This window comes from Salvelinus namaycush, chromosome 8, assembly GCF_016432855.1.
Source record: "Salvelinus namaycush isolate Seneca chromosome 8, SaNama_1.0, whole genome shotgun sequence".
In the NCBI taxonomy this organism is placed as follows: Eukaryota; Metazoa; Chordata; class Actinopteri; order Salmoniformes; family Salmonidae; genus Salvelinus; species Salvelinus namaycush.
The window spans coordinates 57,886,777-57,958,865 of NC_052314.1; the positions used below are offsets into that span (position 1 = coordinate 57,886,777).

Here is a 72,089-nt window from a genome sequence, read left to right on the forward strand (position 1 = left end):
ACAACAAAAAAGATAAGCATAGGCTGTACAGTAAAATGCTGTAAATGACATCAGAGCTAAGGCTCAGCGCTTCACAGCTCTGGATGGGTTTTGACTGACAGCCGTTCTGAACTTGAGCACCACACGCGACAAGAAGTTGCCCCCATCCCTCCCGCTAATTGGGCAACTTTTGCAGATGTTTGGTTTTCTGAGGGGAGTGCTGTAAATTAAGAGGACTCGATGTATTCTGAAAGATGAGACGTTGAGGATTATAATAAATACCGCTTTGATGTCATACTAACAAGTCAAAAACCTGTGAGTCCAAATGTGCAATTCACATTTCCATATCATCAAATTCATGTCATAAACACAGTCAACATTTATGATCACTATGTTTGATGCACATTTACTAGATGACATGGCATCATACCCTGGGTTGTTCTGAACAGAATGAGTCTTGTCTATTGTGAAGAAAATTTGCCACAAAACACACACCTGAATACACCCACCTGAATACACCCACCTGAATACACCCACCTGAATACACGCATGACTCCTTTCTATTTCTATACAATTACAACCTGTTTCTCTGAATTGCCCTCTGAAACCTTAACACTAAGATTGTATTTTATAACTTAGCTAGTCATGTTAGCAATAGAATAAGCTTTCAAATGATGCCCACCTAATCCAGCGTAAACAACAGTAATTGTGTGATGTCAGGGATGCAGGGCTATGTTCCAAACAAAACAACTTCAAGTCTGCTGCTCTAGTTCCTCAACGGCACAACTAGGAGAGCTCAAAAAAGCATATTATAGTTGAAGACTTTGTGTCATAAAAGTGCATTGAAAGGACTTAGGAATAGTGCACACTTTGGAGAGGTGTGTGGCAGTTTGGAGACACCAGTTAGTCCTCTCACTTAACCATTGTAATTTTTTGGTCTTATGTTGCACCTACCCCACATTTTCCAGGAATATTATTGTCATGTTAATGAATGCATCAATAGTATTTTCAGACGTCGTTATCAACAAATGCGGTGAAAAGTGCAGTAAATGTAAAAATAGTGTAATTTTTGGGTTCAGTATTGTGTCATGGGGAATGTTGTGTCCTCAACTTTGGTCTGAGAATGTTCTTATGAGCTCCTAACTGTTCCCCTTTTAATTGCTACCATGCTTATGTATATGCTTTTCATATTTCTTCTGTAAGAAACACCTCCCTGACCGAGGCTCCAGTCAGGGATCCAGTCTGCAGCCCGGACCCTTCTCTTCACATTCTTAGTGCAGGGATGAAGCAGGGCCTGGGGGTGATAGAGATAGACCCTCCTGTTCCTATGATACAAACACCACAGTATCCATGATGAACAGAGCAGATCACCCTGGGCTGCAGCCTTCACAGAGCGCGGTAGGAGACCCTCCTGGCGGTAGTCTATCAGCAAGTTTGTCTTCTCCTTCAGGATCTCATCTAATGCCTGGTGACTTGGTTCATAGAAAGCCTGGACCTGGGTATAGCCTTCCTCAGCTGCCTCATGGTTACCCCACGAATACACAGGGTCAGGATGGGAGTTACCTGGCCTATAACACAGCACACAATCCCAACAACAGCTAGAGTTCAAGGAGGGAGCTCAAAGACTCAGGTGGCTCCTGCTTCTGCCTCCTCTGGGGTCATTGGGTCACAACGTGGGAGGCCGAGTATTAGCAAGGACGCTGACAAGCTGTACACCTGCCCGTGTGGGAAGTGCTTTGCTAAGTCGAAATATGTGAAGCAGCATCAGACCGGTCACACCAAGAAGAGGTCCTTCAAGTGAAAACTGTTACAAGAGTTTCTCCTTCCTCCTGAGTAACCTTATCAGGCGTAGGAGTCCACAAAGGGGAGAAATCGTAGCAGTGTGGCTTAAGTTTTACGCAGGGGATATCTGGGAACCATTCTTTAGTTTTATAGTTATCATGTGAAGTGATCTGGGGTAAGAGGGTTTTTGTGATGACTAAAGCCCTCAGTTGAGCATCTGGGTGTGCTCACATTCATGATAGACTTGTTGTTTGGAGTGCTGGCATAGCTGAAACACTGTCATTGACAAGTAACACTATATTCCCCTCTGGTTTTGCCTATGTTCTATTCGTAACAAATATAATGTCCCTCTTCTTTAACACCTTAATAACCCATTATTTTTAGGCCATTTATTGTACTTTTTCTAAGCAAGTCAGCTCTGAGCTTGAAAGATACTGATCATGAATAGGTTTGATGTGTAATCAAAGATGCTGGACAAACTCACTTAGGTAGTTTGCCATTGAAGAAAATGGTTGCTACTGTCTACTTAACTGGCTACTGGCTCCCATCGATACCAATGCGATAGCATCTGGGTCTGGCCTACTTCATTGACTTACATTGAAAAAGAAACAATGAGGGAGTGGGATGGTTGTCTAGAAGGGGCACAGCTTTTGTCAAAATGTACTTTCGTAGCAGGTTTAGGAGAACTTATGCAGAAAGTTAGGATAATTAGCGTAATAGGTTAGAAGAATTAGGTTACGTTTAGGAAAAGGGTTAGCTGTATCCCACCTAGACATGACTGAGTCGGATGTCTGTTTTCTCTTCCATCTCTGGTGTAATGTAACAAAGATTATCTATTATATTGGCAAGATAGGCAAGTGACCACTTTAACAATAGAAATACATGTCCTCAAAGATGGAAGGCAGCCAGGAGGAGGCGAGATCAGGTGGGACTATTCCAGCCAATGAGAGGAAAGATAGGCTTGTGAACAACATGCCATAGAGCTAGATAGAGGACTCCTCTTTGTATCTGTGACAGTCTGACCAGCGCTATCTCCATTTTAAAGAAGTAAATGTCTTTATTAGCTGATTGCTCCCAACCCAGTTGATTACTTTAAAATGGTGAAAGCCCTCAATGGCAATGTTCATGGTAAAACCGGTTATATCCATGAGTGTTCTATCTCTATGACAACAGGCACAACTCTGATATAAAGTAATTTTTTTCAAAGTTGTCTAAATGCCACGTGCGTCTATTTATATCAGTGCATTCATAACAACCTAACCGTCCTAAACATTACTTCTATTCGATCAGATAGATCAAATAAGTCTCACGTAGCACATTAGAAATTACATTGTTGTTGACCAAGTTCGACTGATTGACCACCATACAAAAATTCCTCACTTCATGGGCTTATTTTCGTGGACAGATTTTGGGTGGAGTAAAACCTCTCGCTTCGCCTCGTCCTCTCTGAATGAAATAAGCAGTACCATGGTTCTTATGCTGCGTTCAAAACAACTGGGAACCCCGATTTTAGCGCGTTCAAAACAACTGGGACATCGGAAAATACGAGCCCGACTGGTAAAATTATTCGAACGGTCATCCAACTCCGAATTCCAACTCGGGAACTCAGCCCACTTTCTCAAGCTCCGACTTTCCTACCTGAAAATCCCTGACGTCATGATTTGACCACGTATTTTTCCGAGATCCCAATTGGGTTGAACCCGAGATAAGAACAGCGCACATACACGTCTTATTTAGTCACGCCCTCTAAGCTATGACGCCACCCAATAACATCCTTTCTCTTCAGTATTAACGGTAGTAAATAATGACCAAGAACAATTTCCATGTTAGCGGTTTTATTGTTGTTATTTAGACCTTTATTAAACACCATGGAACTGAATATATGATTCATTTAACTGCACAGCATCACATGCTTACCCCATGTAGTCTTTAATTCGCGTTGGAGACAGGACTGATACACGTTATACGCTAGCTAGCTGCTAACAATGGCTAACTTTATGGTTTTTCACACTCAAATAGCCTCCATCATGGAGATGCTAGCGAATTCAGCCGTTGCAGATATATGTAAACTCATAGACGACGACTATGCAGTTTTTCGTTTGGAAATAACTCAAAGCCAGAAAGAAAACAGGGCATTGCAGAGGAAACTACATATACTGGAAATTAATGTGGCACGGGAGCGTGCAGAGAAGACAACGCAGGAGCGCGTGCTCGCCAGTCGTCCCAGTAGTGTCCTCGACCGATACAGAGGAATGGCAAGAGGTACATTTTGCAGGGAGCTGTCTCTCCGTTCCCCTGAAATTACTATAATCACACTCAACTTAAAGAATGCGATGCATGGAACATAATCAACGAATAAATAGTATACCAAGAAGTTTTGATAAGTGATAGCTTACATCCTTGTCAATTGTAGACAGAAGGTTTCCATCCAATTAGCGACAGATTTTCATGCAAATATTCAAAAATACGCATAAAGAAAATATGCGCATTTTCCCAAAACTATCTTGTTTGCATTCAGTTGTTATGCGAGTAAAGTCATAGGTCTACCATATATAAAAAAAAAATAACAATAACAATGACGCTGTGATGGAAAAATGACGTGTCGGTACAATACAATTTCATAAATGCCAACAGATAATTTGTTCGTTTGACATGGTGGGATCTTTTTGTGTCGGTAAAGTTAATTATGCGCAGATATTTATATAATAACCATCATATGCAAGTAAACTTGGAGTCACGCAAGGATATGGTGTGGTTCTCCCACTAGAACTCAGGAAACCATGCAGTTTATTAGGCTACAAATGAAATAAATTCACTGGGTGGTGAAAGTGCACGGTGATAAGCTTGATGCTGCTTTACAATAAATATCGAGGGTCGATGCTTGACTGCGGTTTGACAAATACAAATATTATCGCACTATATCTGTGTTGGCTAGAGCACACGTACCAAGACCAGAGTAGGCAAATGTACTATTTAAAGCAAAAGTGACAAAACTATGTGATGTAAACATATTGAACGTTAGATTTCTATTCAGTACATGAAAACTTAACTTGTGAAAAAGTACATTGTGTGCACTTATTACGCACAGATTATTATCCACGACAAGTTCATTTGGTGGAAACATTCCACTGGTGGGAAAATACACATTTTCTTTTTGCGGACTCCAGAGTATTCGCATGAAAATCTTAAACCAATTGGATGGAGATTTAGCTTCTGTTATGTATCCACCAAACTGACTTCTTGCTGATAAAAATCAGTGCATGATGATATGGTACACACAAAATGTACTTGCATTAAATAGCAAATGTGCCTACTCTTGGCGGGTGCAGCCCAGGGTTTCCCAAACTCGGTCCTGGGGCCCTGTGGGTGTATGTTTAGTTTTTTTGCCCTAGTGCTAAACGGCTGATTCGAATTATCAAAGCTTGATGATGAGTTGGGTATTTAAATCAGCTGTGTAGTGCTAGGGACCTTGGTGAGGACGGTGAGGACGATGAGCACGCAGATGAGCTTCCCTGAGATGGTTTCTGACAGTTTGTGCAGAAACGATCCCGCAGGTGAAGAAGCCGGATGTGGAGGCCCTGGGCTGGTGTGGTTACACATGGTCTTCAGTTGTGAGGCTGGTTGGACATACTGCCAAATTCTCTAAAATGACGTTGGAGACGGGTTATGGTAGAGAAATGAACATTAAATTCTCTGGCAACAGCTCTGGTGGACATTCCTTTTCTTGAGCGGATGGTCAGGGGGCCGGAAAATAATTACAAATAATTTGTAGACTGCAAATGAACCGCAAGAAGCACAAACAGATATAATGTTTGACTTAAACATAATCATTTTAAACCTGGCTTACGTATGTATACGATCGCCTGTCTCTCTATTCTTCATGGGAATACTTGGGAACAGATTTCTTCAATTAAAATAAATTGGAACTGATTTCCTTGTGTTTTTAGTCTTATGTCCAACAATGGGGGGGGGGGGGGGTGCTCAGAAAACTTTAAGGGCCACTAGCTACCAGTTGAGGAACCTTGCGGTATGACTTTACTTGTATGAAAACTGTGGATGGAAACGTGGTTAATGTCGATAGTGTACAATATAGAGTTGAGCATTGACAGTACCTAACTTAACCACCCCTTTCCCCCAATCACTCTCTTAGGTGAAGGACATCTCACAGGAGGCCACAGGACCTTTGCAAAGCCAGCAGGACACAACACGTGGAGAGATGATCTACCCATAGCAATAGATGAGGGGAGTGGAACCTCAACCCAGCATGATATCGTGATAGAGGTTAGTGTCATAGTGTGACTTAAAAAATTACAGTACATCAAATGTGGCGAATTTATTTCAGGAAGTCTCCCCTCAACTATCCATTAGCTTACATGTACATCCTAAGTTATCTGCCATAGGGGAGCTTGTAAGACTTCCATACGACATTGTTATCCAATTCTATTTATGTACCGGAATAACCTAATTTCTTCTTGTGTCAGTCTGCAGAGGCTGCGGGTCCTGGGGTTCTGCAGGAGAGGCCTGAAGGAGAGGAGGATCCAAGACACAGAAGAGACATCCAGACTGGAGAGTCTGGAGCGCCCCCTGAAGCTATGGAAGACCTCATCTCCGCCACACCCCTTCCCAGGACCCAACACAGCATCACAGAGGTCAGTGGAATGCCGAACGCTGTCCTCAAGTCAAAGACTGAATTTAATTGTAACACAGGCTCTTACACACAGCATCTTAGAGACTGGGTCTGGGGAGACTGGGCTGTCCTCCTGCTCCCAGCTCAGAGTATTTACCGGTATTTCACCAGAGCCAGAGAAAGGTTTATTCTCTTGGTGATGGTGACGCGTTAGACACTGGCGTTGATGATCTGTCTTGTTCTTACACTGCAGAGATGGAAATGTAAAAACTGTGGGATTATAAGATCAAGGTGTCAGAAACAATAGGACTACTACAGTCAGAGCCCGAGATACAGCAGACCACAAAAACTGAAATTTACACCAATTACTGTCGCCCCCCCCCCACCCCCAAAAATCTGATCTTTTACCTAATGGTGGTGCTCTAAACATTCGCAAATTCCCATTGGAACGCAGTCATTTTGAAAGTGAATGGCTTGCACAAAATGCCATACCTTAATTTCTCGTTTTACAGGAATGACATACAGTGCATTCGGAAAATATTCAGACTCCTTGACTTTTTCTACATTTTGTTACGTTACAGCCTTATTATAAAATGTATTAAATTGTTTTTTTCCCCTTCATCAATCTACACACAATACCCCATAATGACATCACAATACCCCATAATGACAAAACAAAAACAGGTTGTTAGAAATGTTTGCAAAAAATAAACAAATAAATGAAATTGATATCACATTTACATAAGTATTCAGACTCTTTACTCAGTGCTTTGCTGAAGCACCTTTGGCAGCGTATGGGTATGGGGTATGACACTACAAGCTTGGCACACATGTATTTGGGGCGTTTCTCCCATTCTTCTCTGCAGATCCTCTCAAGCTCTGTCAGGTTGGATGGGGAGCGTTGCTGCACAGCTATGTTCAGGTCTCTGCAGAGATGTTCGATCGGGTTCAAGTCCAGGCTCTGGCTGGGCCACTCAAGGATATTCAGGGACTTGTCCTGAAGCCACTCCTACGTTGTCTTGGCTGCGTGTTTAGGGTCGTTGTTCTGTTGGAAGGTGAACCTTCGCCCCAGTCTGAGGTCCTGAGCTCTCTGGAGCAGGTTTTCCTCAAGGATCTCTCTGTACTTTGCTCCGTTCATCTTTGCCTCGATCCTGACTAGTCTCCCAGTCTCTGCCGCTGAAAAACATCCCCACAGCATGCTGCCACCACCATGCTTCACCATAGGGATGGTGCCAGGTTTCGTCCAGACATGACAATTGTCATTCAGGCCAAATAATTTAATCTTGGTTTTATCAGACCAGAGAATCTTGTTTCTCATGGTCTGAGAATCCTTTAGGTGCCTTTTGGAAAACTCCAAGCGGGCTGTCATGTGCCTTTTTACTGAGGAGTGGCTTCCGATCCGATCTGTGCTTTGACACAATCCTGTCTCGGAGCTCTACAGACAATTCCTTTGACCTCATGGCTTGGTTTTTGCTCTGACATGCACTGTCAACTGTGGGACCTTATATAGACAGGTGTGCCTTTCTAAATCATGTCCAATGAATTGAATTTACCACAGGTGGACTCCAATCAAGTTGTAGAAACATCTCAAGGATGATCAATGGAAACAGGATGCACCTGAGCTCAATTTCGAGTCTCATAGCAAAGGGTCTGAATACTTATGTAAATAAGGTATTTCTGTTTAAAAAAATATATAAATTTGCAAAAATCACATGATGTCACTGTGCCAAAATGGCTGAACATATTTGCAAGCCTGACATCTTAAAATGACCTTAGCAATCAGGCTTTTATGTTATGGTGTAAACAAATAAAATAAGCCACAGACCGATGAAGAAACTTCAAACCTCTTTTCCTATTGTAAACGATGAGCAAGCTAAACGGAGCATGTGGAGGATGCATACAAGGTAATGTAGATGGTGAAGGACATCCATTGCTTTACAATGACCATCAGGGTGTACCATTTCCATTCATACTAAATGTTTACACTTTTGGTAACTTGAGCTATACTGCATACTCTATGAATATGTCCATAGCGCATGATTTATGGACTTTATGGGGGGAGATTCTTATGCTATTGCCAGCAGTAAGATTTTAGTTAGATTTCCAAAAAGACAATGCCTGTAGCTTTCAAAAGATATGTCACTTTCTATTTTCTGATCAAAATAAAAATACATTTTTGACCCCCACACTCACCGGGCCCTGTACAGGCCCCAAAACAATCGCTCAGAGTTTAACAGGTTTAAAATGAATCACTAATAAGATGAAATAAATAAAAATATTCAGAAATGACTTTGTTAAAGAAACAATATAACTATGGCTTTAAAATGATGGTGAAAGCGTGAAGAAATGTTGGGGTTAAGTGGGTTAAAATCTTCCTAGAAGTCTTTATTCATATTAAAAATCAGATTTGTAGAATTTTTCATGTGGTCTATATTAAATATCATTTAATATAACGGCCCCATGTGGTCTATATCTAAAAGGCACTTCATTTAATATAATGGCCTTTTAAAATGTAATATTTGTGCACAATTTCTACTTAAAAGGGATGCCAAAGGCACTCATTTCGTGGAATGACCCTTATCACCAATAAACATTTAGTAAATATACCTACAAATACCCACACACTAACAAACACCTACTGTACATGGCAAAATAGTTTAGTTAGGTTTGTCTGATGATGACTGTTGACTTATCATAGCTGACATGTTTTTGCCCACAACATCATATTTATGTCCACCACGATGGGTTTAACAACAATGAAGTCATAATGTAACTATAGTATAGGATTCAAACTGAGTGGGGATGGGTTAACACTCCATGTTTAAGGGCCTCCCGGGTGGGGCAGGGGTCTAAGTAGCTGTGTGTGTCACTAGAGATTCTGGGTTCAAGTCCAGGCTCTGTCGCAGCCGCCCGCGACCGGGAGACCCATGGGGCGGCGCACAATTGGCCCAGCGTCGTCCGTGTTAGGGGAGGGTTTGGCCAGCAGGGATGTCCTTGTCCCATCGTGCACTAGCGACTCCTGTGGCGGGCCGGGCGCAGTGCACGCTGACCAGGTCGCTAGGTGTACGGTGTTTCCTCTGACACATTGGTGCGGCTGGCTTCCGAGTTGGATGGGCATTGTGTCAAGAAGCAGTGCGGCTAGGTTGGGTTGTGTTTCTGAGGACGCATGGCTCTCGACCTTCGCCTCTCCCGAGTCCGTACGGGAGTTGCAGCGATGAGACAAGACTGTAACTACCAATTGGATACCACAAAATTGGGGAGAAAAAAGGGGTAAAATAAAATATGTTGAAAGTGTGTTTTATTATCTATGTGTATGTACGTACCTGAGGGAGTGTATGTCTGTGTAATCTGTTCCAGGAGGAGGAGGGTCCAGAGTTGCTGTTGGTGAAGGAGGAGGGGTGTGAGGAGGGTCTGGGGAACCCTGAGGGGACCATGGTCATGGAGGACAACCAGACTACACCTCCTCCTGAACCCACAGAGGAACCAGTTGAGCAGAACAGGACCACACACAGTCTCACTGAGGTAAGCCAACTGTAAACTACTGTCTGTATGGTATTAGGTCAGGGCCCGTATCCACAAAGCCTCTCAGAGTAGGATTGCTGATCTAGGATCAGTTTTGCCTTTTAGATCATAATGAATAAGACTATGTAGACCAGTGGCGGTCAGACCAGTGGCGGTCAGTCAATCTGTGAAATGAATACACCCCTGACGGCGTGTAAACACAGTTCACTTTCAAACTCTCCTCCTCTCACCTTTTCCTTTCGTTTGTGGACTTCAATGCACAACACATCACCTGTATGTGACCAGACAAAAAAAACTTTCAAAACCAAACCATGTCATAACCGCTACACACAGCCTACATTGTTGTCCCCATATTAGCTAAAGTAACATCCTAGTCAACATAGCTAATATAACTAATGCGTTAGTAAACATGCTACAATCATGCAGTAACATTAGTGTATAGTCAGTAAGCAGTTTAGCAGTTACACCAGCAATGAATTAATAAAACCAAAATCTTACCTTGACTTGGAAGAGTTTCAGTGTTGTGTTAGATAGTCATAGCCAGCTGGCTAACATAGTATCCCGCTGTTTGAGCCGGGTGTTTGTTGGCTAAACTAGCCAGCTGCATTTGCTAAGTAAGTCAAACTAAAAGTGAAAAAAATGGCTCTCTTTCTCTCTTGCTTCTCCTTAATTTTTGAAGAAATTAATTTGTTGAAAACCATTAAACTATTGTCTTTCTCTCTCTTTGAGTCAACTACTCACCACATTTTATGCACTGCAGTGCTAGCTAGCAGTATCTTATGCTTTCAGTTCTAGATTCTCTGATCCTTTGATTGGGTGGATAACATGTCAGTTCATGCTGCAAGAGCTCTGATAGGTTGGAGGACGTCCTCCGGAAGTTGTCATAATTACTGTGTAAGTCTATGGAAGGGGGTGGGAACCAAGGGCCTCCTAATTTTTGTATTGAAGTCAATGTACCAAGAGGAGGACCGACGCTAGCTGTCCTCCGGCTACATCATGGTGCTACCCTACAGAGTGCTGTTGAGGCTACTGTAGACCTTCATTGAAAAACAGTGTGTTTGAATGAATTATTTGGTAACGTGAATATATTTAGTATTGTTTTATCTAAAAAGGATAACTTTTTTAATGTTTTACCATTTTTATTTTTATGAAATTCACTGAGCAGGATGGTCCTCCCCTTCCTCCTCAAATTAGCCTCCACTGATGTAGACAGGTGGGCACCTGATCCTCGATCAGCACTTCTACTCTGAGACTCTTTGTGGATACTGCCCCTGGTCTTGATAAATTCTGTCTTAAGTGTGGGACCATGCCTTTCAATTATCAAACCATTAGAGTGTTAAGTAATCAAATCAACTAACACGTTTGCAGTGTCAACTCAACTAACATATTTTCATAGTAGTCATAGCAATCCCTCATTGCCCAATCAGAAGATGCTTCATAGCAGGGTGCTCATATCAGATTTCTTAATCCAACATCCTCTCACTCTGTATCTCTTACAGTCAGTAGACATGGAGGATGGGAAGCCTGATCTGCTGCTGGTCAAAGAGGAGACGATAGAGGACGGACCAGAGAGCATTGATCTGCTGAGTGGACTAAAGATGGGGGAGCAAGGTAAGGGAGAAATACACATAGCTTAGATACAGTAATAGATCTTCAATGGGAATAGTGATACACCTGGATACACATAATTTATTTCTTAATTTTATTCATTCATAAAATGAAATCAATACAACTTATGTTTACATTAAAACAAAGAATGTATGAACTTGACCAGGTAATTGACCAAAAAAATGTAGAACTCCATATGTAGAATTCTCTCTGCCATGTTTGTAAAGTATTTTGTAACCTCTTCCTGCAGGTGGTTGGCTGGAGGCTAACAGAGGAGACTGGGCGGCCATCTTAGATTCCCAGACCCAGACGGGTGCAGCCAAGGGCCCAGGGGACGACATCACTGAGCAGGCCAGGACCAGAGGCGACATAGTGGAGGTCAGTGGATAGGATAGCATCCTCAACTCTGGGCTGGGGAACAACACTGTTAACCACAACCAGAAGCATACAGTCGAACACAAAAGAACAACTGAACTTAGTCTACATGACAACAGACTGGCTAAGAGCAGGGCAAGGTGTAGATTTCGACCGCTGGGATGGGGAGGTGCCAGTATGCCGCGAGAGAGAACAGACACAGACTCGGCTAGCGATGCTCCGTCCTGCTCCTATAGTTGTGATTCAGAGAGACGGATGGTGCCTCAGGTTAACCCCCTAACAGGTGCTGCCTTCAGCCTGCCTTCTATAGGATCTATCAACTGGAACATGGACCCTGCAACAACACTTCCTGACTTTCGCCCTCCACACACTCCTAATAAACCAGACCTCAGACAATGCTAGTGCATTGTCTGTGCTTCATCTACTCTGCCAGTGTTTTAGATGTAGTAGGGAACTGGTTAAGGTCAACTGAGGAAAGAATGAGTATGATAAGGCAGAGTAGATGATATGGTGATGGTTGGTGTGATGATGTAAAAATGCTTCACTGACGAAAATTGAGAACCATGTCCTGTTTGATGCAGGTGTTTTAATTAGGAAATTATAGTGCTTTAATTCATGTCTACTTTCCATGAAGATGTGTGTAATGCAATGGTACCAGATTTACACAAAAAGTAAACCATAATGTTACCATAATGACTTATTCTACTTGTCACGTGTCATTTTGTGCAATAAAACTACTGTACTTCACATTATGTGAGTGTATGAACATTTTGTTAAAATTAAATACAACATTAACTCTGTGCTGACTGACTTGGTTATTTTGTATCATTGCAGAGACTGTTTCCCTTATGTCAGTCGAACCAAAACATTATACTTAATTCTTGAATCAACACATAGGGACAACTTTTATAATAAACTCCAATGGCTCAATATTGTTAGGTACTTAAATCACAGTGTTAGAGATGGGCTTGACTGTGGTTAACATTTTATAATATTGTGTACAGCAAAAACGTTTGTGTATAAAACATTATGCTTTTCTCTTCAATTTTTGCTTACAGCCTGCAGTCCATGAGGACAGACTGATATCCAGTGTTGCTGGTGGGAGAGACTGGACCGCTGAAGCAGCTGGTCACAAACCCTGGCCCCGGATCAGAACCATGGATCAGGAGCCGTCGCTCCAACCAGGACCCAACCACGAGGGACGGAGACTCCACCACCACACAGAACACAATCAGTGGACAGGTGGACTGAACAACCTCAGTCCTGGTGGTCATCAGAGAGACAGAGGCTCCAGTCAGGGATCCAGTCTGCAGCCCAGACCCTTCTCTTCACAGTCTCAGTGCAGGGATGGAGCAGGGCCTGGGGCTGATAGAGATAGACCCTCCTGTTCTTATGATACAAACACCACAGTATCCATGATGAATAGAGCAGGTCACCCTGGGCTGCAGCCTTCATGGAGAGTGGTGGGAGACCCCCCTGGTGGTAGTCTTTCAGGAAGTCTGTCTTCTCCTTCAGAATCTCATCTACTGCCTGGTGAATGGGTTCATAGAAGACCTGGACCTGGGTCTAGCCTTCCTCAGTTACCTCATGGTTACCCCACCAATACAGACAGGGTCAGGATGGGCGTTCACCACAAGAGGTACTTAGCCTATAACACAGCACACAATCCCAACAACACCCAAACAATGGCTAGAGGTCAAGGTAGGAGCTCAAAGACTAACCACCTGAAGGTGGTGGCTCCTGCTTCTACCTCCTCTGACGTCATTGGGTCACAACATGGGAAGTCGAGCATTAGGACGGACTCCGACAAGCCGTATGCCTGCCCCACGTGTGGGAAGCGCTTCACTGAGGCGACTTATGTGAAGAGGCACCAGACCGTTCACACCAAGGAGAGGCCCTTCAAGTGCAAACTATGTTACAAGAGCTTCTCCTTCCTGAGTAACCTTATCAGACATAGGAGTATTCACAACGGGGAGAAATCATAGCAGTGTGGCTTGAGATGTACACAGGGGATATCTGTGAACTATTCTTTAGCTGACATATTATAGTTATCATGTGAAGTGATCTGGGGTAAGAGGGTTTTTTGGTGATTACTAAATCCCTCAGTTGAGCATCTGGGTGTGCTCACATTCTCAGATGATAGACTTGTTGTTTGGTGTGCTGGCATAGCCAAAATACTGTCATTGAAGTGTAACTATATTCCCCCTATGAATTTATCTTTGTCTATGTTCTATTCATAACAAATATAAATGTCCCTCTTCTTTATAACACCCGCTCCCCCAAAACATTTGACATAATCAGGTGGTACCTATTCCTTTATGTACTATAAATAGGTGATCAAATCTGTTAATAAATAAAAATTAATGTTGTCCTTTTGATATGTTGACTTTCTATTTTCTTGTTTATCATTTAGAATTAAAGTGGTCTTAGTTTCATTGGCTTCCTTCGAAGTTAGAACCTATAGGTTTCCGTCCTTTCCACAGATTGGGATCTAGCTAGCCCTTATTTTTAGGTAATTTAGGGTAATTTTTCTAAAGTCTTCTCTGAGCTTGAAAGATAGTGATCATGAATAGAATGTTTGATGTGTAATTTAATAGGCAGAACCATATTTCAAAGAACAGCATGGGAGGTGTGATGACGCAAAAACTCAAGAATGGTGCTAAATTCAGACCTTCATCTCCGGAGTACACAATCTTGTCTTTAGGTCTTCTTGCTCTCTTGAGGATCTCAAAATGGAATCGGTGGGCAGTGGTGATGTAGACCAGGATGAAGTGGACCTACCTCCGGTGACAGGTGTGGTAGAGACTTCCAATATTTGCCCTGTGAATCCTACCGGTGGGAGTGAGATTTTTGGAAAGAGTGGATTCCTGCTTTTTGTCCGACCTATACATTGTGTCAAGCTGGGTAAAGGACAAACAGGAAAGATTACATCCGTGAAAGTTTCAAGAAGTGGAATTGTTTTGATTTTTTTGTGCATCCCCCACCCAGAGGAAGCGGGTGCTTCGCTGCTCGGGGCTCAACCTGTGTCATGCTTTGCTCTCCGGAACAGGGCACCGCTCATAAAGGTGATCAGTGGGGTAGTGTTGAGTGTAGAGGTGGATCAAATGAAAAATAATATTCCTGGTGTTTGTGACGCCTGCCGTTTGGTGAGACGTACTGTAGACCCGGTGGCAATGGTGAGACTGAGAATACCCTGTCCGTCTTGTTGAGCTTTGACACAGAGTTTCTACCTGATAAGGTCAGGCTAGGTTATATTTGCTATTCTGTGAGGGCCTATGTTCCGAGCCCGCTACGGTGCTTTAGGTGCTAAAGATTCAGACATGTTGCAGCAAGGTGTAGAAGGGAGATCCCTCAATGTGAGAAATGTGTAGGAGGGAATAGTCCAAAGGAGTGTACAGTTGGGATAGAGAAAGCATTGTGTCAACTGTGCCCATGCAGCTGGGGATCCGAAGTGCCCTCAGAGACAAATTGAGATTGCCAGAGTTCGAGTAGGGAGGAACGTTTCCTATGCTGAGGCAGGGAAGAGAGTAGAGGGTGAGTGATTCGACTGGGAGCCCCCTAGTGAGTAGGCCTGAAGAGAGAGATCCAGATCAAATTAAATTTTGTCAGGTTGGATTTATTGCTTTTATAGCCATGGTGATCAACTGCACTGATGGAGCAGAAATCACAGAAGATAGATGTAGTTGCAGCAGCAGAAATATTTGGATGTGAGAGATTTTAGCACAGAAAATGTACAGGGAGTTTTGAGAGAAGGGGTTCCATCCTCCAAGGCTGACGGCCTGGTGTAGGATCTCTTAGGGCCAAAGTAGTGGGATGGGCTGGTGGGTTTTGGGGGATAGTGTATAGCTGCAGGGTTAGATGGTGGTGCAATTTAGAGGTCCTGAACAGTCATTCTGAAACATACTTTTTTTCTCATGATTAACTACAAGGAAGTTAGAAAAGACAGGTTGGGTGTGCGGGCAGCTTTTATTCATGAGATTGCCTTGACTGGCAGCTCTTTGAAATGCCTATATCAAGCAACTAGGATGCAGTGAGAAGTGTTGCAGTAAAATCATCTCAAGCTAAGCTAATTTTAAAAAATATTGTAAAATAAAAATCTACCGTTTGGCACGTCTCTTGTGATGCAGTTCACAGCAGCACTGACGGGTGTGTTGACCTGACAACTGCGTTGGCGTTTTAAACGACCCTTTTGTTCCATGCTGGCTGAAGACCTAGCTATCCAGTAACTCGCTAACACCAGGCACAGCCAAAAAGGTAAACATAGAAGTATCTTTGCCGTAGATGAATGGTGTAAACTTTTAATTATATTTGCTGACACCCTGTCAATTTTTGGCACCAGTAGAGTAGCTATCTAGCTATATAAACCACGTCCCTCTGCAAACTAGCCTTTTCCGACGTTGATACTTATTTAAATTAGTTAAGAGAATATCATGAGAATTAAGGTGATGTCAACTTACCCCCTTAATAATGAATCCAACTGTTTGACATGGAGAGGGGTTCAATAACTTTATGATAAAACTTTATTAATGTAGAAGCAACGGTGACTTTTATGATTTTCCAGTTCCTTTTACCAAAAAGGTTCTATCCGCACTCCGACCTGCAAAAGGCAGCAATAAGCAACACAGCGTCTAGTCTGCTGGAAAGCTACACGAAGAAGACACCCTAGCTTTGACGCCAACTAATAACGTCCTTTCTCTTCAGTGTATACGGAAGTAAACAATGACCAAGAACAATTTACACAATAGCGTTTTTTCATTATTGTTGTTTAGACATTTACAAACACCATGGAACTAAAAATATGGCTCATTTAACTGCACAGCATCACATATCCCATGTATTATTTAATTCGTGTTAGAGACAGGACTTGGTTGGTAGATATTATATAGGTTACGCTAGCTGCTAACAATGGCTAACTGTATGGTTTTTCACACTCAAATAGCCTCCATCATGGAGGTGCTAGCGAATGCAGCAGTGGCAGAGATCTGTAAACTCGTAGACGACGACTATGCAGTGTTTCGTTTGGAAATAACTCAAAGCCAGAAAGAAAACAGGGCATTGCGGAGGAAACTACTGGAAATGAAGGTGTCACGGGAGCGCGCAGAGAGGACAATGCGAGAGCGCGTCCTCGCCAGTCGTCCCAGAAGTGTCAAGCTCCTCGACCGATACAGAGGAATGGCAAGAGGTACATTTTGCAGAAGGCTGTGGAGCAGGTCGCAGTTCATATATAGCTGAGTGCCTGTCGCCCCGTTCCCCTCTGCACGTGTGTTCAGATGTGTTACCCATAATTGGATCTTGGTCAGTGTTTGGATAGAATGCAATAATTTCCTTGATTAATTGGCTATCTTGCACAAAGAGACAATATCATATTGTAACCAGATTATTGATTTACTGCTTTTCCTATTATTTACTCAATGAAAACAATGTGATGCATGGAACATAATACATCAATCAATAAATAGTATATCAAGAAGTTATAATTAGTGTTACCTTACATCCTTGGCAATTGTAGACAGCGTCAATAGTGTACAATATACCGCTAACCTAACCACCTCTTTTCCTCCAATCACTCTCTCAGGTGAAGGACATCTTACTGGAGGCTACAAGAGCTTTGTGAAGCCAGCGGGACACAATACATGGAGAGATGACCAACCAATCACTGTTGATGAGGGGAGTGGAACCTCAAACCAGCATGTTATCGTGATAGAGGTTAGTCTAATAGAGTTACACCAAAAATGACAGTTGCTTTGTAACTCAAATGTGGCCCGTTTATTTTAGAAAGGCTCCCCTCAGCTATTCACTTGCTTACATGTACATCCTCATTTATCTGCCATAGAGGAGCTTGTGAGACTTGCCTACTGTTAATATGTGTGTGTGAATAACTCACGCTGGCGAGTGAGATAAGATGCAAGAATAATCCTTTACTCAGGTATTACATGTTACAGGTCACGACATTCTATCTTGCATTACTCATCTCATATGTGTGTACTGTGTTCTATACTATCCATCTGAGCCTATGCCGCTCTGACATTGCTCATTCATATTTATATATTCTTATTCCATTCCTTACTTAGATTTGTGTGTATTTGGTATTTGTTGTGGAATTGTTAGATATTACTTGTTAGATATTGCTGCAATGTTGGAACTAGAAGCACAAGCATTTCGCTACAATCCGCAATAACATATGCTAACCATGTGTATGTGACCAATAAAATGTGATTTATCTATCCTAGATAGGTGCCCCACTAGCACCATCTCTGGGTTGGTATTATGCCCATCATCTTAACATCTTCCTTTTCATATAGAATTAGCTCGAGCACTTCATACCATTTTAATACCACAGTGAAAATACCTATTTACATTATCAACACCTTTTTCCTTCTCTTGTCCTAGTGTGGCGCACTGGTAGCATATTGGGCACTTCTGGGAGCCTCCGGGCCTCTTCTTCATCTTCCACATCCTCCTGAAATTGTGGAGGAACGGTTGGCAGAGATAACTGCCCTGGTGGGGTATTCCCCATCTCCTCATTATGTGTCCTGCCCACACCATCCAGGGGATATTCACAGTCTTCCCATGTGGCCCTCCTGTGCCCTATGCTCTCCTGAACTGGGCGTATGTCCCTCCAGCTCCTTCGATTCTTTCGGCCCTTTACTTCCACTTCATATGACCTTGTGCTGATGTGCCCTATGCATGTGCCAAGTCTCCATATGGCATCTCTGGCTTGAGGTGACAGGAGCACTCTGACAGTTTGCCCTTGTTTTATTACAGGCAGATTTTTGCATGCTGGTCATAGTAATGTTTTGACTTGTACTGACGTGCACGCTTGTGTGCCTGAACATCCCTAATGACCTTAGGTGTGAGGAGCTTGGGAGCTGTTGGCAACAGGGAGCGAGTGCGTCTAAACATTAAGCGATGTACAGGACTGCTGCCGAAGCCCTCTGTGGGAGTATTTCTCAACGCCAAAATGGCTTGCCACACATCTCTGCCTTTCTGCATAGCCTTTGTGATGAGTCTTTGCTATTTTCACTGCTGACTCAGCCTTACCATTACTCTGACTGCGTTAGGATGAGGAGGACACATGATGGGTCTCCCAGGCTTTTGCACACAAAGCAAAGTCGTGACTCGTGAACTGGGGCTTATTATCCGTAACTACACCTTATCTGCTATGCCATATCTGATAAACTGCTGCTTACAACAATCGATGATGCAAGCGGCTGTTGTGTCAATCTCTTTCTCCACCTCCCAAAAATGGTAATAGTAGTCCACTATAATCAGGAAAGGAACACTCTTACTGTGAACAGATCCATTCCCACTTTAGACCAAGGACATGCTGGTATATCATGTGGCTGCAGGGTTTCCTTTTGCAGCTTAGGTAGGTTAGCATTCCATATGCTGCACACAGCCACAAAATGTTTTAATTTAGAATACTAAGTCTCTGGCTTTCCTGAGACTGGCTTCGATCCCTGAGTGCCCTGCTTGGATACAAGAGAGAATCATCGGGCGAAGAGTTTCTGGCACTAACACCCTGTCGCCTTTTGTCGACGACTGCTTCCTGCATTGTGAGTTTGTCTCTGTATGTCCAGCAGTCCCTTACCAGGATGGGCGTACTCTTTCTTGTGTCCGGCCAGCCTCTTAGGATAAAAGACTGAAGCGTTCGAGAAGTCTTTTCCTCTGCTGAATGAGCTTTGGATAGCATCCCATGTCTACGGGGAGATGTTGTGATCAGTAGTGTAACAGTATAACTTTAAACCGTCCCCTCGCCCCGACACGGGCGCGAACCAGGGACCCTCTGCACACATCAACAACTGACACCCACGAAGCATCGTTACCCATCGCTCCACAAAGGCCACGGCCCTTGCAGAGCAAGGGGCAACACTACTAATAGGTTTCAGAGCAAGTGACGTAACTGATTGAAACGCTACAAGCGCGTACCCGCTAACTAGCTAGCCATTTCACATCCGTTACACTCACCCCCCTTTCAACCTCCTCCTTTTCCGCAGCAACCAGTGATCCGGGTCAACAGCATCAATGTAACAGTATAACTTTAAACCGTCCCCTCGCCCCGACACGGGCGCGAACCAGGGACCTTCTGCACACATCAACAACGGTCGCCCACGAAGCATCGTTACCCATCGCGCCACAAAGGCCATGTCCATGTCCATGGCGCTAGGCACCGGGAATTTGACCGAGAGACATTGCAGGCTCTTTTTCCTCGCTCATCTGTTCCACTTGTTTGCGTTTATCCGACAGGGATTACATCGTCCACATACCTTATATTTTCCGTAGGGCTTGGCTTTGTGTTCATTTCTCTGACACTGTGTTAACATCTATGTTAGATAAGATCCAAGCATAATCCTTTTGGTATTTGTTATTTTATTAGGATCCCATTAGCTGTTGCAAAAGCAGCAGCTACTCTTCCTGGGGTCCACAAAAAAACATGAAACATAATACAGAATGACATAACATAATTTGACAAGAACAGCTCAAGGACAGACCTACATATATTTTTCAAAAGGCACACGTAGCCTGCATATCAATGCATACACACAAACTATCTAGGTCAAATAGGGGAGAGGCGTTGTGCCCGCGAGGTGTTGCTTTATCTGTTTTTTGAAACCAGGTTTGCTGTTTGTTTGAGCAATATGAGATGGAAGGAAGTTCCATGCAATAAGGACTCTATATAATACTGTACATTTTCTTGAATTTGTTCTGGTTTTGGGGACTATGAAAAGACCCCTGGTGGCATGTCTGGTGGGATAAGTGTGTGTGTCAGAGCGGTGTGTAAGTTGACTATGCAAACAATTTGGGATTTTCAACACATTAATGTTTCTTATAAAAAGAAGAAGTGATGCAGTCAGTCTCTCCTTAACTCTTAGCCAAGAGAGACTGGCATGCATAGTATTTATATCAGCCCTCTGAATACAATTAAGAGCACAACGTGCCACTCTCTTCTGGGCCAGCTGCAGCTTAACTAGGTCTTTCCTTGCAGCACTGGACCACACGACTGGACAATAATAAAGATTAGACAAAACTAGAGCCTGCAGAACCTGCTTTTTGGAGTTCGGTGTCAAAAATGCAGAGCATCTCTTTATTACGGCTAGACCTCTCCCCATCTTTGCAACCATTGAATCTATATGTTTTGATCATGACAGTTTATAATCTAAGGTAACGCCAAGTAATTTAGTCTCCTCAACTTTTTCAACAGCCACACCATTCATTACCAGATTCAGCTGAGGTTTAGCACTTAAGGAATGATTTGTACCAAATACAGTGCTCTTAGTTTTGAGATGTTTAGGACCAGTTTATTACTGGCCACCCATTCCAAAACAGACTGCAACTCTTTGTTAAGGGTTTCAGTGACTTCATTAGCTGTGGTTGCTGATGCGTATATGGTTGAATCATCAGCATACATGGACACACATGCTTTGTTTAATGCCAGTGGCAGGTCATTGGTAAAAATAGAAAAGAGTAGAGGGCCCAGAGAGCTGCCCTGCAGTACACCACACTTTACATGTTTGACATTAGAGACGTTTCCATTAAAGAAAACCCTTTGAGTTCTATTAGATAGATAGCTCTGAATCCACAATATGACAGAGGTTGAAAAGCCATAGCACTTAAATTTTGGTCAATAATATCAAAGGCTGCACTGAAATCTAACAGTACAGCTCCCACAATCTTCTTTTATCATTTTCTTTCAACCAATCATCAGTCATTTGTGTCAGTGCAGTACATGTTGAGTGCCCTTCTCTATAAGCATGCTGAAAGTCTGTTGTTAATTTGTTTACAGAGAAATAGCATTGTATTTGGTCAAACCAAATTTTTTCCAACGGTTTGCTAAGAGTTGGCAGCAAGCTTATAGGTCTGCTGTTGGAACCAGTAAAGGCCACTTTACCACTCTTGGGTAGCAGAATTACTTTGGCTTCCCTCCAGGCCTGAGGACAAAGACTTTCCTCTAGGCTCAGATTAAAAATATGACTGATATGAGTGGCTATAGAGTCAGCTACCATCCTCAGTAGCTTTCCATCTAAGTTGTCAATGCCAGGAGGTTTGTCATTATTGATCTTTAACAATAATTTCCCCACCTCTCTCCCACACTAACTTTACAAAATTCAAACTTGGACTGCTTTCCTTTCATTATTTGTTTTTTTATGCATGAATATAATTGCTCACTGTTTGTCATGGGCATTTCCTGCTTAAGTTTGCCCACTTTGCCAATGAAATAATCATAAAAATAATTGGCAACATCAAATGGTTTTGTCATGAATAAGCCATCTGATTCGATGAAAGATGGAGTTGAATGTCTTTCTGCCCATAATTTCATTTAAAGTAATCCAAAGTTTTTTTTCCGTAATTCTTTATGTCATTGATCTTGGCTTCATAATACAAGTTTCTTCTTTTTTTTGTCATGTTTAGTCAAATAATTTCTCAATTTGCCCGTAAGTCAGATGTGCAGCCAGACTTATTAACCACTCCTTTTGCCCCATCTCTTTCAACCATACAGTTTTTAAATTCCTCATCAATCCATGGAGCCTTAACAGTTCTAACAGTCAGTTTCTTAACAGGTGCATGTTTATCAATAATTGGAAGAAGCAATTTCATAAATTCATGAAGTGCAGTATCTGGATGCTCCTTATTAATCACATCAGACCAACAAATATTTTTAACATCATCCACATAAGTCACAGCAAAATCTATTGTATGATCTCTTATACACTATTTTAGGCTCAGCTGTTGGAACTTTGGCTTTCCTGGATATAGCCACTATATTGTGATCACTAAATCCAATCGGTTCGGATACAGCTTTAGAACAAAGTTTTACAGCATTAATAAAAATGTGATCGATACATGTGGATGATTTTTTATTTAACCTTTATTTAACTAGGCAAATCAGTTAAGAACAAATTCTTATTTTCAATGACGGCCTAGGAACAGTGGGTTAACTGCCTTGTTCAGGGGCAGAACGACAGATTTTTACCTTGTCAGCTCGGGGATTCGATCTTGCAACCTTTCGATTACTAGTCCAACACTCTAATCACTAGGCTACCTGCCGCACATCTTGTTCCTGTAGTGTTTGTAAACACTGTCGTGTCTTTGGCTATGCCGGATTAAGTGATATGACATGCTATTCTATAAAATAATTTCTCTGTAATTAATATTACCTGATGAAGCTAATCATGTAAATGTAATTAACTAGAAATTCGGGGCACCACGAAATAATGTTTATAGAGCTGTTATCTTCCGAATAAACTCTTAAAGACCTAGTAATATTTTACCTCAATAGCAGTCAATATTTAATCGTCACCTTATTTAGTCTCATCTGAAAGTTGTAAATTCTTGGTTATCTTCACGAACCCTGGCTAACAAGTTGAATCAGCAATACAAAATGTGGTTTAATTATTTATTTACTAAATACCTAAATAATCCCACAGAATGGATCATACATTGATTACAAATTATGTCATAAAGGAAAACGTCCCTAGCGGACGGAACAGATATGACGGCTGGTTACACAAAGAAAGGGGGTTGGGTTTTGAATGAAAGAGCAGGAAGACTGAGGAACAAAACGATTTTGTCTCTCTATCGGGCCATAGGCACCTATGCTATCGTAAATACAGTATCTTATGCATTCTAAATAACCGCCCATTCGAAAAAGGAAAATGCCATAAATATTTACTCTGAGCTGCGCTTCGGTAGATTGGTCGTAGATAAAGGCCGGGTTGTCCTTTGAAGAATGTCTGGTGGTAGAACGCATACTTAGTAGTACCGTCGCCGTGTGGTAGACAGATACTCTGTCCGTCCTCTCCTAGCCCACGTCTACAGTTGCTGCGCTAACGCAACGGCTAGGTGGTATCACTTCTTTAGTGAATAAGAGTTCAAAGTTCATACCAAGTTGCCATACTTTAAGCTCATGCTATATTCTGGCTGGTAGAGTCAAAACTCATCCTTTTGGAGTGTGGATCATCATCTTCACGTTGAAATTCGATGCTAATTTTGTTAGGTTCTGGTTGTCCAACCAGAGCTCACGCTGAGGTTGGCTTAGTTCTGTAGGTGGCCTTGTCCTTTTTAACGCGGGGACCGCAAGTCCTCACGTCCTTGGAACAGGAAGTTGAATTTTCGTCAACGGGTTTATATAGTGGTGAAACAAGGGCGCGTTTCATAGTTTACAACACGTCTGTTCACTTGGGCAGGGCCTCTGAGTGAGCAGAGTGGTGTTCTTATGACAAACCGTTCTCTCATTAACTTCTTTGGGGTAGGGGGCAGTATTTTCACTTCCGGATGAAAACGGCCTGCTACAAAGCCATAAAAGCTAGAATAGGCATATTATTAGTAGATTTGGATAGAAAACACTCTGAAGTTTCTAAAACTGTTTGAATGATGTCTGTGAGTATAACAGAACTCATCAGGCAGGCAAAAACCTGAGAAAAAATCCAACCAGGAAGTGGGAAATCTGAGGTTGGTCAATTTTCAACTCATCTCCTATTGAAGATACAGTGGGATATTGGTAATGTTGCACTTCCTAAGGCTTCCACTAGATGTCAACAGTTGTTAGAACCTTGTCTGATGCCTCTACTGTTTAGTGGGGCCGAAGGAGAGAGGAATGAGTCAGGTCTGTCATGAGGTGACCATGCGCGTTCACGTGAGAGCGAGCTCTGTTCCATCGCAATTCTGAAGACAATGGAATAATCCGGTTGGAACATTATTGAAGAATGATGTTAAAAAATATCCTAAAGATTGATTCAATACTTCGTTTGTCATATTTTTACGGACTGTAATATAACTAACATTTCGTCCGTACTTTCCGCTGGACCTGCCCGCGCGTCGTGAGTTTGGAAAGTGTACTGAACGCTAGAACAACAAGGAGGAATTTGGACATAAATAACGGACATTATCGAACAAAACAAACATTTACTGTGGAACTGGGATTCCTGGGAGTGCATTCTGATGAAGATCATCAAAGGTAAGTGAATGTTTATAATGTTACTTCTGACTTCTGTTGACTGCATAATATGGCGGATATATTTGTGTCTTGATTGGGCTCTGAGCGCCGACTCAGATTATTGCAAGGTTTGCTTTTTTCGTAAAGCTTTTTTGAAATCTGACACAGCGGGTGCATTAAGGAGAAGTGCATCTAAAATTCCATGCATAACAGTTGTATCTTTTAGCAATGTTTATTATGAGTATTCCTGTAAATTGATGTGGCTCTCTGCAAAATCAAAGGATGTTTTGGAACTTCTGAACGTAAGGCGCCAATGTAAACTCAGATTTTTGGATATAAATATGAACTTTACCGAACAAAACATACATGTATTGTGTAACATGAAGTCCTATGAGTGTCATCTGATGAAGATCATCAAAGGTTAGTGATTAATTTTATCTATATTTCTGCTTTTTGTGAATCCTCTCTTTGGCTGGAAAAATGGCTGTGCTATTCTGTGAATAGGCACTCACCTAACATAATCGTTTGGTTTGCTTTCGTCGTAAAGCCTTTTTTAAATCGGACACTGTGGCTGGATTTACAACAAGTGTATCTTTAAAATGGTGTAAAATACATGTATGTTTGAGGAATTTTAATTATGGGATTTCTGTTGTTTTGAATTTGGCGCCCTGCAGTTTCACTGGCTGTTGAAGAGGTGGGACGCTACCGTCTCACGTACCCTAGAGAGGTTTTAAGAAGCTAAAATGTACATTTAATCTTTTCACAAATAGTTTCATATTTAAACATTTAAATTGCACAACAATTCCATGTGAATCTCATAACTAGAATGTGTAGATTTTCCAAGATACAGTTTGTCGTCCTATCATCAGTAATCATGTCTCAGACGCCAACTGATCTGACATCATATTCATTAAGTACCAACGCATATTTTCAACTGGTTGGATTACCGAAATATGGTTCCGTTTCCCACCCTTTGATGTTTCCAGAATCTCTATGTTAATAAAGGGCTTTTCAAGAGTCAACTCTATAGAGTAGAGAGAGAGAAACGGGGGGGAAAGTATTTATGGGGGTCATAAACCTCCCCCAACAGGCCAACATCATGACAACACCTTGGTAGGTTGATTAATAACCTGAACCAGATTACAGGCACTGGTTACAGTAAGAAGCTTCCTCTTGAGCGAACAGCTTGATGAAAACCAGTCAATATTCAGGTCCAAGAAAGTAGACCTCTGTGTTTACATCACATACACTATCAAGCATATCACACATATTATTTAGATACTGACTGTTAGCACTTGGTGGCCTATAGCAACACCCCAAAAGAAAAGGCTTTAGATGTGCCAAGTGCAACCACAACACTTCAATAACACTTGACATAAGATCTTCTCTAAGCATTACAGGGATATGGCTCTGAATATATACAGCAACACCTCCCCCAAAAGCATTTCTGTATCCTCTATAAATGTTATCATCAAATTAATTATCTAAGTCTCAGAAATGGCTAATATGAATGCTATCTGATGTTAGCAAGTTATTGATTTCATGAACCTTATTTCTAAGGCTACATATATTAATATGGGCTATTTGCAGCCCTTTCCTGGGTAGCTTATCAGAGATAAGAGAGCAGACAAAGCAAGAGAAAAAAATATACATTCAGCAGTCCATTAATCAATTGGTGTGTGTGTGTGCTGCGGGGTTGAGGCTACGGACCCATAGGCTTGGCTCTCTCATCCCTTCCAGGCTTCTGGGAGGGAGGGTAGACAATGAGCCTGTCGTAGCAGATGTACGCAATGTCCCGATGCGCTCTGGCAGCTTTCATGACTGGGATCAGTTCTTTCCTCTTCTGGCGTACAGCTTCAGGATTGTCTTCGTTGAGGAAGATATACGTGCCTCTCAAGTTCTTGGGTCCTTCCAGAACAGCTACATTGTCCTTGAAACTTGGGAACTTGACCACTATCGGCCTGGGCCTATCACCTGGGCCGGTGGTGGGTTTTCCAGTCCTGTGGACACACTCCACCTCAATCTTCCTGTGGTCCATCTTCAATTTCTTAGAGATCATTTCCCTCACTTTGTCCTAATACTCCATCCAGGTCTCATGTGGCGATTCTGCAATTCCGTCCACAACTATGTTGTTTCGCCTTGATTGTCCCTCGAAATAGTCTGATTTATCGGTCGTTGTTATCATGGATTCACACACACAACTGATGTCCTCTCTCAATGAGTTACAGATTGCTGTCATCTTGCCGTTCTCTTGTTTCAACTCGTCGAGCTGATCCTGGGAGAACTGCAAACTGTTCTTCAGGTCCTGGACCTCTCTGGTCAGTCGTCCATTCTTTTATTAGTAGAATCCACAAGTATTTAGACAAAACACTTGAAGCTATTTTCTTGTTGTTGTAACAACTGCTTGTTGGTCTCTTTTTGTAGAGACACCACTGGCACTGTCCTTAACGGTACTCCCGCCGGCTTTGGTCTTTGTCATGGTACTCGGGACAATCCGTGGTCCCAGCCACAATGGCTAAAAGCGTCGCGGGCTGCGTTCAAGAACACCTCGCTAGCTTGATGTTCAGCTAGCTAGCAGCTTGGCTAGCTACGACGCCAAATAGCTCCTCAGACCCATCCTTGGTCGGCAGGATCACTGGAAAGATACAATCAGTCCCAGCAACTGATGCCAACTGCGTCGCGAGATCCAACATAAGAAGCTAGGTAGCTACCAAGAACTTTCCAATGTACTTTTAAACAACAAACTTTCCAAACAATCAAAACCTAGCTCTTCCTCTTCCTTCCTACAACAGGAAGTGACACGTTACAGGTGTTACATGTTACAGCTCACCACATCCTAATCAGACCCTCATAATGCACCCGTTTTATCTATCCTAAATAGGCGCCCCACTAGTGCCATCTCTGGTTTGGTATTATGCCCATTATCTCATCACCTACGACATTGTTATCCAATTCAACTCATGTACCGGTAATAACCTCCTCTCTTCTTGTGTCAGTCTGCAGATGGAGAGGCTGCAGGTCCTGGAGGATCGTCTCTGGTCAAGCAGGAGAGGACTGAAGGAGAAGAGGACCCACGGCACAGTAGAGACATCCAGACTGTAGCCACGGGGGACCAATCCAACACCGCCATGCCCCAGCCCAGGACCAGACGCAGCATCACAGAGTTCAGTGAAACGCCGAACGCCGTCCTAAAGTCAGAGACTGACAAAGAGACTTTAACTGTAACAAAAAGGCTTTTACACACAGGATCTGACAGGTCAGACCCAGAGAAGCTGGGGCCACTGGGCTGTCCTCCTGCTCCTGGCTCAGAGTATTTACTAGTATTTCATCAGAGCCAGAGTAAGGATCATTCATGTGGAGATGGTGATTGTGACACGTTAGACAATGGCAGTGATGATCCGTCTTGTTCTTACGCTACAGAGATGGACCCTGACAACATGCTCTTGGGTTTAGAGACACAGACTGATCTATCTAGAGGACACTGGAACCAGTACAGTAGTGATAGTGTATACTCTGAAGGGTGCCTAGATAAGAAAGGAGAGGGTCTGGTCGTAGATGAATTGACTGTGAAAGTGGAGGGCGACGCCCCTCCCACATGGAATGGAGATGGTCACCTTGGAGACGGACACTCACAGGGCAGAGATTTCTTAGATTACAGGGAAAGCTTGGAGACAAATTCACTTGTCGCGACCCACTCCACTTTACACGCATTCAGGGATCGCGACCTATTGTCCACGTCGATGGGGCCTTCCGATTCACACTGCCGTGTTCTTTTTGATCAGAAATTGAACTCAAACGACAGGGCTAGAGACCAGGCTCAGGGAGAAGAAGCCACATCAGGAAATAGTAAAGAGAAACGGTTCCTCTGCATGTTTTGTAACAAAGGCTTCAGCTGCCTCCAGAAGGTGGAGATCCACCAGAGGGTCCACACAGGGGAAAAACCTTTCAGCTGTACCCAGTGTCATATGCGCTTTGCCCAGACTGGTGACCTGAAGAGGCACCAGAGGGTCCACACAGGGGAGAAACCATTCGGTTGCCACCTGTGCCGGGCTAGTTTCTCCCACTCCTCCAGCCTGAAAAGGCACCAGAGGGTCCACACAGGGGAGAAACCCTACAGCTGCCCCCAGTGTGAGAAAAGGTTCTCCCACCAGCACCATTTGAAGATGCACCTGAAGGTCCACACGGGAGAGAGGTCGTTTGCCTGTACACACTGTGGGAAAAGTTTCTCCGAGAGGAGCTACCTCAGGATACACCAGCAGAAAAAACATTCCACTCTATAATGTAGAAAGTAACCATTCCGCTCGATAGCTTCTGAAGTTTAGATCAAACTCTGCATTAAAGACAAAAATGAATTTATTGTTGTCAGCAGAAAAGACCCAGAGATGCATTTGGTATAACGAGAGCTACAGATTTCAGTGTTGAATATTCCTGAGTAGAATATTACATCCAGACATGGTGTGATATTTAAGGCATATACAATGCCTTTGGAAAGTATTCAGACCCCTTGACTTTTTCCACATTTTGTTTCATTACAGCCTTATTCTATAATGGATTAAATAAATATAAAATCCTCAGCAATCTACACACAATACCCCATAATGCGAAAACAGGAATACCTTATTTACATAAGTATTCAGACCCTTTGCTATGAGAAATTGAGCTCAGGTGCATCTTGTTTCAATTGATCATCCTTGAGGAAAGTTCTACAACTTGATTGGAGTCCACCTAAGGTAAAGTAAATTGATTGGACATGATTTGGCAAGGCACACATCTGTCTGTATAAGGTCACACAGTTGACAGTGTATGTCAGAGCAAAAACCAAGCCATGAGGTTGAAGGATTTGTCCGTAGAGCTCCAAAACAGGATTATGTCGAGGCACAGATCTGGGGAAGGGTACCAAAGCATTTCTGCAGCATTGAAGGTCTCCAAGAACACAGTGGCCTCCATCATTCTTAAATGAAGAAGTTTGGAACCACCAAGACTCTTCCTGGTTCAGGCTTCCCGGTCAAACTGAGTAATCAGGCATGCTTTGGGGGTGTTTTTCAGTGGCAGGGACTGGGAGACTAGTCAGGATCAAGGCAAAGTAGAACGGAGCAAAGTACAGAGAGATCCTTGATGAAAACCTACTCCAGAGCGCTCAGGACCTCAGACTGGGGCGAAGGTTCACCTTCCAACAGGTCAACGACCCTAAGCACACAGCCAAGACGATGCAGGAGGGACAAGTCTCAATGTCCTTGAGTGGCCCAGCCAGAGCCCAGACTTCGATCATCTCTGGAGAGACCTGAAAATAGCTGTGTAGCAACACTCCCCATCCAAACTGACAGAGCTTGAGAGGATCTGCAGAGAAGAATGGGAGAAACTCCCCAAATACAGGTGTGCCGTACTTGTAGTGGCATACCCAAGAAGACTCTAGGATGTAATTGCTGCCAAAGGTGCTTCAACAAAGTACTGAGTAATGGGTCTGAATACGTATGTAAATGTGATATTTCAGTTTTTATTTTTAATAAATTAGCAAAAATGTCTAAAAACCTGTTTTTGTTTTGTCATTATGGGGGTATTGTGTGTAGATTGATGAGGGGGAAAACTATTGAATCAATTTTAGAGTAAAGCTGTAACCTAAACAAAATGTGAAAAAAGTCAAGGGGTCTAAATCCTTTTCCGAAGGTACTGTAAGCCTAAAAAGTCTGTTGCATATTGTGTTTGTACTGTAAGCTATATGATGTTCACAAATGTCTTTTTCATTACTTCCATTCAACTATTGTTTTGACACTTTTAATAAGAAAATTAATGCAATTCATCAAGTAAATGCAGATTTTTTGTTCAGGCATGTTTGTGTGGTTTTCATATGGTGTATTTAAAACTTGTTTAATGTTTAGTCATTTTGACTTACACCCAACAGCACTTTATAACCATTATAGACTTACTAAATATACCTACACATACACTAACAAACAAATACTCTTCAAAATAGTTCAGTCAGGTTTGTCTGATGATGACTTTTCACTTATCATACATAGCTGACTTTTTTATCCACAACATCATGTTTAAAGTGCCTTCAGAAAGTATTCAGACCCCTTTTACTTTTTACATATTTTGTTGTGTTACAGGCTGAATTTAAAATTGATTAAATGGAGATTTCTTGTCACTGGCCTACACACAATACCCCATGATGTCAAAGTGGAATGATGTTTTTAGAAAATTTTACAAAATGAAAAGTCTTGAGTCAATTAGTATTCAACCCCTTTGTTATGGCAAGCCAAAATAAGTTCAGGAGTAAACATTTGCTTAACAAGTCACAAGTTGCATGGACTCACTCTATGCAATAATAGCGTTTAACATGATTTTTGAATTAGTACCTCTCTATACCCAACACATACAGTTATCTGTTATGTCCCTCAGTCGGGCAGTGAAATTCAAACACAGATTAAACCACAAAGACCAGGGAGGTTCTCCAATGCCTCTGAAAGAAGGGAACCTATTGGTAGATGGGTAAAACCTAAAAAGCAGACATTGAATATCCCTTTCAGCATGGGGAAGTTATTAATTACACTTTAGATGGTGTATCAATACACCCAGACACTACAAAGATACAGGAAGGAAAATTATTCATACATATTTCAATTGGCAACATATACATACCATTTGTATTTTATATGTATACCTTTGCCTATTCTCTCTGGTTTCCAACATATGGTTTTGCACCAAATGATTGTCAAAGAAATCAAATCAAATGTATTTATAAAGGCCTTCTTACATTAGCTGATATCTCAGTGCTGTACAGAAACCCAGCCTAAAACCCCAAACAGCAAGCAATGCAGATGTAGAAGCACGGTGGCTAAAACTCCCTAGAAAGGCCAGAACGTAGGAAGAAACCTAGAGAGGAACCAGGCTATGGGGGTGGCCAGTCCTCTTTTGGCTGTGCCGGGTGGAGATTATAACAGAACTTGGCCAAGATGTTCAAATGTTCATAGATGACCAGCAGGGTCAAATAATAATAATCACAGTGGTTGTCGAGGGTGCAACAGGTCAGCACCTCAGGAGTAAATGTCAGTTGGCTTTTCATAGCCTATCATTCAGAGTGTCTCTACCCCTCCTGCTGTCCCTAGAGAGTTGGAAACGGCAGGTCTGGGACAGGTAGCACATCCAGGGAACAGGTCAGGGTTCCATAGCCGCAGGCAGAACAGTTGAAACTGGAGCAGCAGCACGGCCAGGTGGACTGGGGACAGCAAGGAGTCATCAGGCCAGATAGTCATGAGGCATGGTCCTAGGGCTCAGGTCCTCCGAGAGAGAGAAAGAAAGAAAGAATTAGAGAGCATACTTAAATTCACACAGGACACCGGATAAGACAGGAGAAATACTCCAGATATAACAGACTGACCCTAGCCCCCCAACACAAACTACTGCAGTATAAATACCGGAGGCTGAGACAGGAGGGGTCGGGAGACACTGTGGTCCCATCCGATGATACCCCCGGACAGGGCCAAACAGGCAGGATATAACCCCTCCCACTTTGCCAAAGCACAGCCCCCACACCAATAGAGGGATATCTTCAACCACCAACTTACCATCCTGAGACAAGGCCGAGTATAGCCCACAAAGATCTCCGCCACGGCACAACCCAGACATAAGATCACGTCAGTGACTCAACCCACTCAAGTGACGCACCCCTCCCAGGGATGGCATGGAAGAGCACCAGTAAGCCAGTGACTCAGCCCCTGTAATAGGGTTAGAGGCAGAGAATCCCAGTGGAGAGAGGGGAACCGGCCAGGCAGAGACAGCAAGGGTGGTTCGTTGCTCCAGTCCCTTTTCGTTCACCTTTACACTCCTGGGCCAGACCACTCAATCATAGGACCTACTGAAGAGATGAGTCTTCAATAAAGACTTAAAGGTTGAGACCGAGTCTGCGTCTCTCACATGGGTAGGCATACCATTCCATAAAAATTGAGCTCTATAGGAGCTGTTTGCTTAGAAATTCTAGGGACAATTAGGAGGCCTGCGTCTTGTGACCATAGCGTACGTGTAGGTATGTACGGCAGGACCAAATCGGAAAGATGGGTAGGAGCAAGCCCATGTAATGCTTTGTAGGTTAGCAGTAAGACCCTGAAATCAGCCCTTGCCTTAACAGGAAGCCAGTGTAGAGAGGCTAGCACTGGAGTAAAATTATCAAATTTTGGGGTTCTAGTCAAGATTCTAGCAGCCGTGTTTAGCACTAACTGAAGTTTATTTAGTGCTTTATCCGGGTAGCCGGAAAGTAGAGCATTGCAGTGTCTAACCTAGAAGTGACAAGAGCATGGATTAATTTTTCTGAATCATTTTTGGACAGAAAGTTTCTGATTTTTGCAATGTTACGTAGATGGAAAAAAGCTGTCCTTGAAACATCTTGATATGTTCGTCAAAAGAGAGATCAGGGTCCAGAGTAACGCCGAGGTCCTTCACAGTTTTATTTGAGACGACTGTACAACCATCAAGATTAATTGTCAGATTCAACAGAAGATATTTTTGTTTCTTGGGACCTAGAACAAGCATCTCTGTTTTGTCCGAGTTTAAAAGTCTCAAATTTGCAGCCATCCACTTCCTTATGTCTGAAACACAGGCTTCCAGCAAGGGCAATTTTGGGGCTTCACCATGTTTCATTGAAATGTACAGCTGTGTGTCATCCGCATAGCAGTGAAAGTTAACATTATGTTTCTGAATGACATCACCAAGAGGTAAAATATATAGTGAAAACAATAGTGGTCCTAAAACGGAACCTTGAGGAACACCGAAATTTACAGTTGATTTGTCAGAGGACAAACCATCCACAGAGACAAACTGATATCTTTCCGACAGATAAGATCTAAACCAGGCCAGAACTTGTCCGTGTAGACCAATTTGGGTTTCCAATCTCTCCAAAAGAATTTGGTGATCGATGGTATCAAAAGCAGCACTAAGGTCTAGGAGCACGAGGACAGATGCAGAGCCTCAATGCTAATCAATGCTTCAGAACCAAAATGTTGCATGGCTTGATTGTTGTCCAATTACCAGTCATCAGCATTAGCGCTCAAAGGCGGGCAGCATATCCAGATTAGTCTCAAGAGAGCACTTGTTTAATTTTCTCCAGTTTTGCATGGCAAAAACAGAGTAGGCCAGACCTATGTTTATATTATCCATATAAAAGTTATGCATATATACAGTTTAGCAATCTATTAACATACTACGGATGCATCTTTGTCAGAACAATAGGGTAAAGCCACATGGCGTTCAGATAGTCCTAGTTTGGGTAGCTACTGGTTATATGTTTGAAGATAGCTGTAACTTCGCACTGCCTTAAATATTGTGTGATGAAAGTGTAACATATTCTCGTGAATTTATTAAGATATTTGTGAGGAAGAAAGGGGCTACCCAGTGGTCAACATGCACTCCTGCAGGAAGCCCGCCAATGTGATAGCTCGCGGTGCAGACAGACCATGCTTTCCATCATCGTCTCCTGCAACCTCCGCTGCATACAGGTAGGGTAAGCAGGGGTGTTGCCAGAATTTTGGGGCCCCATGGAGAGAAAAAAACTACCGGCCCCTAACCTAGAAATCATAATGTTTCAGATTAAAATAACGTACTGAACAATATGTGTTATTAAATGTACTAATTATAAGCTTCTGCTGCTCTATACTACAATTATGCAGATTCTTGTTTCCACCTTCATCCTTTGCCTATATTAACAGTATTGCAAACATTTCTGGTTCTTAATGTTAACAAAAGCTGTCTGTGTCATGAGATTTTTATGATGCATTATCATAAATAACTACACAATTGGTGACTTTTTTTATATATATGGTATTGTAGTCTGTTTTAAGGAAGAAATTACCCAATGATCCATGTTTCAGATTAAATAATTTCTTACCAATTCTTATAAACAATGCTAACCCTCTTCTGCTCTATGCATAATTCCTAAATATATGCCTAAATAACATACCCAAAATAAAAATACATCCTGAACTATCTGGACTGCAGGCATAAATGTGGTGCCTACAGAGAACAAGCATCTGTGAAACGGCAACTGTAGTGTCAAGACATTATGTGGGCATTCCTGAGTAAGTTCAACAGGAGATAAACCATAGCAGAACATACTCTGAAACATTATTTTGCACAATCCCCGGGCAGACTTGGTAGAACAGGTTTTAAGGCATTTGTCCTTGTGTTTGTTCCCTGTAAACAAAACTCAGAGGTTACACTGCACCAAGAGCCCAGCATCAAGCCTTCTTGTGAGCAAACTCATTCATAATGTCTTTAAAGATTTTTTTTCTAGCGAACTGGTTTTCAATTGAAAGGCTGGCAAGGCTGTTCAACCTGTCTTGGCACATTGTAGATCTTAGATAGTTCTTTATAAGTTTCAGCTTGATGAAGGCACGTTCACCTCCAGCAACTGTTACAGGCATTGTACAGAAGATTCGAAGTGCAATGCACACCTCTCCAAAAATGCTCTGTAGCTGCATCTTGTCGATGGCATTTAGGAGCTCTACAGGAGAAACATCATCTGAGAAAGGGGCACCATATATCGTCTTTAGATGTCGCACTTCATTTTCAAATCCGTCTGTGAGATCTTTGGAGTACTTTTTCTCAATTTGTGGCAAGATACACAAATTTGGTTTTCAGTCATTTTTCTAAATGTGAATATTGGTGAAAACTCCTCGCATATAGCTGCAATCGTGTGGAACCGCATGTCCAACTGACTGATTATACTATCCAGAGCCACATCAAACACTGTGTTGCAAAATCCAGTGTCTGACTTCTGTTCATCTGCGATGTCATCTTCTGGTCATCTGCTATGTCATCTTCAGTCTCATCAGGGAAACATTTTCTTTTTTTCTGGCGGCTCCTCTGTTCACTGTGAAACTGAGTAGTTACACCCATTTCATTTGCCACCATGGAGGCTTCTGCCAGAAGAGCGTCCCATTGATTACGCAGAGCCTGTATTTCTTCCTGTAGTGCCTTAATGTGAGCTGCTTCAGTGTCCAGAGAAGTATTTCCTGACTGAAGAATTAGGCTTCTATTCTCAATACACTGCAACCCTTTAGAAAGTGAGCAGGAAGATTGCCTTGAAAGACATGAAGTAGCTTTTCAGACTTTTTGCCTCAGATTTGGCTTTGTCTGCAGCTAGCAAGAAGCATGTCTAGGGCCTTGATGATAGACGGTAAATGAGTTGCCACTATCATGGCACAAGGCGAGACCAGGAGGCAGACACAGGAGGCAGATGGTTGGAGTCTTACAATATTTATTAATCCAAAAGGAGTAGGCAAGAGAATGGTCGTGGACAGGCAAAAGGTCAAAACCAGATCAGAGTCCAAGAAGGTACAGAATGGCAGACAGGCTCGTCATGCTATGTTGTCATATGTCTCTCTTTATGTAGTGTTGTGGAGTCTCTCTTGTCGTGATGTGTGTTGTGTCATATATTTATTTTAATCCCATTCCCATCACCACAGGAGGCCTTTTGCCTTTTGATAGGCATCATTGTAAATAAGAATTTGTTCATAATTAACTGACTTGCCTAGTTAAATAAAGGTTAAATAAAAATAATAATACACAGAGGTATTGATAAAATAATGTATATGTTGAAAGATAATGATAAAATAATTCCACTCTGAAACCTTATAACTGTATGAAATTGATTAGAATCATAAAATTATAATCTGATGTGTGTAGTTTTAGTCGGAATTAGGTTAAACAATGTATCTGTATAGTGGAAAAACAGACTGTCTGAGCAAGGCGTAGCTTAGGATTTGAACTTGGATGTGGGTGCCTAGGAAAATACCGAAGAACAATTAAAACTGTGTTTGGACCGACCTGGCTAGGCCTCTAAGGAACTTATGATAGCATAGGGAGTACTTCTCAAGGTTTCTCTAATCTCGGGGGAATGGAACTGCCGGCTTGGTAGTGATAAACAGTGGATACAACTCACCTACTGTTTGTATGTATGTGCGTAGGATTTCTACTGTTTGTGTGGAAGTATGGTGCGCAGCTATAAAATGGATGTCTTTGTATAATGGACTTTAGAACGTTCTCTGAATAAACTGTACTATCTTTTTGCATAAGCTGAGTCTTTGACTAATTATTATTAAACCCATGGTTTTACAGATCTCGGGGATTGGTCAGAGCTATTGATTGTCAGTTATTATCATTGGGATTGAAAATTCTCGTGACAGGTATTTATTAAGGAGTATTGGAGGATTTTGCTATACTGACAAATCTATGGATAGCATAATTGCGTCTTTCATACAGGTTGGCCCACCAATTATTTTTTGGAATAGGAAGAAATGGGCAACAACAAAGCCCTCTTGTAGTTGGTGAAGTCGAATTAAAATGAAGACAATTATTGAAATGAATTACTTTCAGCACCAATGGTTGTCCACTTCTTTTTCATGATGCCGTAGCCGTTCCAAAGCTGTCTGCCCCGTGCCTTTTTAGTTGACTTTCTCCTGCACTCTCTCCTGGTTAATGATTTAAAAGTGTCTTTCTCATGACATTGTAATACATTTGGTATCCATGCTACTGTATAGGCTACAGAAAAACCACATAGGCTACTACTCTTTCAACCGTAGGCTACATAATTTATGTTAAATTAATTTGATGGAGCGCCACAGCGTGAAGTTTGTTCTATAGAAAGTATTTGACTCTAGTGACAAAATTAAGGGAATTAGAAGGGGGGGGGGGGGCTACACTTAGCTATGTGTGTGGAAAAAATGTATTCACAGGTAAGACATTTAAATCGTTTTTGGATAGTCCGATTGTAACTCCACACACTACTTGTAGCTTTATAGTGTGTTGTTGGTCTTGGCTAGTTTAATGTTAAGGTTGGTAACTAGCTAGCACTACCGTGGCTAACGTTAGCGCCTTCAAGAAGAGGGGCTTGAGTGAAGAACAATATTACGTTTTTCTAAATAGTGAGAATGCTTGGGAGCTGGCAATGTAATCTTTAGACATGTTGTAATTTTCTTAAATTTAGTTTTGTAATGTACTAAAACAAGCAGACAACAAAATTCCGTGGGAAAAATGTCAAGTTTTTGCTGTGAGACAATTAGGTAACCACAGGTTGTTTTCACCACAGGCGGGCGGTGCCCACAACGTTCTATTTCAAACCGACTGGCACTTTACCAGAGAAGAAGAAGTAAACGGAAGTGAACAGTGACCATGAACAATTTCCACGTTAGAGGTTTTATTGTTGTTATGAATCCGTTTATTAACATCATGGAACTCAAAATATGACTAATTTAACTGCACAGCATCACATACGTACCCCGTCTAGTGTTTAATTTGCGTTGAAGACAGGACTTGGTTGATGGATGTTATCTATGTAACGCTAACTAGTTGCTAAGTAACATTACGCTAGCTAACAATGGCTAACTGTATGGTTTTTCACACACAAATAGCATCCATCATGGAGGTGCTAGCGAACGCAGCTGTGGTAGAGATCTGTAAACTCGTAGACGACGACTATGCAGTGTTTCGTTTGGAAATAACTCAAAGCCAGAAAGAAAACAGGTCATTGCAAAGGAAACTACAACTACTGGAACTGAAGGTGGCACGGGAGCGCGCCGTTGCTAGTCCCAGTAGTGTCAAGATCCTTGACCGACACAGAAGAATGGCAAGAGGTACATTTTGCAGAAGGCCGAAGCTGAGCAGCTTCATGTTCATATATAGCTCATTGACTGTCGCTGTTCATATATAGCTCATTGACTGTCGCAGTTCATAAATTGCTCAGTGACTGTCGCCCCATTCCGCTCTGTGTTCAGATGTATTATCCAGAATTGGGTCTTGGTCAGTTGGATGGTGTGAAATAATTCCCCTGATTAGTAAGCTATCTTGTGCAAAGACATATCATATTCTAAACAGATTCTTGATTTAGTGCGTTTTCTATATACTCAATGAAAACAATGTTATGCATGGAATATAATACACTGATCAATAAATATTATATCAAGAAGTGATACCTTACATCCTTGCCAATTCTAGACGACAGTGTCAATAGTGTACTATATACTGTTGACCATTGACGGTACCTAAACCTCTTCTTTTCCCCCAATCATTCTCTCAGGTGAAAGACATCTCCCTGGAGGCCACAAGAGCTTTGTGAAGCCAGCCAAACACAATACATGCAGAGATGACCAACCAATCACTGTTGATGAGGGGAGTGGAACCTCAACCCAGAACGTTATCGTGATAGAGGTTAGTGTAATAGTGTTACATTAAATTACAGTGCATCATATGTGACCAGTTTTTCAGAAAGGCTACCCTCATCTACTCACTTGCTTACATGTACATCCTCATTTATCTGCCATAGGGGAGCTTGTGAGACTTCCTTACGACATTGTTATCCAACTTAACTCATGTACCGTTTTTAACCTCCACTCTTCTGGTGTCAGTCTACAGAAGCTGCAGGTCCTGGGGTCGAGAAGGAGAGGTCTGAAGGAAAGGAGGACCCATGGCACAGCAGAGACATCCAGAATGGAGCGGCTGGAGCGCCCCCTGTAGCCACAGCAAACCCCACCACTGCGCAGCCCAGGACCCGACACAGCATCACGGAGGTCAGTGGAACGCCGATCGACGTCCTGAAGTCAGAGACAGACACCGAGACTTTAACTGTAACACAAATGCAATTACACAGAGGATCTGACCACAGATCAGACCCAGAGAGACTGGGCTGTCCTCCTGACTCAGAGTATTTACCTGTATTTCACCAGAGCCAGAGGACTGTTCATTCCCATGGTGATGGTGACTCGTTAGACACTGGAGGTGATGATCCGTCTTGTTCTTACGCTACAGAGATGGACCCTAGCAACATGCCCTTGGGTTTAGAGACACAGGCTGATCCGTCTAGAGGGGACTGGAACCGGTACAGTAGTAGTGCATACTCTGAAGGTTGCCTAGATGAGAAAGGCGAGTGTCTGGGCGTAGATGAAGTGACTGTGAAAGTGGAGGGCGACGTTCCTCCCACATGGAATTCAGATAGTCACCTAGGAGATGGACTCACACAGGGCAGAGATTTCTTAGATTACAGGGAAAGCTTAGAGACAAATCCAAATGTCACGACCCACTCCCCTTTACACACGTTCAGGGATCGCAACCAAGTGTCCAGATCGATGGGGCCTACTGATCCACACCGCCTTGTCCTTTTCGATAAGAGATTGAACTCAAATGACACAGCTAGAGCTCGGGGTGGGGGAGCAACATCAGGCAAAAGTAAAGAGAAACGGTTCCTCTGCATGTTCTGTAACAAAGGCTTCAGCTGCCCCCAGAAGGTGGAGATTCACCAGAGGGTCCACACAGGGGTGAAACCTTTCAGCTGTACCCAGTGTCCCATGGCCTTCGCTCAAGCTGGTGACCTGAAGAGACACCAGAGGGTCCACACAGGGGAGAAACCCTTCAGCTGTACCCAGTGTCCCATGGCCTTCGCTCAGGCTGGTCACCTGAAGAGACACCAGAGGGTCCACACAGGGGAGAAATAATACAGCTGACCCTGTTGTCAGAAGAGATTCTTACGCCAGCTGAAGATGCACCTGAAGGTCCACACGGGAGAGAGGCCATTCGCCTGTACTCACTGCGGGAAGAGGTTCTCCGAGAGGAGCTACCTCAGGATACACCAGCAGAAAAAACATTCCACTCTATAACATAGAAAGCAACCATTCCACTCAATAGCTTCTGACGGTTGTATCAAACCCTGCATTAAAGACAAAGATGAATTGTCATTGTTGTCGGCACGAAAAATATCCACAGACGCATTTGGAATTACGAGAGTTACAGATTTCAGTGTAGAATATTGCATCCAGACATTGTGTGATATATAAGGCATATATAGGGCTGGGCGATTCAAATTCATGTTTTAACGCAATGTTTCAAATGCATGTATCGCAAGAATTTAGTTTTTATTTCTAGATCTTTTTTGCGTTCTACAGTGCCTTCAGAAAGTATTCATACCCATTGACTTATTCCACATTTTGTTACAGCCTGAATTAAAATAATAATAAATCTCGACCATCTACACACCATAATGAAAAAGTGAAAACGTGTTTTTAGAAATTTTTGCAAATACAGAAATATCAAATTTACAAAATGTCTTGTTTAGCACATTTTTACTCCTGAACTTATTTAGGCTTGCCATAACAAAGGGGTTGAATACTTATTGACTCAAGACATTTCAGCTATTCATTTTTAATACATTTCTAAACATTTCTAAAAACAATTTCACTTTGACATTATGGGGTATTGTGTGTAGGCCAGTAACACACAGTCTTAACATTAAGGCTGTAACACAACAAAATGTGGAAAAAGTCAAGCGGTGTGAATACTTTCTGAAGGCACTATCTTTTTGGTATCGTGTCCTTCGCTCCTTATTGCTGTGTGCACTGTGCACCTTCCCACTCGCACACAGACACCAAGCCCATCCCCCTGCCACTCACAACAACGATGATAGATAACGTAACCTTTCTGAAGATACCCATTTTATTTCTCAAAATTGTAGAACAGAGCAGATCCTACTAAAACGAGAGTATCAATGAACATGATTGTGGAAAATTAATGCTCAGTTCTGTCCCGTGCTCGGCATTGTGTTACCACGTACCGTTAGCAGTATTTTAGCCACAGTGTGTTTTATAAATGTGCAATGAGCATTAAAAAAGGAATTGGCAACTTGTTCTCATTCTGAGAAATAAGCATCTTCTTATCTAGGTAGGTAACTTGATTTCAACATCTAAACAAAGTGAACAGGCTATGTTGTTCAAACAGTTGGAGATGGACAGGAGGGTGCAATCACAACAGTTCAACCTTGGTAGCAAGCAACTAGATCCAAGTTAACCAATAAACTTTGATTTGAAGTTGGCTAGACTTTAAATCTAAATATTAGCTGGCTACTCACTAGCACGTGGGCTTGAGAGATTGTTTAACTTTTTATGGCTGCAGGGGCAGTATTGAGTAGCTCTGTTTAAGGTGCCCATTTCAAACGGCCTCGTACTCAATTCTTGCTCGTACAATATGCATATTATTGTTATTATTGGATAGAAAACACTCTCTAGTTTCTATAGCCGTTTGAATTATGTCTCTGAGTGGAACAGAACTCATTCTACAGCACTTTTCCTGATATGGTGTGAGATTTCAGAAATCTTGGCCCCTGCTCCCAGGTCAGTTCATAAGTCCCTGTGAAGGCTATGATGCTACAAACACTGCCTACGCCTTCCTCTAGATGTCAGTAAGAGGTGACAATTTGAATGGAGTCGATTGCGCAATCAGTGCCTGTATAAAACGCCAAAGACCGGATGTACCGTTCTTTTCCTGCTGCGCCTGACGCACGATGTACGTTGGACCTGCTCTCTTTCCAAGCTTGGGTTTAGCCAGTAATATTTCGCCGGTCATGTTTTTACTCGTTATAGGTGTTAAAGACATCATAAGGTAGTTAATTTAAACCGTTTTATAGCAATTTATATCCGTTTAGTGCGATTTTGAGGCAATTCTTGGTGATGCACTTTGAAGCGCCGGGCACGTTTCCAGTACATGCCGAACGTTAGTGGGCATTTCGACGGACACGAGGACATCTTTCGACCAAAAGAAGATTAGACCCAAGAAAGGATACATTGCCCAAGATTCTGATGGAAGATCACCTCATAGTAAGAAATATTTAAGATGATAAATCGTTGTTCTGTCGAAAAATTTTAAACGCATATTCCGCCATTTTCTTTGGTATAGCTTCGCTTGGCGAACCCTGTATTGCACAGTAAGGATAATTTTAGAAATGTAATTCAGCGATTGCATTAAGAACTAATTTGTCTTTCGATAGCTGTCCAACTTATATTTTTTTAGTCAAGTTTATGAATAGTTAATCATGAGACAAGATCACTGTCAAATATGGCGCCCGACATTTTCAGGCTAGTTTTGCTAGTTTTGTCATTGTATAACCACGTTTTTTTGTGGCTAAATATGCACATTTTCGAACAAACTCTATATGTATGTTGTAATATGATGTTACAGGAGTGTCATCGGAAGAATTCTGAGAAGGTTAGTGAAAAAATTAATATATTTTGGCGATGATTACGTTATCGCTCTCTTTGGCTAGAATCAATGCTCTGGTAACGTTTGCACATGTGGTATGCTAATATAACGATTTATTGTGTTTTCGCTGTAAAACACTTAGAACATCTGAAATATTGTCTGAATTCACAAGATCTGTGTATTTCCATTGCTGTGAGCTGTGTATTTTTAAGAAATGTTTTATGATTAGTAATTAGGTAATACACGTTGCTCTGTGTATTTATTCTAGTCGAGTTGTGATGGTGGGTGCAATTGTAAACTATGATTTATACCTGAAATATGCACATTTTTCTAACAAAACCTATCCTATACAATAAATATGTTATCAGACTGTCATCTGATGAGGTTTTTTCTTGGTTAGTGGCTATCAATATCTTTATTTGGCTGAATTGGTGATAGCTACTGGTGGAGAGAAATGGTGGACAAAGAAAAATGGTGTCTTTTGCTAACGTGGTTAGCTAATAGATTTACATATTTTGTCTTCCCTGTAAAACATTTTAAAAATCTGAAATGGTGGCTTTATTCACAAGATCTGTATCTTTCATTTGGTGTCTTGGACTTGTGATTTAATGATATTTAGATGCTACTATTTAATTGTGACGCTATGCTAGCGATGCTAATCAGTGTGGGGGGGGTGGGGGATGTTGTCATAGGTGTACCGACCTCGGGCTTGCAGCCATAAGAGGTTTTAAGAGACCTGTGTTCATTTTCTATGGCCGTGCTGCTGCTCCAGTTTCAACTGTTCTGCCTGTGGCTATGGAACCCTGACCTGTTCACCGGACGTGGTACCTGTCCCAGACCTGCTGTTTTCAACTCTCTAGAGACAGCAGGAGCGGTAGAGATACTCTTAATGATCGGCTATGAAAAGCCAACTGACATTTACTCCTGAGGTGCTGACTTGCTGCACCCTCGACAACTACTGTGATTATTATTATTTGACCCTGCTGGTCATCTATGAACATTTGAACACTTGGCCATGTTCTGTTATAATCTCCACCCAGCACAGCCAGAAGAGGACTGGCCACCCCTCATAGCCTGGTTCCTCTCTAGGTTTTGGCCTTTCTAGGGAGTTTTTCCTAGCCACCGTGCTTCTACACCTGCATTGCTTGCTGTTTGGGGTTTTAGGCTGGGTTTCTGTACAGCACTTTGAGATATCAGCTGACATAAGAAGGGCTATATAAATACTTTTGATTTGATTCTATAATGCCTGCTACAAGAGGCTAGTCATTATTAGTGAATGTGGATGGTTCTGGTAAAATGTTTAACAAAAATGGCATTCTCATAGACTTGAAAGCTAGATCAGTGATTATTGCAACAACAAAAAAGCAGTTTAAACTATTTTGATAAAATAATTACATTATTAGTGGGTCTTATGGTTGTGGAAGGCATGTATTTAGCCTACAGTAGGTATCATTTTACAAGCCCTGATTTAATTCATTTATTTACTGTTTGAAATGAATTGTATTGACCTTTAATTGTGCAACAAAGCTTATTTAGAGAGAACTTTAGAAAATTGAGATCAATGAACCAAAAGTTAGAAAAATCCGAGCTGATTTTTAAGCCATATTGCCCAGCCCTAGGCATATATAAGCCTAAAAAGTATGTTATATATTGTGTTTGTACCGTGTGTTCACAAATGCCTATTTCATTACTTCCATTCAGCTACTTAATTTCTTTCCCAAGACACTTTTAATGAGAAAATGAATGGAGTTTATCATGCAGATTTCTAGTTGAGACGTGTATGTGTGGTTTTCATATGGTGTATTTAAAACTTGTGTGTTTTAATAAACACAAAATGGGACTTTTCATGCAGACTTTCATTGAGACTCTTTAGTATACATCACATCTGATCTCACTCTATTCTGCATACACTGACAGAGCTTTATAACCATTATACACTTACTAAATATACCTACACATACCCACACACTAACACCTACTGTACACATCAAAATAGTTCAGTCAGGTTTGTCTGTTGGATACTTTTGACTTATAGCTGACTTGTTTTTACCCACAACATATTTATGTCCACCATGATGGTTTTAACAATAATTAAGTAATTCTGTAACTACAGTATAGGACTCAAACGTAGTGGGGATGGGTAAACACTCCATGTTGAAAGTGTGTTTATTATCTGTGTGTACGTACCTGAGGGAGTGTATGTCTGTGTAATCTGTATCACCTGTCTCTTCCAGGAGGAGGGTCCAGAGGTGCTGCTGGTGAAGGAGGAGGGGTGTGAGGAGGATCTGGGGAACCCTGAGGAGACCATGGTCATGGAGGACAACCAGACTACACCTCCTCCTGAACCCACAGAGGAACCAGCTGAGCAGCACAGGACCACACACAGTCTCACTGAGGTGAGCCCACTGTAAACTACTGTCTGCATGTTTATGTCATGGCTCATATCCACAAAGCCCTTCAGAGCAGGATAGCTAGGATCAGCTGAATAAAGCTATGTAGACAGAGCGGCACCAGATCATCCAATTGTAATATATTTTGTAGTTGGTTCAAGCAAAGAGTTGCATTAAAACAAAAAGTGGATTTACCTAGTTCGGTGGAGACCAAAGGAACCTCAAGAGTTACTCAAACCCATTCACAGGGTTGGTTATCTCATGTTTTTATACTTTAACAACAAAGTTAGTTGAGTTGGAAGTTTTTGTAGTTGAGCTTTGTAAACAAAAATGAGTAATGAAGTGATCCATGAGACTTTAATGAGGACCAGCCAATTTGATACAGGATGCAGAGGTGTATATTAAAACTGTCACCTGTGATAAAACGAATGGAGCTATAGTAGACAGCATCTGACGGTTTAAAACTAGTGGCTGCTGCAATCTTGTAAATGGTGGCACCAAAGTGAAGAACTGTCAGGAAAGTTGACTGTACAATCTGCGTTCTGCTATTTAGGGAAAGGAAAGGATCTATTTTTTTTTTTTAAATCCCACTTTCAATCTTATCTTTTTAACTAGCTCATCTATAACTTTCAATCTTTGTCAATCCAAATGCCCAGATATTTATAGGCGGGAACCCAATGAAATGTAGTCCATCTGAAAAAAATAGTGAGAATTAGAGAACATGTATTTAGTCTTGCCCACAATTAATTACACATTTTAAATCAACCAGGTCTCTCTGTAGGCATCAAGGTCAGATTGCAGCTCTAACAGCCTGGTCAACAGTTGTGGCAATGGCACACCCCTGAGTGCTTGCAGAGTGACGTTATCAGAGCGCAACGCATGCGGAACGAGAGAGCGCTAATTTTTCTTTTTTTAAGTTTGTGAAAAAGTTTTCCATTTTCCTTTTTTTTTTTTTACTAGCCTACCTCTTTAATTTGAATCCTGCGACGTGGTTAGCTCAGTTGCTGGGGGCCGCTACTATCTGTCCCGGGACACTGCCAAACCCTAAAGTCTGAGAAGCTGCTGTTAGCTATCAAGCTAGCCAGGTTTCTTTGACATGAACACAGCCTGCAACGCAGTTAGCCCTTGTGGCTGGGACCTCGGATAGTCCTGAACTTGTGGCTGTTTAAATCCCTTCTGTTTGTTGCTGTTTCCATCGGCCATGTTGGCTGGAATTGCGTGGAGTAAGTTACCAGCGTTAGCCTACGTTGCTACTATTATGTCGCCCAAAGTCAAAGAAGGTTGTAAACAGTGTAAATCAACAAAAATATGTCTACAAGCAATTGTTACATGAACAGAAAAATGGCTTCAAGAGCTTTGTCCTAATACTGGTGGACTCCACTAAAAAAAGAATGGACGATCTGACCAGGGAGAGGTGAATGTCATGGAAGAGATTTGCAGCAAGATGACGACAAACTAAGTCCACTCGAGATGACATCAGAAGTGTTTGTGAATCACTATTACAGATGACTGGGAAAACAGACGATCTAGAGGGGCAATCCAGGAGGAATAACATTGTTGTGGATGGCATACCAGAGTGTACACAAAGTGAGAAAATGATCACTGAAAATCTGCAGATGGATCAGAAGAAGATTGATGTGGAGCACGCCCACAGTTCTGGAAAACCTGTAACCAGCCCAGGTGACAGTTTCAGGCTGATAGTGTTCAAGTTCCCAAGGTTCAAGGACAAGATGGCTGTTCTGGAGAGACCCAAGAACTTGAGAGGAACCAACATCTTCCTCAACGAGGACTGTGCGCCAGAGGCAGAAATAACTTATCCCAGCTATGAAAGCTGCCAGATAGCAGATGTAAGCAATGTCCCCACGCTACGACAAGCTCATTGTCCACCCTCCGTCACAAAAGCTTGGGAGGAGTGAGAGAGCTAAGCTTCCGGGTCAGTAGCTTCAGCCCCACATCACACACACACACCAACTGTCACTCACAAGTGCCTGATTGACTGACTCTTAGTTAAACAATGTTATGATTTTTCTCTCCATATTATGTCCATCTCAGCTACCCAGGAAAGGGCTAAGAATAGCCCATATTAATTACAGTGCCTCCAGAAAGTATAATACCTATTGACCTATTCCACATGTTGTTGTTACACCCTGAATTCAAAATGGATTAAATATATTTTCTTTCTCATCCATGTACACACAATATCCCATAATGACAAAAAGAAAACATGTTTTTTGAAAAATTTTGCAAATGTATTGAAGATGAAATACGGAAATAACTCATTTTACAGAACTATTCACACCCCTGAGTCAATACTTTGTCGAAGCACTTTTGGCAGAGATTATAGCTGTGAGTCTTTCTGGATAAGTCTCTAAGAATATTTATTTTGTGCTTTGTTTCAAACAGGATGCATGTTTTGGAATATTTTTTATTTTGTACAGGCTTCCTTCTTTTCACTGTCAATTAGGTTAGTATTGTGGAGTGCCTACAATGTTTTTGATGTTTTAAAGTCACCATTGGCCTCATGGTTACATCCCTGAGTGGTTTCCTTCCTCTCCGGCAACTGAGTTAGGAAGAACACCTGTATCTTGTAGTGACTGGGTGTATTGATACACCATCCAAAGTGTAATTAATAACTTCACCATGCTCAAAGGGATATTCAATGTTTTTGTTTTTTTCCCCCATCTATCAACAGGTCCCTGGTCTTTGTGGTTGAATCTGTGTTTGAAATTCACTGCTCGACTGAGGGACCTTACAGATAATTGTATGTGTGGGGTACAGAGATGACACAGTCATTAAAAAAATCATGTGAAACACTATTATTGCACACAGAGTGTCTTGTATAAGCAGGTCCAATAATGTCCACTTCACATTCATGGGCATATCACATCAGCCAGCCTCATCCCCTACCAGCCCTCACTCACCTGCTTCTTTCTCTCTGTCCGCTCTTCCTGCGCGTCTATTCCTTGGTATGTACAGTATATTCCTTCCTCCCATTCCTCCAGCTAAATCACAGGTAGGCCTTTGCAAATATGAGCAAATCAGCCATTCTATGCAGTATTCTATTATACACTGAGGTTAAGTTCAATGTGTTGTATTGAAGTATGAATTTCAATGACATGTTTTTGGAGATATTTTTGAAAAATTTTAATAAGCGTCGGGTGTGGCTTAGCACAGGATGTCACTTTTTTTATTTTTTTCCCCCCACCATGGTATTGCGATACTATTTGGTATCGTGATACTTGGCCTGGTATTGTATCGTTTGTAAAATGTTGGTATCGTGACAACACTAGTTCAAATAAATTATGCAAAAGAGTTGGCAAAAAAAGTCAGGCTGATTGGTTGACATACTGTAAATGTAGATTTTTTTTTTTACATAACTTACCAAACAAAGATAAATGACATAAAACGCAATAGAAAAAAGACATGAGTACCTTAAATGATATCATGGGCAGAAATCCCAATTCTTCTCCATCGATTCATTTTGATGGGTCATTGATAACAAAACCTTTCGATATTGCCAATCATTTCAATGACTAATCAGAGCATACAAACTACAATCTGTCTCCTTAATTAGCCTAGTGTGCATGTGGGCCCATATGGTGCACTAGGCCCGAGCTCGTTATCCCTGGCTAAACCGTTCTTATACCTCAGTGGGCTAAACTAGCTGGCTAGCTGAACTATGCCAAACTTCATAAATACTGCACCCTCAACTTCAAAACTCATTTGCTAGTGATACAATCATGTAACTAAGAAATTAGCTGGGGGAAAACTTAAATTATGTATTGTTTTGTTGAATAGTCATATCTGGTTTGAGATGTCTGTCATAAGACGATGGTGGTAAAGGATATCATTGCTACTTAACGTGGATCCAAGTTCAGTTTTGAGATCCACCGGCATCATTGGTGTAGGGTTAGCTGGACATTTCTGACTGGTCTTGGAACTGTGACAACGGGAAGCCTCCCCCTGCTCGGCTCGATGGGATATGTAGTGATTTTGCCAACACAGCCAGATATTTACTGTCCTGTACCCTTAACCTTTTTTCAACTGACTATTGCATTTCTTGATTAAATCTGACTATTAGTATAATGAGTAATCCAGGAATGTCACAAGTTAATTGACACAAGAAAACTTGCGTAAATAGCAACTCTACAGATCGCTATGACTACAATGAATGGCTAAATTACTTCCGGACACTCTTATGGTCAAGTCATAATGACAGAGTTGTTGTGGGGATGGGTATGTCTGTTGTGTTTTTGACACAAATCAACTGTACTGTAAAATCAACTGTTAATTAAGGGTCTGGTCTTGGTCCATCCTGATTACTGTCTGGTAATATGGTCAAGTGCAGCAAAGAAAGACCTAGCAAAGCTGCAGCTGGCTCAAAACAGAGCAGCACGCCTCGCCCTTAACTGCACATACAGAACTAACGTCAACAACATGCATGCCAGTCTTTCATGGTTGAGGGTTTTATTTTTTAAATGTGTTTTAACGAGACAAGTCAGTTAAGAACAAATTCTTATTTACAATGACGGCCAAACCCTCCCAACCCAGATGACAATGGGCCAATTGTGCGCCGCCCCTATGGGACTCCCGGGATCGGACCAGGGTCTGTAGTGACGCCTCTAGCACTGAGATGCAATGCCTTAGACCGCTGCGCCACTCGGGAGCCCTAAAGAGTTGACGAGAGATGAACTGCTTCTATTCTAGTTTTCATCCGAAGTATTATTGTGATGGAAATTCCAGATTGCATAATCAAATAACATTCAGCTCACACACCCATACATACCCCACAAGAAATGCCACCACGGGTCTCTTCAGTCCAAGTGCAAAACTAATTCACGGCAATGCGCAGTATTATACTGAGCCATGATCGCATGGTACTCCCACCTCCAATTACTCAAGCATCTCATTGACTGGCTTGGACAGTGGCGACACACATACAGACACACTAACACACACCATTTTTGTTGTTGTATTGTTTGTATATCGAATTTTACATTTGTGTGACTGTCCTTGTCTATCACTGTATAAGTGTTTTGTTACTTGTCGTCCTTTGTGTTTTTTGTGGACCCCAGGAAGAGTAGCTGCTGCTTCTGCAAAAGCTGATGGGGATCCAAATAACAAATACATAAGTGTCGTCTGCATACGTGACTTTCAATGATACACGTCCAACCCAAATAGTGCCAACTAAAGCCAACCTTTACTATTGCAGTCAGTAGACATGGAGGATGGGAAGCCTGATCTGCTGCTGGTCAAAGAGGAGACAATAGAAGACGGACCAGAGAGCATTGACCTGCTGAGTGGACTAAAGATGGGGGAGCAAAGTAAGGGAGAAATACATATAGCCTACATACAGTAATAGATCTTCAATGGGAATAGTGATGCACATGGCTATTATTTTGTCCATATAACTCTATATGTAGAGTTTTCTTTGCCATATTTTTTTAACTCTATTTTGTAACCTCTTCCTGCAGGTGGTTGGCTGGAGGCTAACAAAGGAGACTGGGTGGCCATCTTGGATTCCCAGACCAGTGCAGCCAATGTCCCAGGTGATGACATCAATGAGCAGGCAAGGACCAGAAGTGACATAGTGGAGGTCAGTGGATGGGACAGCGTCCTCAACTCTGGGCTGGCGAACAACACTGTTAACCACAACCGGAAACGGACCGTCGAACACAAAATAACATCCGGATTTAGCCTCCATGACAACAGATTGGCTGCGACCAGGACGAAGCATAGATTTGGTCCGCAGGGACGAGGAGGTGTCCGTATGCGGCAGGAGAGAACAGACACAGACTTGGCTATCGATGCTCCGTCCTGCTCCTATAGTTGTGATTCAGAGATACTGATGGCACCTCAGGTTAACCCCCTAACAGGTGCTGCCTTCAGCCTGCCTTCTATAGGATCTATCAACTGGAACATGGACCCTGCAACAACACAGACACTGCCTGGCCTTCATCCTCCTCACACTCCTCTAATAAACCAGATCTCAGACAATGCCAGTGCCTCAACAGTAAATGGCTACACAAGCCCATTGACAATTGACCGTAGTGGAGACGGCATCAGTAAAGGTGGCGGCGCCAAAGAGAAGCGCTTCCCGTGTTCATTCTGTGGGAAAGCCTTCAGTTTCCCCCAACAGGTGGCAATCCACCAGAGGTTGCACATGGGGGAGAAACCGTTTGGCTGCCACCTGTGCCGGGCCAGTTTCTCACACTCGTCCAACCTAAAGAGGCACCAGAGGGTCCACACAGGGGAGAAACCTTTCGGCTGCCACTTGTGCCAGGCCAGTTTTTCACACTCGTCCAACCTGAAGAGGCACCAGAGGGTCCACACAGGGGAGAAACCCTACAGCTGCCCCAGTGTGAGAATACGTTCTCCCACCAGCACCAGCTGAAGATGCATCTGAAGTTCCAAAAGGGAGAGAGGCCGTTTGCCTGTACGCACTGCAGGAAGAGGTTCTCAGAGAGGAGCTACCTCAGGATACACCAACAGGAAATGCACACGGCCCATGAATAGAGTATAGTGACATGTATTAGTACTAGTTAGTAGTTAATTCTGTTGGTTTTGGATGTAGTAGGGAACTGGATGAGGTGAACTGAGGAAAGAATGAGTATGATGAGGCAGAGTAGATTATATGGTGATGGTGTCTGTTGAAAATGCTTCACCGATGAAGAGTGTCAACTTTGTCCTGTTTGATACTGGTGTTTTATAGTGAGATAATGATAGTGCCTTAATTCACATTTACTTGACATGAAGTAGTGAAAATGTATGTAGTGTGCAATTCCATGGTAACAGAGTGACGCTGATAATCAATCAATCAAATGTATTTATAAAGCCCTTTTTACATCAGCCGATGTCACAAAGTGCTTATACAGAAACCCAGCCTAAAACCCCAAATGGCTGGCAATAGAGATGTTGAAGCACAGTGGCTAGGAAACACTCCCTAGAAAGGCAGGAACCTAGGAAGAAACCTGGCTCTGAGGGGTCCTCTTCTGGCTGTGCCGGGTTGAGATTATAACAGTACATGGCCATGATGTTCTAATGTTCATAGATGACCAGCAGGGTCAAATAATAATAATCATCACAGTGGTTGTAGAGGGTGCAACAGGTCATCACCTCAGGAGTAAATTTTCATAGCCGAGCATTCAGAGTTATAGACAGCAGGTGCGATAGAGAGAGTCGAAAATAGCAGGTCTGGGACAAGGTAGCACGTCCGGTGAACAGGTCAGGGTTCCATAGCCGCAGACAGAACAGTTGAAACTGGAGCAGCAGCACAACAGGGCTGTCCCAGGTTTCAGGTCCTCCGGGAGGGGAGAGGGAGAGAGAATTAGAGGAAGCATACTTAAATTCACACAGGACACCGGATAAGACAGGAGAAATACTCCAGATATACAGACTGAACCTAGACCCCCGACACAAACTAAGGGGACTGGCCAACAGATGGAACCCCATGACTGGCTCATTATTCAGGTATGCTATCCATGCACAATCACGCAGCCGAGCCTATGGCTATGATACTGCCCTCAGCATAAGACAATGAGGAGGACAGCCCTCATGTTTGGGTACAAGGAACAGTATCACTATTAATGCTGAGCATTGAACTTGTTATAATTATATTGCCTATGGTCCAAGACATTTACACATTGATGACACCATGGACAATATATGGAGGTGTCATACCAGGGCCGGTCCTGGCCGTTCTGCCGCCCTAGGCATCTGCCCCTACAAGAATAGTCCCAGTAAGGAAAAAGATGTCCAAAATCTATATTTTTTTCCAGACATTGAAGTTAGGTTCTTAATGAAAGGTGAAAATACATATTTTCCAGATGTTGAAATCAGGTTCATTTTTGGTTCTGAATGAAAGTTGAAAAGATGTCATTTATAGCTATGCTTGGGCCAAATCAAGGCAGGTCCAGACTGGACAAAATCTGAACCAAACATAGACGTCTATGATTGGTTCAGATTTGGTCTGGAACGGACCAAAAACAACGTCCGTGGACGTGGAAATCAAGGCGTCCAAAAAGACTTCTAAAATGCGTCAGTATCGGAGATGGCCATCCCTGGCCTCCAGTGCCTGAAATGAAGTTTTAGGAATGCCCATCTATGTGGTAGGCCATGTATGTTGTAGCCCATCTATGTGGTAGTCCTACCGTTTGTAAAACACCCACAAAAAAGACTGCCGGTGCGGCCAGGACCCCAAAAATATGTCCAAAAGACATCGGCGTCGGTCCGTGCTTACTGGGTGTAGCCTACAATGTCGGCCCGCAATGGAATTTATGAATGCCCATCCATGTGGTCGGCCCACTGCTTGTAAAACAGGCCGTTGCATGGGGTTTATTAGTCCTGATTCCTGTGACTAATCAATTTGGCTATTTAAGCTCTGAATATCAGCTACCTAACTATCAGTTATCCTGAGCCTATTTGCATTGTGTTTACACAGCGGGAAATGCATAAGTATTTTCTTTTTCACTCTGATCAGCTCGTAAAAAAATGACAGAAACTTGAAACCACTGATCATGACAATTTAGCCCACGGGATGAAACTTCTGGACAGCAGTTGTGAGTAGCCTGATTCCAATTTACTTTGACCTGTCCTGTTTTTAGGATGTGTTTAATGTCAGTGCATGTTTCTATTTGGGTGCCATGTAGGTTAGGCTATTTGCTCGGAGAAACCTGCATGATGTAAAAAGTTACTCATTACATTGTCATACATTTTATCTCCAGCCTGTAAGCTATGGCCGCAGCGACGTGTCTCTCCAACAGCACCCTGGAGAGGCGCGCCGGTAATGGACAAGATAAATATTGTAAGAATTATGTGAGGTTTTATGTGTTGTTGGAGGTCTTGGTCAGTTGAGCTCAGAAAATGCTGCCCTCTTCAATCTGCCGCCATAGGCGGCCGCCTAATCCTACCCTATGAGTTGGCTGGCCCTGTGTCATACATACTGGGACTGCTTTCAACCCCAGGTCTTCAGGGCTGAGCCCCATTTGTTCTGAAAGTCTCGTGATGTCCCTGCTGCCACACAATTGCGTTTTTGCTTTTGTTCGTTTTTCTTCCTGTTGATTCCTGCACCCCTCTGCTTAGGCTACTGAATGTATCTCCCAGGGAGGACTTGCCCTACAGCCATTGATTAATTATTATATAAGATCTAGAGTATAGACTCCACTTTTTACACCTTTTTTGTACATAGTATATAGCACTTAAAGGTGGGAAATTTTAGGTTTAAGGTAATCTAAAGCATATTGCTGCTAATAAATGAAGATAATGGATTAAGTGCTATTGGTCCTACAGATGTCCTATTTTGACTGTTTAAGCATTAGGCTTGTGTCGTGACTTTACTTTCATTAATCTGATTACTTATTTATTTAATTCACTATGTTTAATTGTTATCCGATTTAAAATAATCATGTAACAATTAACTCATTAGGAATTTGGGGCACCACGGAAGAGGTTGTTTAAAGAGTTACCATCTCCCGAATTAAACTCCAAGGTACAGTTGAAGTCGGAAGTTTACATACACTTATGTTGGAGTCATTAAAACTCGTTTTTCAACCACTCCACAAATTTCTTGTTAATAAACTATAGTTTTGGCAAGTCAGTTAGGACATCTACTTTGTGCATGACACAAGTAATTTTTCCAACAATTGTTTACAGGCAGACTATTTCACTTATAATTCACTGTATCACAATTCCAGTGGGTCAGAAGTTTACATACACTAAGTTAACTGTGCCTTTAAACAGCTTGGAAAATTCCAGAAAATGATGTCATGGCTTTAGATGCTTCTGATAGGCTAATTGACATCATTTGAGTCAATTGGAGGTGTACCTGTGGATGTATTTCAAGGCCTACTTTCAAACTCAGTGCCTCTTTGCTTGACATCATGGGAAAATCAAAAGAAATCAGTCAAGACCTCAGAAAGAAATTGTAGACCTCCACAAGTCTGGTTCATCCTTGGGAGCAATTTCCAAACGCCTGAAGGTACCACATTCATCTGTACAAACAATAGTATGCAAGTATAAACACCATGGGACCACGCAGCCTTCATACCGCTCAGGAAGGAGACACGTTCTGACTCCTAGAGATGAACGTACTTTGGTGCGAAAAGTGCAAATCAAACCTAGAACAACAGCAAAGGACCTTGTGAAGATGCTGAAGGAAACAGGTACAAAAGTTCCTATATCGACATAACCTGAAAGGCCGCTCAGCAAGGAAGAAGACACTGCTCCAAAACCGCCATTAAAAAGCCAGACTACGGTTTGCAACTGCATGCGGGGACAAAGATCGTACTTTTTGGAGAAACGTCCTCTGGTCTGATGAAACAATAATATCTGTTTGGCCATAATGACCATCGTTATGCTTGGAGGAAAAAGGGGGAGGCTTGCAAGCCGAAGAGCACCATCCCAACTGTGAAGCACGGGGGTGGCAGCATCATGTTGTGGGGGTGCTTTGCTGCAGGAGGGACTGGTGCACTTCACAAAATAGATGACATCATGAGGGAGGAAAATGATGTGGATATATTGAAGCAACATCTCAAGACATCAGTCAGGAAGTTAAAGCTTGGTTGCAAATGGGTCTTCCAAATAGACAATCACCCCAAGCATACTTCCAAAGTTGTGGCAAAATGGCTTAAGGACAACAAAGTCAAGGTATTGGAGTGGCCATCACAAATCCCTGACCTAAATCCCATAGAACATTTGTGGGCAGAACTGAAAAAGCGTGTGCGAGCAAGGAGTCCTACAAACCTGACTCAGTTACACCAGCTCTGTCAGGAGGAATGGGCCAAAATTCACCCAACTTATTGTGGGAAGCTTGTGGAAGGTGAACCAAACAGTTTGACCCAAGTGAAACAATTTAAAGGCAATGCTACCAAATACTAATTGAGTGTAAGTCAACTTCTGACCCACTGGGAATGTGATGAAAGAAATAAAAGCTGAAATAAATCATTCTCTCTACTATTATTCTGACTTTTCACATTCTTAAAATAAAGTGGTGATCCTAACTGACCTAAGACAGGGCATTTTTAATAGGATTAAATGTCAGGAATTGTGAAAAACGGAGTTTAAATGTATTTGGCTAAGGTGTATGCAAACTTCCGACTTCAACTGTATATACCTATCACATCCATAAACAGTCAACTTATTAAATCATAACCTCTTATGTCATTCTGAACAGTCGTAGCCTCATGCATCTGCAAAAAACCCAGCCTTATTCATGCTTCAGTACTACACAAATTGGTTTAAATATTTATTTACTAGCTAACTAAATATTAACAGGATAAAAGGTATAGATTATTGACTAGAAACATAATACGATGGAAACAGGTCCCTAGATGACATAACAATATGACAGCTTGTTACAGAGATGGGGGGGTGGGACACTTATAGTTGTTACATTTTAGAACTATTCTCACATTAATCGTATACTTTGCACACGAACCGCCGGCCGTTTGGAATAAGAAATCATGAATGTATTTACGTGTGAGTGCCCTTGACCGCTGTTTATCTCTGTTGGAACCAGGATGTGGGTTGGCCTTTCAGCGGCACGCTTGTAAGGCTCTGATAGTCGAAAGGGTCCGGACCCGTCTCTTCTACTGTTGTTCACTCTGGAAGATAGCCAGCCATGTCGACGGTTCCCATTGGTGATGGTAGGAGAATACAGTGATTTGAGACTCTTAGTAGGATGGGATGGTTTGAAGAGTAGGAGGGTCCCACTTATATTCACTTTTCTCTATCTGACTTAGGACAGCTAATCAGCCGTACAAGTGATTGTCTGGGAGATGAGCTTCTCGCCTACACCTCGTGTTGATTATTCAGGGTTCAGGATTCAGACCTCTTTACATGCACAGCTTCAAACTGGCAATGTTCTGGTCTGAAATGTTAATTCATAGCCAGTTCTTTTATTCACTCTGGTCGAAACGGATGGTTCCATCAGCCTGACACGCTCTCTGACCTCACTCGGGGCGTGGCTACTTATTTTGTAAAGGATATGATCGCAAGTTCTCTTATGACTCCTAAAATCCCATTCATATCTTAAAAATACTTTCCTAATTTTTCATATATGCACAACGTATTGGATGGAAACTTGACAGATAAAGGGGATATACTTTCCAAGTTACAGTATTTCATTCATACCATTTTTCATTCCTTCCTTTTGGTCATACTGGAGGGGGATAAAGAGTCCCCTTCTCTTGTAATTTACAACAGGGTGTGAACTGTTAACCATCCAGCAGCTCTCTCCCAAACCAGATGGAATGGTGTATCGTTATAGAATGCGGTGGTAGCCATGCTGGTCGTGTGTCTAGAATTCTAAATAAATCAGACAGTTTCACTAGAAAAGCACCCCCACACCACCACCTCCATGCTTCACGATGGGAACCACACATGCGGAGATCCTCCGTTCATCTACTCTGATTCTCACAAAGACACAGCGGTTGGAACCAGAATTTGGACATTGCTCGTGTTCCTTGGCCCAAGCAAGTCTCTTCTTATTGGTGTCCTTTAGTAGTGGTTTCTTTGCAGTAACTCGGCCATGAAGGCCTTATTCACACATTCTTCTCTGAACAGTTGATGTTGAGATGTCTTATTTTAACTCTAAAGCATTTATTTTGGTTGCAATTTCTGAGGCTAGTAACTCAAATGAACTTATCCTCTGCAGCAGAGGTAACTCTGAGTTTCATCATAGCGCTTAAATGGTTTTTGCGGCTGCACCTGTTCTTGAAATGTTCAAAGTTCTTGAAATGTTCCGGATTGACTAACCTTCATGTCTTAAAGTAATGATAGACTGTCGTTTCTCTTTGCTTATTTGAGCTGTTCTTGCCATAATATGGACTTGGTCCTTTACCAAATAGGGCAATCTCCCGTATACCACCCCTACCTTGTCACAACACAACTGTTTGGCTCAAACGCATTAAGGAAATAAATTCCACATTAACTTTTAAGAAGGCACACCTTAATTGAAATGCATCCCAGGTGACTCGTGACTCATGAAGCTGGTTGAGAGAATGCCAAGAGTGTGCGACGCTGTCATCAAGGTAATGGGTGGCTACTTTGAAGAATCTCAAATATAAAATATATTTTGATTTGTTTAACACTTTTTTGCCTACCACATGATTCCATGTGTTATTTCATAGTTTATGTCTTCACTATTATTCTACAATGTAGAAAATAGTAAAACTAAAGAAAAACCCTGGAATGAGTAGGTGTGTCCAAACTTTTGACTGGTACTGTATGTTGTTTGTGGCCGGTGACGTAGGTTTCAGCCAGTAGTTGGACAGTCGAGGAGGGAGGGCTGGGGGCTAGGGAGGAGAGGGGACTGGGGGCAATGGGTTGGTTTCCCTGTGAGGCCTGCTTTTTATTTTACATCCATGAGCTTATCAGAAGAAAAGATAATTACATTTTAGAAAAACAATGGCAACACTAGTTATTCTCTCATGGAACTTGAAAGTCCTTAATAGTCCGATCAAACATTCCAGCTATCCTAGCAACAAAAAAACATATTGATATTGCAATGCTCCAAGAAATACACCTGCACCAAAAAGACACACGTATAATAGAGAACCATTTGGCTGCTTTTTCATCAGCCCCAAACAAAACTAAGGGTGTAATCATATCGTTCCAAACTCAAAATCACCATCCTTGGTAAAGGAGAAGACCAAGAAGGCAGAATCATTTTCCTTAAATGTATCCATAACGGTAAGAAAATTTCATTTATTAATGTGTATGCTCCAAATTCATATGATCCTAAGTTTTTTTAAATTCTCTGAACAGCAAATTTTTAGAATTAACTTAATTCCAACTGGTTATAGGGACAGACATGAATGCAATTCTGGACATGCAGGAAAAATCTAATAAGACCGACTACAATCCACAGGCAACCAAGGTTTTCCAACATATACTCTCTGATTACCACCTCATTGATGCCTGGCGAGCTCATAACCATAAGGCAAAATAGTACACTTTCTATTCAAACAGGCAGAAAACATTCTCCTGAATCGATTTTGTACTGTTATCTACTCTTATTTTCTTTAATCAAGAAAATGGAAAAATCGATACATTAGCCTATCTGATCATCATGCTTTCTACTGCCAGATACAAATTTGAGAACTTCCTAAAAGAGCTACAAGATGGCGCTTTAATGTTTCCTTACTACAAAATCGGACTAATTTGAAACTGAATTGAATTTATAATGATTAACAAAAATTCAGTCCATAATCCTCGGATTTTATGGTTCAAAGGTTTTACTAAACAATGCAACCGCATTTGCATCTGGGCTGAATAAATCACAATTAACCCTCTTCAGTCAATTTCCGCTGCCCCGCGTAAATCTAATTAGCATAATACAACAAATCTGTCTGTTTAAGATCAAGATGTTTTTTTGCATGGGCTGCGTCTCAATCCACAACATCCGCCAATATCGGCCTTCCGTATCTGAGGTGAAAGGTGGCAGAGCTACAGCTGTGTTTGTCAGACCAATGTCTGTAGCATCCGAACGGTTTGGCCTACAAACTATTATGACCCTTCTATGGAAAGGTGAGACTTTCACGAACACGTACGTGGGTTTACTCTACAACCCCCATTAGCGTTACAGGACTCGTCTGCCAACTTCTGACTTTAGCGTCTTAAAGTTTGGGCTACACACATATGACCCCTCTATGGAAAGATGAGTCTCTCACGAACACGTACATGTCGGTTGTTTTGCTCTAGGAAGCCCACAAGACTCACCTGAAGGTAGCTAGGTACCAGTTTAAAAAATGAATGGAAGTATATATGGAAGTAGTTTAGTGCCTAAAAAAAGCTCGTTAACTTCTCTGGGATATGTGGGACGCTAACGTCCCACTTGGCCAAAAGCCAGAAAAAATCCAGCGCGCCAAATTCAAATATATTACTATAAAAATCATCATGAAATCACACATGAAAGACACACGTTGTGAATCCAGCCAACATGTCTGATTTCAAAAGGGATTTACGGCGAAAGCACACCAAATGATTATGTTAGCTCAGTACATAGCCACAGAAAAACACAGCCATTTTCACAGCCAAAGATAGGAGTCACAAAAAGCAGAAAGAGATAAAATGAATCACTAACCTTTGATGATCTTCATCAGATGACACTCATAGGACATCATGTTACACAATACATGTATGTTCTGTTCGATAATGTGCATATTTATATCCAAAAATCTCCGTTTACATTGGCGCCATGTTCAGAAATGCCTCCAAAATATCTGGAGAAATTGCAGAGAGCCACGTCTAATAACAGGAATACTCATCATACACTTTGATGAAAGATACATGTTTTACATAGAATTAAAGATACACTTGTTCTTAATGCAACCGCTCTGTCAGATTTCAAAAAAACTTTACGGAAAAAGCAAACCATGCAATAATCTGAGACGGCGCTCAGATATAACAACATTTCTCCGCCATGTTGGAGTCAACAGAAATACGAAATTACATCATAAATATTCCCTTACCTTTGATGATCTTCATCAGAATGCACTCCCAGGAATCCTAGTTCCACAATAAATCGTTGTTTAGTTCGATAATGTCCATTACTTATGTCTAAGTAGCTACTTTTGCTAGCACGTTTAGTGCACATGTCCAAACGCTCGCGCAGATGCAGGCAAACTCGGACGAAAACTTCAAAAAGTTATATTACAGGTCGAATAAACTGGTGAAACTAAGTAGAGAATCAATCTTCAGGATGTTGTTATAACTATCCAATAACATTCCAACCGGAGAATTCCTTTGTGTCTCTAGAAGTAATGGAAAGCAAGACGATATCGTTTGGAATGCGCGTGACCAGGAACTGGCATTCTGCCAGACCAATGACTGAAACACCTCCCATCCAGCTCAACATCACAGTAGAGGCTTCATTCCACATTCTATAGACTGTTGACATCTAGTGGAAGGCGTAGGAAGTGCAAACATATCCATATCTTACAGGGAATTGAATAGGCGATGAGTTGAACATCGACCAGCCTCAGAATTCTCACTTCCTGTTTGGATTTTTTCTTAGGTTTTTGCCTGCCATATGAGTTCTGTTATACTCACAGACATCATTCAAACAGTTTTAGAAACTTCAGAGTGTTTTATATCCATAATCCAATAATATGCATATATTAGCATCTGGGACAGAGTAGGAGGCAGTTCACTATGGGCACGCTATTCATCCAAAAGTGAAAATGCTGCCCCCTTTAAGTTAAATATGTGTCCATTTAAAAAAATAAATGTTTTTCCTGATCTTACATCTCTCAGATATAGGACAGATACTTAAAAACAAACTTCCTTTAGATTATTTTTGGAGTATCTGTTTTACATGTATTTCTATGGGCTAACAGCAGTAATAGTCCCTCCCAGGCTGACTCTAGAGTTTTAAAGAAGATATCAGAATTGGAAAAGTTGTCAATGACGTTAGAGCATTCTCAACAAACACTTTTTTGCAGATCAGGTAGCAACTACTCTCTCAAGTCAAGACATAACAAATATATTGATAAGACCGAGAACAGAAATTGCCATCCATCGAGTTAGACTCAACCATTACTACCATGGTAATCGACCCAGTCGTCTACTGGCTAATAAGCTGCACAGTAATGATACATTAGCAGATATTGCAACTATTGAATCTGAATCAGGTGAATTACTATCAGAACCCAAATTAATCAACCAAATATTATCCTGTTTCTATAAAGAACTGTACACCTCTGATTGTAAATCCACACCAGCCCAGATCGAGTCCTTTTAAAAATATATTCTTCTCTCAACTGAGGAAGCCAATGTGCCGGGAGCCCACAAGTGGCACAGCGGTCTAAGGCACTGCATCTCAGTGCAAGAGGCGTCACTACAGTACCTGGTTCGAATCTAGGCTGCATCACATCAGGCCGTGATTGGGAGTCCCATAGGGTGGCGCACAATTGTCCCAGCGTTGTCCAGGTTTGGCCGGGGTAGGCCGTCATTGTAAATAAGAATTTGTTCTTATCTGACTTGCCTAGTTAAGTAAAGGCAAAATAAAAAAAATCTCTCTCCATGAACTCAAAAGGGCATTGGATAACATGAAGGCAAATCACCTGGTTGGGACGGTATTCCTCCTCAGGTCTATTAATTTTGTAACCAATTAGGTCCACTGTTACTTGAAATGATTAACACAGCCGTTCACAACGGATCATTTGGAAGGGATGTAAATGCAACACTAATTTCGCTTTTATTGGAAACAAAGGTAAGGACGTCACCCAATGTTCTTACCATCGCCCCCATCTTTGATAAACACAGATATGAAACAATTTTTTGAAAAATCTGTCATACAGTCTCAACTTTCTTACCCAAATTGATACATCCGGACCAAAGCAGGTTTAAAAAAAAAAAAACTACTATACTCAGATAACCTCCGTCATCCATCACATATCTTAAATGCTTTATCAGAAACCAAAGCTCATTGGGCAGTTCTATTCTTCGACACAGAAAAAGCTTTTGATAGAATAGAATGTTCGGTTTTGGAACATATGGGACTTGGGACCAATTTCATTAATATGATTAAAATACTATATGCCAATCCCTCAGCCATAGTAATAACAGGCAATACCTGCTCTGTTCCATTCAGAAAAGCTAGAAGTAGCAGACAAGGTGATCCCATCTCACCTCTGCTATTTTCTTCTATGGAGCCCATGGCCCAGGCAATTTGACAATCAAAAGAAATTACACCAATATCTCTAAATTCTATGTATCACATAATTGCATATGCCAATGATATCTTACTTCATCTAGACAATGTATCTCAATCCCTCCCAAATGCTTTGAAGATCATAGACAAATTCAGCTCCATCTAAAGTTATACAGTGCATTCGGAAAATATTCAGACCCCTTCCCTTTTTCCACATTTTGTTCCAGCCTTATTCTAAAATGGATTAAATTATTTTTTAACTCAATCTACACACAATTCCCCATAATGAAAAAGCGAAAACAGGTTTTTAGACATGTTTGCAATTTTCTTTTCAAAACATAGTATTCAGACCCTTTGCAATGAGACTCGAAATTGAGCTCAGGTGCATCCTGTTTCCATTGATCATCCTTGCTATTTTTCTACAACTTAATTGGAGTCCACCTGTGGTAAATTCAACTGATTGGACATGATTTGGAAAGGCACACACCTGTCTATATAAAGGTCCCAGTGTGACCGTGTGGATGTCAGAGCAAAAACCAAGCCATGAGGTTATAGGAATTGTCCATAGAGCTCCGAGACAAGATTGTGTCAAGGCACAGATCTGGGGAAGGGTACCAAAAGCATTGAAGGTCCCCAAGAACACAGTGGCCTCCATAATTCTTAAATGGATGAAGTTTGGAAACACCAAGACTCTTCCTAGAGCTGGCCGCCCGGCCAAACTGAGAATCGGGGGAGAAGGGCCTTGGTCAGGGAGGTGACCAAGAACCCAATGATGACTTTGACAGAGCTCCAGAGTTTCTCTGTGGAGATGGGAGAACCTTCCAGAAGGACACAATCTCTGCAGCACTCAACCAATCAGGCCTTTATCGTAGAGTGGCCAGACGGAAGCCACTCCTCAATAAAAGGCACGACAGGCCACTTGGAGTTTGCCAAAAGGCACCTAAAGGACTCTCAGAAACAAGATTCTCTGGTCTGATGAAACCAAGATTGCACTCTTTGGCCTGAATGCCAAGTGTCACGTCTGGAGGAAACCTGGCATCACCCCTACAGTGAAGCATGGTGGTGGCAGCATTATGCTGTGGGGTTGTTTTTCAGGTTTTTCAGGATCGAGGGGAAAGATGAACGGAGCAAAGTACAGAGATATCCTTGATGAAAACCTGCTCCAGTGCACTCAGCACCTCAGACTGGGGCGAAGGTTTACCTTCCAAGAGGTCAACAACCCTACGCACAGAGCCAAGAAAACGCATGAGTGGCTTCGGGACAAGTCTCTGAATGTCCTTGAAGGGCCCCGCCAGAGCCCGGACTTGAACCCAATCGAACATCTCTGGAGAGACCTGAAAATAGCTGTGCAGCGCCGCTCCCCATCCAACCTGACAGAGCTTGAGAGGATCTGCAGAGAAGAATGGGAGAAACTCCCCCAAAACAGGTAGGCCAAGCTTTATGCATACCTAAGAAGACTTGAGGCTGTAATCACAGCCAAAGGTCCATCAACAAAGTACTGAGTAAAGGGTATGAATACTTATGTAAAGGTGATATATTATATTTAATAAATGTGTAAAACAAAAATGTAATACATTTTAGAATAAGGCTGTAACATAACAAAATGCGGAAAAAGTGAAGGGGTCTGAATACTTTCCGAATGCACTGTAAGCATACTTTTATTTCACCTTTATTTAACCAGGTAGGCCAGTTGAGAACAAGTTCTCATTTACATCTGCAACCTGGCCAAGATAAAGCAAAGCAGTGCGACAAAAACAACAACACAGAGTTACACATGGGATAAACAAACATACAGTCAATAACACAATAGAAAAATCTGTATACAGTGTGTGTAAATGAAGTAAGGAGGTAAGGCAATAAATAGGCCAATAGTGGTGAAGTAATTACAATTTATCAACTTACACTGGAGTGATATATGTGCAGATGAGGATGTGCAAGTAGAAATACTGGTGTGTAAAAGAGCAGAAAAACAAATATGGGGATGAGGTAGGTAGTTGGTTGGATGGGCTGTGTACAACTGCAGTGATCGGTAAGCTTCTCTGATAGCTGACTCTTAAAGTTAGTGAGGGAGATAAGTCTCCAACTTCAGTGGTTTTTGCAATTCGATCCGTTCATTCGCAGCAGAGAACTGGAAGGAGGTGTTGGCTTTGGGGATGACCAGTGAGATATACCTGCTGGAGTGTGTGCTACGGGTGGGTGTTGCTATGGTGATCAGTGAGCTGAGATAAGGTGGAGCTATACCTAGCAAAGACATATAGATGACCTGGAGCCAGTGGGTTTGGCGACGAATATGTAGCGAGGACCAGCCAACGAGAGCATACAGGTCGCAGTGGTGGGTAGTATATGGGGCTTTGGTGACAAAACGGATGGCACTGTGAAAGACTGCATCCAATTTGCTGAGTAGAGTGTTGGAGGCTAATTTGTAAATGATATCGCCGAAGTCAAGGATTGGTAGGATAGTCAGTTTTATGAGGGTAAGTTTGGCAGTATGAGTGAAGGAGGCTTTGTTTGCGAAATAGGAAGCTGATTCTAGATTTAAACTTTGGATTGGAGATGCTTAATGTGAGTCTGGAAGGAGTTTATATAGTCTAGCCAGACACCTAGGTATTTGTAGTTGTCCACATATTCTAGGTCAGAACCGTCCAGAGTAGTGATGCTAGTCGGGCGGGCGGGTGCGGGCAGCGATCGGTTGAAGAGCATGCATTTCATTTTACTAGCATTTAAGAGCAGTTGGAGGCCACGGAAGGAGTGTTGTATGACGTTGAAGCTTGTTTGGAGGTTTGTTAACACAGTGTCCAAAGAAGTGCCAGATGTATACAGAATGGTGTTGCCTGCGTAGAGGTGGATCAAAGAATCACCCACAGCAAGAGCGACATCATTGATATATACAGAGAAAAGAGTCGGCTCGAGAATTTAACCCTGTGGCACCCCCATAGAGACTGCCAGAGGTCCGGACAACAGGCCCTCCGATTTGACACACTGAACTCTATCAGAGAAGTAGTTGGTGAACCAGGCGAGGCAGTCATTTGAGAAACCAAGGCTGTTGAGTCTGCCGATAAGAATACGGTGATTGACAGTCGAAAGCCTTGTCCAGGTCAATGAAGATGGCTGCACAGTACTGTCTCTTATCGATGGCGGTTATGATATCGATTAAGGACCTTGAGCGTGGCTGAGGTGCACCCGTGACCAGCTCGGAAACCAGATTGCAAAGCAGAGAAGGTACGGTGGGATTCAAAATGGTCGGTGATCTGTTTGTTCACTTGGCTTTCGAAGACTTCAGAAAAGGCAGGGCAGGATGGATATAGGTCTGTAACAGTTTGGGTCTAGAGTGTCTCCCCCTTTGAAGAGGAGGATGACTGCGGCCGCTTACAAATCTTTAGGAATCTCAGACGATACGAAAGAGAGGTTGAACAGACTAGTAATAGGGGCTGCAACAATGGCGGCAGATAATCTTTGGAAAAGAGGGTCCAGATTGTCTAGCCCAGCTGATTTGTAGGGATCCAGATTTTGCAGCTCTTTCAGAACATTAGCTGTCTGGAGTTGGGTGAAGGAGAAGGGGCGGGCCTTGGACCAGTTGCTGCGGGGTGCAGAGCTGTTGGCCAGGGCGGGGGTAGCCTCAGTGCAGTGGGCAGCTGGGAGGAGGTACTCTTATTCTCCATGGACTTTAGTGTTCCAAAACTTTTTGGAATTAGTGCTGCAGGATGCACATTTCTGTTTGAAAATGCTAGCCGTAGCTTTCCTAACTGACTGTGTGTATTGGTTCCTGACTTCCCTGAAAAGTTGCATATCGCGGTGGCTATTCGATGCTAGTGCAGTACGCCACATGGTGTTTTTGTGCTGGTCAAGGGCAGTCAAATCTGGAGTTAACCAAGGGCTATACCAAACATGAGAAAAATAAGAAACCCGCACACTGCTCTTGATAGTAACAATGCTCTTTAATAAGCTTTAAATATCGCCCTCATGGCCTTCGTCAGAGCTTTTGTGAGTTGTTTAAATTAGCACCCTTATGTAGACACAGCCTCACCCACATCCGTTCCACGCATCAAATAGGTTTGGAGTCGAGGGAGAAAAAAAATTAGTGATACCAAATGTAACAATGTGCATTTCATAAATATTCAAATAAAGTGTGTAAATAAAACATATTAAACACGTCTGTAAAACCACAATAAGGACTTTGACCTACCACGCAAGTTTTCATAAATCATTGGGTACAGCGCAAGAAAAACGTCAGAGTAATCTGAAATGGGGGCATAATTCATATTCACATTTACACGTTAACATACATAGGCATTTCATCATTAAGACCTCTAAGAAATAATGTCTGGAAGGTGAAAATACAAAATACTCTATTTTGCTCAAAGTATTATTTATATCACCTCCCCTGTCTGATATCTTAACTTTCTCTATGCCACAAAATTTAAAGGGATAAATGTCATGTTTCAGGTCATTAAAATGTACTGCAACTGAATAATTAATCCCTGTTGTTTCTCCTGATTGAACTTATGTTCACAAATTCTCTGTTTGAGAGAACAAGAGGTTTTTACCTACATAACACAGCCCACAAGGACATTTAATCATGTAGATAACATGGGTGGTGGAGCACGTAATAATGTCATTTATTTGGAACCGTTTTCCTGTATGTCGGTTTATTCTCTTTTCTCATTTTATTCAGCTGTTACCATGCACCTGCAAAAAAGATAGCTCAGATGTGCGTGTGCCTTTTGAAGCATACCAAACATAACATATCATACTAGTGAGTGTCCCGGATTAACATTTACTATGTTACTTCTAGTCTGAGACCAGAGTGTTCAAATAGATACTCTTGCAGTTTCTCATGACTCTCCGTCGTTTGCATGGAGCAGATGCGCTCGTGCCCTCCTTCCTGGAATGCCTCCCAAAGCTTTTCGAATTCAGCATCACATAGCAGTTTTTCAAAGGACCCATACGTACTGTGGACAAGTTTGACACCGGTCTGCAGATCAGTAGTTTCAGACTGCAGTAACTTGTTAGGAGTGTCGAGGAGCCCCAGGATTTTGTGAGTCGTGTTAGCAAAAAACGTAAAGCTCGGCCCTGTCACTGCTTTCAATATGTCTGTGACCTCAAGTCGCACATAGCAGCGCCATATGCGCGAGTAGATTCTATTTCACAGAGCATCTCTGTGATGTCACTTGATTTAAAAATGACTGACACCATAGCAAGGTGGCCATTCCGTCTCTGATCAAGAAGTCTTTTCAGTTTTTCCCCAGTGTACTGTGCAGTCACCTTGGGTTTCCTAAAGAAATTGTGCAGGGAGTTACACACATTGAAAAAGCCATCTATCGTCTCCTCGGACGACATAGCGTGCACCACAACCAACTGCAGACCTTGAACCAGGCGCTACAAAAAGTCCACTTTCTCCCACTGAACATGTGGCTTGGGTAAGTGTCAAGAAAATCTTGCGCTACCTCATCACCAAGGTCGTCAGAAGCAGTGGTGTGTATTCATGGGTGCAAAACAGAGTCATAGACCATTTCGGCAACATGAGAGAGGAGGATGGCATTGGCGTTCCTCTACAAGTAGGGTGAGTCAACATGTTCTTCTACTTACAAGCATGCATTGGCAATCAGTACCATGGACAGCCAAATCATACTGTATTTAGCTTACGTTGGACTATATTGTTTTTGGTATCTTTTAGTTGTCTCTGTATTACACTAAGCATATGTGATTTGATGATGTTGAAATGTTAAAGTTTAAATTGTGTTTTCTTTGCGACTTGCGGTAGCCTAACTCTACATGGTTCTAAATCAATAGTTGTTAGTAGTCCGACAATGTCGGAAACATTAACTTGCTTGACCATGCTGTAGGTCATGTAACTGTTTGTTACATGCAATATGTTTTGTGGACTTCACCGGACAGATGTTGCTCTCTGGTTTTGTGATGAAACCCAGGTGTGGTTGAATTTATTCTGCCACTGTCTTCTTATTGTCCCAGCTTTAGGCCTATACACCAGAGTCAAGGCATATGAACTAAGAGGTTACAGAGCACACAACGCAATTATCACAACACATTGGTTGTAATATGTCTTTTTTTCCCCTGGCTTGGCTTCCCCAGGGATTTTACCCACGCACAGCTAATTTCAGGTGCTAGTGGCTGGAGTAACTGAGATGCAGGTGCTTGTTGTGGTGATGTTACCCTCGTGCTGTTGGTGCTAGGCCATGGCTATTTTCAATCTTGTTGAGTCAGCAGGCGACGTGGGGGATGGGCGGGTATTGCATTTGCTGCTAGGCTCCTCACTGAGTTCTGCATCAGTCGCGACATGGTGGTCTCAGAGGAAGGCCCTAAAAATGTCAAGGACTCCAGCCATTCAAGTCATAGACTGTAACCTCTGGTACCGCACGGCAAGCGGTACCAATGCACCATGTCTGGAACCAACAGGACCCTGAACAGCTTTTACACCCAAGCCATAAGACCGCTAAGTTGTTACTTAAATAGTTAACCAAATAGCTACCTGGACTATGTGCATTGACCCTTTTTTAACTAACTTTTTTGACATATCACATAAACTGCTGCTATGTCACTATGTACTGTCACTTTATTCGTACATATCTACCTCAATTACCTGGTACCCCTGCACATCGACTACGTTCTGGTACCTGTGTATATATATATATTTTAAATTGAACTAGTTAAGAATACATTCTTATTTCCAATGACGGCTTAGAAACAGTGGGTTAAGTGCCTTGTTCAGGGGCAGAACGACATATTTGTTTACCTTGTCAGCTCGGGGATTCGATCTAGAAACCGTTCGGTTACTGGCCCAACGCTCTAACCAGTATTGCAAAGTTATCGTTACTAATTTACTACTTTTATGATTACGTGTTTTACTTTTCTATTATGGGTGTGCTCGTAAATTCACTCTGGAGTGCCTGAGTGTGCGCAATGCGCTTGGGGCGTTTGTAAATTTGCGGTGTTGTCAGATTGTAAATTCAGAGTGTTTCGCTCTCAGATCGTTCAGAGCGCACACTGGACACTGGCAGAGTACGGTTGATCCGAGCGTTCTGACCTTAAAAGCAGTCAAGCACGTAAGCTAACTGGCTAACGTTGGCTAGCTTGCTACTAACAGATAAATGAGAGAACACTTCATTCTGACCATTTTACTCACTGCAGAGGTGGTTAGGTTGTTTTCATGTTATCTAGAGCGTTAGTGACTAAATGTGCTGCTAACAACAATTGAATTACCCTTTTTTGCCAACTTTTATTGACACTGGTCATATTCAATGGGTGTTGCGAATTCATAAATTCATCCGTTATTCTGCTCTCTGGCACATTCACACCAGAGTGCTCTGAAATCAGAGTAGATAGCCAGAGTGAATTTACGAACGCACTCTATGGCTCTTTTCTTTCTCTCTACATTGTTGGGAAGTAAGCATTTCACTGTTAGTCCACATCTGTTATTTAAGAAGCATGTGACTAATACAAATTGATTTAGATGGTATAAAAAGTTGTTATATTCTTTCTTACGCTATTCTTACTAACACACTACTTTCTAAACAAGTCTGTTCTCTGCTTTACAGATATTGGTTGCGTCCGAATACCCATATGCTCGCTTACAAAATATTATGCGAAAAAATAACGTTATATAGTATATGAAATTTCGAATGGACCATCGCGTTGACTCGCACCATTCCTTCATTTTGGTACAGCGCGTCAATCTCTCATTATCGCCTCTTGTCAAACACGTGAGTCGGAAAAGACGAGTGAATTCTACTAAATCAAATGCCGAAATTAGTATGCAGTTTAATTAAGTATATAGTACGCTTGTGTTGGTATTCGGACATAACCACTGATCATAGGATAGTTGATGTGTAATGTAATAAGTAGTACCGTAATTCAGAGAACAGTGCGCATGATTGTTACATTTAACCACGCCTTTAGAGCTATGACGACAACCAATAATATCACTTATCTTCTGTGTAAAAGGAAGTTAAGTGACAACAATTTCCACGTTAGCGTGTTTGTTGTTATTTGGACGTTTATTAACACCCTGGAACTCAAACTCGTTTAACTGCACAGCGTCACATACTTACCTCAGGTAGTCTTTAATTCACGTTGGAGACAGTACTTGGTCGATATGTTATTTTTCTAGGTAACGCTAGCTGGCTAACTTAGTAGTTAACGTTAGCTAACATGGCTAACTGTGTGGTTTTTCACACTCAAATAGCCTCCATTATGGAGGTGTTAGCGAATGCAGCCGTGGCAGAGATCTGTAAACTCGTAGACGACGACTATGCAGTGTTTCGTTTGGAAATGTCTCAAAGCCAAAAAGAAAACAGGGGATTGCGGAGGAAACTACAGCTGCTGGAACTGAAGCGTCGTCCCAGTAGTGTCAAGATCCTCGATCGATACAGAGGAATAGTAAGAGGTACATTTTTCAGAAGGCAGAGGCTGCGGGGCCCATAGCCCCGTTCCCCTCTGCGCATATGTTCAGATGTGTTACCCACAATTGTATCTTGGTCCTAGAGAATGATAGTGGACTCAAAAGCTTGTTAGCATGAGTAGCGCCATTGAGTACTTTCACCGTTTTGAAGCAGTAAACTGGGTTGGACTTCATATGAGTTAAGGAAGGATCACATTATTCCATTCAGGGATCTTTGATCAGCCAATTAATTATTCCATAACTGCAGGTGTCAGCCAGTAAATCGCCAACTTGGCTTTATACCTGTTCAAACGACACAGTATGCACGCTTTCAGTTTGTTTGCCAACTCATAGAAGTAGTAGAAAAATAAAATTGACTACTTCAAAATGGAGATGGCCTTCAATCAAATTGTATTTGTCACATGCACCGAATACAACAGGTGTAGACTTTACTGTGAAATGCATGCTTACAAGTGCTTCCCAATGACGCAGAGTAAAAAAAAAAAGAAGCAAAATACTAATTGTAACACGAGGAATAAAATACACAAGATTGACGCTATGTACATAGAGTATCAGTACCATATCACCAAACATATTTATAACTAACCCAAGATAGATGTTGTTTTACAGTGGGAGCAAGGAGGTGGGCCAAGCAATAGCTAGCAAGATAGTATTGGCACGTTGTAGTATGTATATTTTTAGTTTTTATTTAACTAGGCACGCCAGTTAAGAACAAATTCTTATTTACAATGACGGCCAAACCCGGACGGCGCTGGGCCAATTGTGCGCCACACTATGGGACTCCCAATCATGGC

General features: G+C 42.1%; 2 protein-coding genes and 2 pseudogenes across 2 annotated transcripts; all 4 read left to right on the forward strand.

Moving 5' to 3' along the window:
* Nucleotides 1–3,556: 3,556 nt before the first annotated feature.
* On the forward strand, nt 3,557–29,404 carry LOC120052223. The gene is made up of 11 exons (XM_038999047.1): nt 3,557–4,023; nt 5,912–6,042; nt 6,243–6,410; nt 9,746–9,910; nt 11,410–11,521; nt 11,769–11,896; nt 12,952–13,877; nt 14,794–14,797; nt 16,844–17,075; nt 17,469–17,599; nt 27,824–29,404. Exons 1-11 carry the CDS (start codon nt 3,747–3,749, stop codon nt 29,105–29,107), a joined length of 3,558 nt encoding a protein of 1,185 aa, XP_038854975.1. The 5' UTR covers nt 3,557–3,746; the 3' UTR covers nt 29,108–29,404.
* An 8,582-nt stretch (nt 29,405–37,986) lies between these two features.
* On the forward strand, nt 37,987–40,826 carry LOC120053020 (zinc finger protein 34-like). Its single transcript, XM_039000272.1, has 3 exons — nt 37,987–38,449; nt 38,893–39,023; nt 39,221–40,826. The coding sequence occupies exons 1-3, from the start codon at nt 38,194–38,196 to the stop codon at nt 40,301–40,303; spliced, it is 1,470 nt and encodes a 489-aa protein (XP_038856200.1). The 5' UTR covers nt 37,987–38,193; the 3' UTR covers nt 40,304–40,826.
* Nucleotides 40,827–50,706: 9,880 nt separating this feature from the next.
* Nucleotides 50,707–52,203, forward strand: LOC120053018 (annotated as a pseudogene).
* Nucleotides 52,204–70,843: 18,640 nt separating this feature from the next.
* Nucleotides 70,844–72,089, forward strand: part of LOC120052921 — a 19,650-nt pseudogene continuing 18,404 nt past the window's right edge.

Excerpts from the sequence above, each read along its gene's own strand:
- LOC120052223 (XM_038999047.1), top strand. The coding sequence starts at position 3,747 with ATGGCTAACTTTATGGTTTTTCACACTCAAATAGCCTCCATCATGGAG. Across the intron at positions 17,076-17,468 it reads ATACAGAGGAATGGCAAGAG|GTGAAGGACATCTTACTGGA; the intron begins GTACATTTTGCA and ends TCACTCTCTCAG. Across the intron at positions 17,600-27,823 it reads AGCATGTTATCGTGATAGAG|TCTGCAGATGGAGAGGCTGC; the intron begins GTTAGTCTAATA and ends TTCTTGTGTCAG.
- LOC120053020 (XM_039000272.1), top strand. The coding sequence starts at position 38,194 with ATGGCTAACTGTATGGTTTTTCACACACAAATAGCATCCATCATGGAG. Across the intron at positions 38,450-38,892 it reads ACACAGAAGAATGGCAAGAG|GTGAAAGACATCTCCCTGGA; the intron begins GTACATTTTGCA and ends TCATTCTCTCAG. Across the intron at positions 39,024-39,220 it reads AGAACGTTATCGTGATAGAG|TCTACAGAAGCTGCAGGTCC; the intron begins GTTAGTGTAATA and ends TTCTGGTGTCAG.